General features: G+C 44.2%; 1 protein-coding gene across 7 annotated transcripts; it reads right to left on the reverse strand.

Annotated features, from left to right (window-relative positions):
* Positions 1-19,415: 19,415 nt before the first annotated feature.
* Positions 19,416-50,830, reverse strand: ZNF131 (zinc finger protein 131). 7 transcript variants are annotated; one of them, XM_036279481.1, is made up of 8 exons: positions 50,583-50,830; positions 49,547-49,685; positions 48,354-48,455; positions 41,072-41,216; positions 29,322-29,679; positions 28,997-29,219; positions 22,154-22,284; positions 20,029-21,284 (listed from the first exon to the last, which is right to left on the reverse strand). In XM_036279481.1, exons 2-8 carry the CDS (start codon positions 49,668-49,670, stop codon positions 20,598-20,600), a joined length of 1,770 nt encoding a protein of 589 aa, XP_036135374.1. In that variant the 5' UTR covers positions 49,671-49,685; positions 50,583-50,830; the 3' UTR covers positions 20,029-20,597. The 7 variants fall into 7 exon arrangements, with proteins under 7 accessions (XP_036135370.1, XP_036135371.1, XP_036135369.1 ...); XM_036279479.1 differs by lacking the exon at positions 50,583-50,830 and adding an exon at positions 50,159-50,259; XM_036279480.1 differs by lacking the exon at positions 50,583-50,830 and adding an exon at positions 49,901-50,159.
* Positions 50,831-69,981: the final 19,151 nt, after the last annotated feature.

Raw genomic sequence — 69,981 nt, forward strand, 5'->3', positions numbered from 1 at the left:
ATGCTTTCCCCCCGTTCCTCTGTCTGTCTATTTTTCAGACTAGCCAGGGACTCTAAGAGGGCGAAGGAAAACGTTTCCTCTCCTAAAACCTTGTATTTGAGACATCTCGAAATAGTTGAGGTCCCACAAACATCCCACGCTGCTCTGTGCTTCTGTGACATGCACCTGACATTCCCGCTCCATGGACTGTTTTCCTCCACCCATTCCCCGTGGTCCCTCCAAGCTCCACTCCTCTGTGAAGTCTTCCTGCACTTCCTTAGTCCGTGGTGTCCTCGGGCTATTCCGTGTCCCCTCCCCCTTATCTGTCTCTCTGTGTATCTTGTTTGTACCGTCTACCTGTGGGGACAACGAGGGGACTCGGGGCAGGGAGGATGCTGTGTTCATCTCTATCTCGATCTCTAAACAGTGCCTGGCATAGCACAGGAATCCTATCCATGCTTATGGAGTAAATGAATGATTAAATGACTTCAAACAGGTTTGTTGGTAAGCACAAAAAATGTTAAATGCTTATTTTATGAGATTAATTCCATTCTTGTTCTTATTTCAGTCATCTAATAGTTGAGATTCTACTTATTTTTCTAATTTAGCTTAAATTTACTTTCCTTCCTGCTCTTCTCTTCCCTTCTCTTCCTGATACTCCAGCCAAAGTTCAGCTCTTCCTCTGGTATTTTCCTCCAGGAAATGTGTGTTTTCCTTCAACATCTGCAAGTCCGGTCTGGTGTTGGGGTGACTTCTGTTTATATGTGTCCTGCCTGCTGGAATGTGGGTGTCTGTGGGGCAGGTTCTTGATCATATTAATTTCAGGATTCTGGGCACCCAGTACCCAGGAGGAGTCTATAAATGCTGGCTGAGTTGACTGGAATTGTACAGATGATGTAAAAGGCAGTGTGGATTCGAGAAGGTACAGAAATAGATATTTTTGTTGTAAACATCCTTCTCTGGCTGGAAAAAAACAAAAACAACAACAACAACAAAAAAAACAAAACCAACCCACTCCAAATGACTGTTCTACACTAAAGAAAAAAGGTGACCATTTGACAAAACAACAGCAGAAAGTCTTTCGCGTGTTCCACCCTGAAGCAGAGCAGGTGGATGGCCGGTGCCCAGCCCGAGCACGTCTGGCTAGAACATCTCTGCAGCAGTGGGCTGGGTGAGGCGCCCCACTGCCGCGTGCAGCATTCTGGGTTCCCGGGGAAGCGCACCTCGCACGTGGGCAGACATTCCTCAGCAGGTTGTTTGACTCCCACGCATCAGAATGTTTACAGACCAGCATTTGCTCCAGCCCACGGACAATAAAAACAACCCCATTATGGCTTCCCCTGGAAGGCTCCTGAAGTTAAAACAAGCAGAGTGAGAGCAAAAAAGACTCCATGTCCCTCTCGTTTTATTTTTAGGGTGTGATGTGTGAGCAGCTGGCAGCAGAATGTGCTTTATTTTACAGCGTGAGGAAGAATCCGCTCTGTTCTCAAGGGCATCCCTCCCAAACAGATCTACAAAAGCACACGCCCAGGCTCTTGCCCTTGCCCTTCTTCTCCTGCCTTCCTTGTGTTTACTCTTCCCAGGGGAGCCAGTCAACACTCATGAGCAGTGAATTACGTCCCACCTCGTGGACACTGGGGAGTCGGTGTTTACCCGGGGTCCAAGGCTTCCCCAGTTCCTTTCCCCTCAAAGACTCACAGTTAAATACCCAGCCCTGAAGGAAAGGTTCTCAGATCTGAATCAATTACGCAATGTGTTCCTAAAGTTCACCTTCCCTGTCGTAAAATGTCCTTTCATGCCCGCGTAGCTTTAGTATCCAGCTTGGCCTAACTGGAACACACTTGCTCCTTGTCTTCCTCAGCCTTCAAGACCCGACTGCACTATCACCTCGATGTTTTCTTCCCTCTGTCCTCCCGGACAAGGCTGAGCCTCGGAAGGAAGCAATGGAGGAATTGGGAAAGGTCACAGGAGCAAAGATGTGTCATTAGAGACCAAAGCTAAGATCGTCCCACACCCATTGCTATGTACAGATGCGAAAACTGGGCAGTGAATGAGGCGGGTGGGAAAGAAACGGATTCATTGTGATACGAACGGATTCATTGTGATACGGTGTTGGAGGAGAGCTCTCTGGACAGCCTGGGCCACCAGAAAGACGAACAAGCTGGGCATCCAGGTGCTGCATGGTCTCATCTCCGTTTTGCTCTGCAGTCTTACTTCCTAACACTCCCCTAAACCAGACCCACCGGAGGCTGCTTCATGGTTTCCCTGATGTCCCAAGTACATTCAGGGACTTTTAGAAGTCCAAGCAGGTGGCACCGCAGGGTTATTTAATCTCTCCTGCTGTATTTAAGCAATAGATCCAGGGAGGTAAGGAGATTGAGACTTGCCAGTCAATGGAAGGAACGAGATTAGAGCCAAATAACTTAGGACTTCCCACTATACCAGCCCACCGAGCAGCCCAACAGAATGAATGAGTCTCTAAAACCAATTGTTGGGATTTAAAAACCAAGCGAAGAAAAAATAAATAAACAGCTAAGGAAATATTTTTATTTGATAGCAATGCAAAAGAAACTTTAGAAAATGGAAATACTTTTTCTTGATCAAACTAAAATAGCTCCAAGTCACACTCTCCTACATGTTCCTCCACAAGAGAATAATTTAGAAAATCATTGTTGTCCTCACATGCAAAACGTCTGTGGCAAGTTGTTTGTGATGGCAAAAAAAAAAAAAAAAAAAAAAGTATATTATTTGGCTTAATAAATACCAGTGGTCTTTTATTTTGTGCTATGAGCGCTCACAATGCTCTTAGGCCAAATTGCAGCTTAGCATTGTACCCCATGTGAAAAGACTTCATCACTCAAACAAAGGCAGCATTAAAACTGGTTTGTTGTGAGTCTTTCAAAGAAAAGTCCCTGGCATAGAAACTGTATTTTTTTCATCTTTCAAACTGTGCCCCATCATTTATCTTTCATGCCTGGTCTCTCCTCACACTTCATCTCCATCCAGACTGCTCACTCACCCATTGGTCAGTTCACACTCGTGTCTCTCTCCTGGGCCCCCCATGTCTGCAGCCTGTGCCACACAGACTCTCATCACACGTAATCTTGGCTTGTTATTCATCTTACGGTTGGATTCTCTCTTCCTTATTAACGACTCTTTACTGAGAGCCTGCAGTAAATAGCAACTGCTCAACAAGTAGGGTGAACACAGAGAATTTGTCATTCAAACCAGGACAGTTTCCAGAGGAGAAGGGGGTACTATTCATAACACGGGGACAACAGGTGTGAACCAGGGCTGTCCCTGACAAATGGTCACCCTATCAATGAGTGACAGTGTGGTAGGCATTGTACACTGGCTCCCTCAACGTGTTCACTAACTCTCTTCTTCCTTCCTTCCTGTTGCAGAGGCTGGAAATCCCAATCCTCTTCTTCCCTCATGGCTACAGCTGGCCAGGAGACAGCTCTGGACAAGGGGAACTTAGGGAGAGCTTTCATATTTACTTCCTGATAAAATGGGGTATTTAAAACTAGCATGGCCCCTTTCTTTCTTTTAAAAATATTTTTTTCTTTATTGATTTTAAAGAGAGAGGAAGGGAGAGGGAGAGAGATGGAAACATCGATGCGAGAGAACATCGACTGGCCACCTCCTGCATGCTCTCTACTGGGCATGTGCCCTGACTAACCGGGAATTGAACCAGCGACCTCTTGGTGCATGGGTCAACACTCAACCACTGAGCCATGCCAGCCGGGCAGCATGGCCCCTTTCCCTTTCTTCCTGTGTGTGTGGGACTTGTCTGGAGGTGCAGTAGCCTCCAGGAAGTGATAAGTATGAGAACAAAAGGAAGGATGACAGAGAGAAACAGAAATAAACTAGGCCTTTGAGAGCAGTTAACACAAAGTTATCAATTGCCTATTGCAGAGATTTGCAACCATTTTCTTCTTGTGGCACATAAACTAATTACTAAAATTCTGAGGCACACCCAAAAATATATCTTTTGCCCTGATCTGACCAAAAAAAAGTTATAATTTGATTCATTCACAACAGACAGCTATTGCTGTGTTGGCTGTTGTCATTGAATTTGACAATCTAAGGGAAAAGAGTCAGTGCCCCTGACCAAACAGTCAGGTACTACGTGTTGAACAATTCTTGCGACGCACCACTGTGCTTGGGCACACCGGCCGAAAACTGCTGACCTTTACTATGCACGGACTGTGTTTCTCCAAAATTCACATGTTGAAGCCTTAATCCCAAATGTAATGGTATTTGGAGATGGGGTAATAAAGTTCAGATTAGGTCACGAAGGTGGGGCCCTGGTCATGGGATTAGTGCCCTTACAAGAAGAGATCAGAAAGCTAGTCCTCCACCCCCCCACCCCGTCTGTCTCTCCCATGTGAGGACAAGGCAAAAAGGGGGCTACCTACAAGTCAGAAGAGAACTCTCACCAGAACCAGTCAGGCTGGCTCCCTGGTCTCAGGCTTCCGGCCTCCGGAACTGTGAGAAAATTAATCTCTGTTGTTTACGCCTCCCGGTCCCTGGTACTTGGTTACGGCAGACTGAACCGACCAGTGCCCTCACCTAGACTTCCTCCTCTGCAGGAAAAGACACCTCTTTTAGCTAAATAGAAAGGTTTGTTTATTGCTTGCAGCCAAAAGCACCCTTAACTTAGAATAGCTATCATTATTTTGTTCCAATTACTTTACACAGATTTTCTTTAATCCTTACAACAGCCCTGAAAGGTGCCTGCAGTTACCCTCATTTTTTCAGAAGAAGGTAAACTTCGGAAGGACTCGGGAACTCGTCCAGAGTCATGCAGCAGTACGACCTCAGAGCCCCTGCTTCCCACGCCCAGAGGCCGCTGCTTGGCCGGCCGTGAGCAGAAGTGCGTGTCACAGGCTGTCCCTCTGAACCGTGTGGCTAGAAAGGAGCATGCGAGAGCCATCACTGTCCTCCACGTCCCTGCCCTGACTCCCACCCTAAGCAATGCGAGGGTGCCACCTCTCGCTCCACCACGGACTGTCCACCCACGTCAAGGTGAAATGCCCAGTCCAGCCAACATTATTTCTAAGTGCCCGTCTGCCTGCTTTATGCCACTGGTAAAGAGCCACGCAGACGTGACGAAACCCTCAGCTGGCGGGCAGTGCAGAGACATAAACACACCGTACACCCAGCTGTGCGCAGGCGGTGGGCGCCCAGAGAGCCCCTGGGAATCGTGGAAGTTCGGGGGAGACGTCCCGAGGGGGTGAGTCCTGAAGGACTTGGCCTGTGTACCTGAGCAAGTACTGAGACAGGAAAACGTGCCAGGGAAACAGAAAGCGAGATGGGTTTAGACAGGTGTGCCACTGAATGTGAGGCAGCGGAAAGATGGGACAGTCTGTCCCTCGGTGCCTTCTGCAGGAGCTGGCGCTGTCGATTGTGTCTGAGGAGTCGCTGTCTAAAACTGAAGCCCCAAAAAGTTTAAAAGGCTTAAAAATCTACCTGATAAATACGATCCGAGTGTATTTTATTCTCCAAGAATGGAAGTAATGGTCTGTATTTGAATCTTTGTCTCGGTTGTGATGGGCAACTTTCAGCAAATGATCTGGCACTGAACACAAAGGGTTAATCCGCCAATTTGCAACACTCGCTGGGTATTCTAGCAATGAGACAAACAGGTTCAAGCCGACTTTACTTACTTGGCACTACTGTGTAGTAGCTTTTTTCTTTTTTTTAATCCTCACCCGAGGATATCTGAACATTTATCTTCAGATAGAGTGGAAGGGTGGGGGAGAGAAACATCGATGTGAGAGAGACACTTCAACTGGCTGTCTCCTGCACAACCCTGACCAGAGCCAGGGACGAACCACAACCAAGGTAGGTGCCCTGAACCAAAATCGAACCCACGACTCTTTGATGTGAGGACTGGTGCCCACTGAGAAGAACTGGCCAGGGCTGTATAGTGTGGCTTTTAAAACGTTGTGTCCTGCCCTGGCCGGTTTGGCTCAGCGGTTAGAGCGTCGGCCTGCGGTCCTGAGAGACCCGGGTTCGGTTCCCGCTAAGGGCATGTACCTCGGTTGCAGTTTGTCCCTGACCCTGGTAGGTTGTGCGGGTGGCAGCCACTCGATGTGTGCCTTTCACATCGATGTTTCTCTCTCACTCTCTCCCTCCCACTCTATCTGAACAAAAAATGGAAAAATGTCCTCGGGTGAGGATAAAAAAAAAAAAGAAAAACAACGTTGTGTCCTGTTTTCTATAAATGTTAACAATAGTTTCAGAGCTTTGGTGAATCTGTCTTACTTTCCTTGGGAGACAGTAGTCACCACGCCACACGGCACGGTCCTCACATGGGGGTGATGTGCTGAACAAAAAGAGTGACTCTTCGGGAAGCCTGGGTTTTGGCAAGACGGACGTCCTCCTCTTCACCTCCATCACCTTTCACACCTCTCCCTCCAGACCCGGCCACCAGCCCCCACGGGTCCCGACAGCATCTCCGCTTCTCAGGGACATCTGATTCTCCAGCACACACAACACGACAGAGCACAGACCCACTAACACAAACTTGTCTCAGCGTGACGTGCTCTCCAGAGGCGTGGATCTCCACCGGGCTGCTCAAGGCTTCATTGCAAACCCTGGGAACATGGCTAAGGGGCTGTTTCCGAAGCAGCCAGGTCGTGCCTTGTGGAAGAACCGACGGAGCCAGCTCTCCCGGGGGAGATTAGCCTGGGGAGATCGGGGCAGGCCAGCGAAGGTGGCCACCAGGTCATTCAAAGCTAAAAGTCCCGAGTTAATGCAATCAACAATAATCAACACGTGACAAGGAAAAGGAACCGATAAAAGGAATTATTTTCCAAGAGTGTCTGTATCATTAATTTACCAGGAGTGCAGAACACAAGTGGCCAGGGCCCACTAGGTAGATGAACATAATCCATAGAAAGTGTATCCACGCTTAGTGAAATTTCATATAACAATGAGAGACTCTTACGAAGCTGCAGAGAGAAAAAATAGATTTCATGCCAAGAATCAAGAACCAAAAGGGCATTGAACTTTCAGCAACGCTTGAAGCTATAAACAATGAACCGATGACTTCAGACATTTGTAGGAATTAATTTCCAGGTTAGAATCCTTACCCAGCCAAACCATCCACTAAGTGTGAGAGTAAAATAAAGACATTTTCAGACATGCAAGGTCTCAAAACTTTTCTTCCTGTCACCTTTTTTTTTTTTTTATCCTCACCCGAGGACATTTTTCCATTCTTTGTTCAGGTAGAGTGGGAGGGAGAGAGAGGAACAGAGAGAGAGGAACAGAGAGAGAGAGAGAGAAACATCGATGTGAAAGGAACACACCTAGTGGCTGCCACCCGCATGACCTACCAGGGCCGGGGACAAACTGCAACCGAGGTACATGCCCTTAGCGGGAACCGAACCCGGGTCTCTCCAGACCGCAGGCTGACGCTCTAACCGCTGAGCCAAACCGGCCAGGGCCCATCACCCTTTCTTAAGAAGCTACCAGAGTGGAGGCTCCATAAAATGAAGGCATAAATCAAGACAGAGGAAGACCAGAGAACAGGGCGAACAGGGGTCCCGCAGAAGGGAAGCGAAGGGACATCGCAGAAGGCCAGCGCCTGTCAGGGCTGGAACCTAACGGCGCAGCCTGCGGAACTGGAGCTCCATTTTGAGGGCTGGGGTGGGGAGGGAAGGAACTAGCAATTGCCTACAAACACCAAGGAGAGGTGTCGTCCAGACCCAGTGCAACATTTGGGAAGAAATAGCAATAGGTTCCTGAAAACTGAACAAATGAAAAAAAAGAATTACTTTCTCCAAAAACGTTGTACAGAAAAAGGAATTCAGCTATAGTTCACAATCTGGCGCTGTAGTGGACAGTAATCACAGTCCTAGTGCAAACCCAGCGTGGATACCTTCGCAATTGTGCTTCACAGGCGAGAGGCGTGCAGGACAGCATTTCCCAGCGAGGTGAGTGCAAGCCCTTGTCCCCCTCCTCTTAGCCCGACTCTGCAGCCCGACTCTGCTTGCTTGCCCCCAATACAGTTCGGGCTACCTGAACAACAGCCGCCAGTCTGCAAGAACAGTTCCTGCCTCTTCCAAGAGCCATGTTTGACCAACCGTTTCTGAAACCACCTGAATTTTGGCTGCTCTGGCTAAGGCTTAAGAAACAGCCCCCAGCCAGAAGCTCCTAGGAGCTTTCCTATGCCTGGCATCTTCAACTAAAGGGCTATGCTAAGGGTGCTCTAACTGATTTCCTCCCACAGACCCTGTTGCAAAACAGAAGGGAGGGGAGTTGGAGGTAGAGCAGCAAGAGAGCGAAGTCGGCCCCTGTAATAAGGGAACGTACACAGCCTCTGTCTAAAATTGAACCAAGGACCAGCCATCTAAGCAAATTATTTGGAAATAAGGAGGCAAGAAATCCAACTGCTAAGAACAGAATGATTGTATGTGAGGAGAGAACTGTGGTTTTTGTTAGCATCTTTTAATATGCTCTATTTCATAAAATTAGATGAATGCATCACTTTGATAACTACTTAAGCGATTTTTTTAAAAAAAACTTTTGCCCTGGTCCGTTTTGCTCAGTGGTTAGAGCTTCAGCCTGCGGACCAGTGAGTTGTGGGTTCGATTCCATTCAAAGGTACGTACCTCAGTTGTGGTTCGTCCCCGCCCTGGTTGGGGTTGTGCAGGAGGCAACCAGTTGATATATCCCTCACACATCGATGTTTCTCTCTCTCTCTCCCGCCCTCCTACTCTATCTGAAAATAAATGGAAAAATATCCTCAGATGAGAATTAAAACATAATAATAATAAAATAAATAAAAAGTAAAAACTTACCATTTAAAAAAAAATGCTGCCCACTGGTGAGGTTCAGGGATTGCGCATCAACCCATCATGCATCAAGAGGTTGCCGGTTCGATTCCCAGTCACGGCACATGCCCAGGTTGTGCGCCAAATCCCCAGTGGGGGGCACGCAGGAGGCAGCCAATCAATGTTCTCTGTCATCAATTAATGTTCTCTCTCATCAATCAATGTTCTCTCTCATCGATGTTTCTATCTCTCTCTCCCTCTCCCTCTCCTTTACTCTCTAAATTAAAAAAGAAAAAAAGTTTTTTAATGCAATTACATAATCAAGTGTCTCTATAAATTAGTCCAACTAAATGGTCCCAACAGAGAGATGTAGAAAGCTTTCTTGGTGGCCTACGGATTGGAAAGGGGAAGGTGTGGTGAGCAGCTAGTCTGGCAAAGATAAGGAAGCTGCCTCAACCCACCCCACTGCCACGGGAGTGAGCCACAGTGCACTTTGGTCTGCTCTCAGCCCCAGGCACACCCTGCGTCAGAGGACCTTGCTAATGGGGTAGTGGGGCCTTCTGGAAAAGCATCAAGTTCTTTGTGCTTCATGGAAGATGAACAACAGAGTATTTCTAGCTTCCTGTTCTCCAATTTAGGTTCCTTCCTTCCTTCCTTCCTTCCTTCCTTTTTCTTCTCCCTCTGTCTTCTTTCTTTTTTCTGTGCAACTTTCTTTACACTGGACTTTTCCTGTTTTACTCCTTTTCACTCGATATGTGAGTTTTCTCCTCACTTAAGACTCCTTTTCCCCTTTGGCTTTCTTTTTCTCTATAATGATAAATCCTCTCTGCCATCCCCACCCTGTCTCTCTCCCCATCCCCACGCTCTCTTCGGTCTTGGCTGATATGCGTGTATTTTTTGGCTCTTAATTTTCCAAGAGGTTAGCTGAAATGACGGAGTCTTGTGCACGGAACTCGCTCATCTGTAAAATTGGTTAATATTCCTTGAGATGCTTAAAATAATGGCTGCGCTATCTTTGAAGTTCTTGAGAGAAAATAATTTAAGAGCTGTGATCTGCTTAAATCAGACTGTAGACTATTGTCTTCATATGTAATTTGAATATTTCCTTCTCTCAAAATTTGTAACTTCAACTCTAGAGAACTTTTTCTAGAATGACAATAGGAAATGACAACAATAGAATGAGAGTAATTTTATGAAGTTTGTCCTTTCAATAACTGAAAGAAAATCAGCCAATGAATTAAGGCTCCTTACTCCCTGGAGAAATACTGTAATGAGATTAATAAAGTTGGATTTCACAATATTTGAATTTTTAAGTTTCTCAAAATGAAACTATATTTTTGGTTGAAAATATGAACCTACTAAGACAAAATCTTTTAAAACTATGAGTCTAGGGGTATTCAAATTTTCCAATCATATGTTATCAATATATACAAATGATTTATAGGATTCATTGCTCAGGAATTATGGCTGTGTAAAGAATTATGGTTCTTTAAAGGCAGCAACATTTGCTCATTAAAGTATTTGAATGGTACCAATGCTCCTCCCACTCCCAAATTAATCCATTTTAACTGAAAATCTAAGGTTAAACCAAAAGCGTCGAGGGCTCTATGGTCTATCTGGGAAATTTCAATTTCACACAAACCTGCCTTTATTTTAAATGTAGGTTATTAGAAAAAAAGCGCATACCACAAACTAAATATCCAATCCACATTTCTTCCTAACACAGAAGGAGGCCTCTCTGAAGGTTTTTCCAGGCTTACCACTTAACAGTGGTCAAGCCAAAAATAAACCCATGAGGGCTTTACTGGGCAAACTCAACAGCACACAAAACACTAGTCCACAGAGAGCTGGACTTAGCTTTTCCCCATTAGCCTCTTTCTGGGACCCCCACCCACATTCCCCCATCTCCTAATTAGAAAGCTAATTAGGATTCCAAGTTTCAGCGCTAAAGGGGAGGGAAATGAGAGGGCAGGCCAGAACCCTCTCACAGGGAGCCCTCTCCTTGCTCCCGGTGCAGGGAGCTTGGGAAGAGAGCTGGGCCCAAAGGGCTGGCTGGCTGGAGGGCAGTGTTTACTTTCAGTTGTCTGAGAGGGAAGATCTGTTTCACCAATTGCAAACTCTGAAAAAATAAAGTTAAAACAACAACGACAACATGCCTTGGACTTTTAGTACTGAAAGGAAAAGAAACCCAAGTACTTAGAAGCTCAGTTATGATTACCATGGTAACTTAAGGGGACACCAGGAGATCTCCTCAAGAACAGTTTAGCCAGGCAGCGTCTCCGCTGTGCAGGGCGACTTCTCCCGTTACCATGGCAACCAAAATTAGAAGTGCTTTTGCAACACTAACAGAAACCATCTTTTGAGGCGCTTCGGTGAATCACATTGAACGCTGATAATGCAAGCTTGAGTGATACATATTAAAATAAACAACAACAACAAAACCCACCATGTTGCCACAAACACATGCTCCTTTTAGATTCCCCTTTGAAATCTTGACTTGGAATAGATTCTTCGGTCTGGTTTTGTTTGTTTCCCTTTTGGGTTCCCGCGGCCTCCAGAGCAAACGCGATTTGTTTCATTTGCCAACTTGTCTGAACTGCACGGGTGGGAGCTGAGAATGTGGTTCGTTCGCTCTGGTTTGGAAACGGAGCGAGGAACAGGGTTGGGGCAGGGTGAGTCTAACAGAGTCCTCTTGTCTCCTAACCCTAGGAGGACGCGGTGGCGCGGAGCTGGGGGTGGAGGTGGAGGGAGAGCGGGGAGAGGTTGTGAGGGGAGGGGGACAGGGGGTGACGGGGGGGGGTGACAGGGAGGGGGCAGGGGGACGGGGAGGGGGAGGGGAACAGGGAGGGGGACGGGGAGACTGGGAGGGGGATAGGGAACGAAAACGGGGAGGGGGACAGGGAGGGGAACGGGGGGGCAGGGGGGCAGAGGGACGGAGGGACGGGGGGACAGGGAGGGGGACAGGGAGAGGAACGGGGGGCAGGGGGGCAGGGGGGACGGGGTGGACAGGGAGGGGGGCAGGGAAGGGACCGGGAAGGAAAAGTGCAGATGGCTGAAGCTTCGCTGCCCCTGTGAGGGCTCAGAGACTGTCCTCTGCGGTCTTGACCTCTCCCCATCTGCCCAGATGCGTCAGGCACATCAAGCGGGTCGGAAACGGCGTGTAAAGACTGGTGGGATCCTTTGCCCTTTCCAGCTCCTGATATTCCTGAGGACACGCGAGACTGTCTTTCCGAAGAAGCACCTTTCTTTAGGGGGCTCGTGGTGTGGGGAGTGGTGGCAGGTTTCAGCCAGGGCCACAGCCCTTCGCTGTCAGCCCGGCCCACTGCCGCCCGGCTCACGCAGGTCCCGGCCCTGGTGACAAGCCGCAGGTCTGGGCCCGCGCACAGGTGTGCTGGGAGCCACGCGCCAGGCGGGCGCCCTCCGCGGCCCCGCGCGGCGCGCACCAGACACGGGCGCCGACAGCCCCGGACGCGGGGACACTCCGCACACACCCGCGGGCGCCACAGGCGCGGGCACTCGCGCCAGCACACCGTCGCCTCCCGCACCGATGCCCTGTCGTCCGAGGGGCCTGGGAGGGGCGTCCCCCGGGAGCGCCTCACCTTCTCCCGACCCCAGCTCCGCCTCCTTCCCCCAGGACCGTGCCCCCTGGCCCCGGGGTCGCGGGGAGCGGGCGACCCTCCCGCCCAGGTCTGCAGCCCGGCGGAGGGAAGCGGGGCGCGCGGGGTACCGGCCGTCCCTACCTGCCTGCGAGCTCGGCTTCGGCTTGGCTGCGTGGCTGGCGCTGGAGCGGCCGCGCTCGGGCGGTGCGGGGGTGTCGCGGCGCCGGGAGCACCGGGGCTTCCCCAGCTGTCAGGGGCGCCGACCTGAGTGACAGCGGCCGCGGCAAACCCCGCTCTCCCGCCCCGGCCAGGGCTCCGCCGGGGGACCCGGGCGCCCCGCAGCGTTTCCCGGAGGACCAATCGGGAGCGGGGGGCTGGCCCGGGGGAGGGGGCTCGGGGCCTCTCGGGCCAAGAGACTCGGGCCCAGACCGGGAGGCTGGTTTCCATGGCAGCCAGAGGGGAGGGGCTGCAGGGAGGGGGGCGAGCGGCGCGGGGACACCCGTCGCAGACACCCAAGGAGGGGACCCTGTCGCAGAGAGAGGACCCCTCCTGGAGCACAGATGGGAAGCGGTGACACAGCCGAAAGGGGGTGAACACAGCTCCCATTAAGTCGCCTGTACTGGGCGGTTCCAGCCTCTGGATCAAAGGTCTGTGTCCTCGGGAGACTGCCACCCGGTGACCCTCGCAACGAAACGGGGGTTTCCAGCCAACACTGTGACAATCCCTTCGGGTGGGTCTGCGAGCCCAGGCTCTGCAGAAGAGGTGCTCGTGCTGCGCTCTGTCCGGGTTCCTCGTACGTCTGGTGTCACTCGGGGTGTCCCTGACCTCCCCAGGCTAATGAATGAAAGTGTCCGTTACTTTTCCGGTTTACATACAAGGCCGTCAAATCGTTGACTTGGATGTAGAGCTGGGAATGTAGTTCCCAGAACACTAAAGCATAGAGGTTATCTACTGACGTTCAAATCCTTTTGTTCACGGAGGTCAGAGAAGTCGGTTAACTCAGCAAGGGTCACACAGCTGGTTAACAGCAGAGCCGAAACTCCGCACCCTGAGGCACAGTTCAGGGAACACTCTCTCCACGGCATTCTCCCGGGTCCTGTATTCAACATCACCAGGGCAATATTTGCAAAAGCAAAAGTGCTGAGGAGAAAAAGAACTGAACTTTAAAATTATTTTATGGTAGAAATTAAGAGACCCAAAGATTCTCCCTCACTCCCTTAGCCAGGCACTGCTATCAGTACTTTCACAAAGATGATTAAATCCTCAAAATAACCTAACAAGTTAGGTACTCTCTTATTTCTACCCCATGTTGACAGATGAGGAAACTGAGGCCCAGAAAGGTTGTTTGATCTGCTCAAGGTCACATAGCAGTCCACTGCTGGGCTGAGATTCAAACCCAGTCCGTCTGACTCCAGAGTTCCTTTTCTTCTTTCCTACCCTCTGCTGCCTCTTCACATGATGATGAAAGAGGCCAGGAACAGGAAGGGCAAGAAACAAAACCTTGGACAGCTCCATGGCCTGGCTATTGAGAGTGGCAAGAAACCAAGAGAAGTTGGAGTGATTTCTTCCAAGTGTACGAGAGTGGTCCACTTGCGTGGGATAAGGGTTCTTTGAGAATGGTTTGTCTTTAAAGGGAGGCCCTCTTTCAAAAGACAAGAGGATTTTTATAAAAAGATTAATCATCAAAATAGTACATGCCATCAGTCTGTTTTCTCCTTTAAACCATTAAAATACAGAATAAAACTTTGCATTAAAAATTTTTGTTTTAGCCCTGGCCAGTTTGGCTCAGCGGTTAGCACGTCAGCCCGTGGAACAGAGAGTCCCGGGTTCGGTTCCCACTAAGGGCAAGTACCTCGGTTGCAGTTTGTCCCCGGTCCCAGATGGGGTGATGTGGGTGGCAACCAGTGGATATGTCTTTCTCACATCGATGTTTCTCTCTCCACCTGCTCTATCTGAAGATAAAACGTCCTCAGGTGAGGATAAAAAACAATTTGTTTTAAATATGTTTTTATTGACTTTTGGAAAGGAGAGGGAGAGATAGAAACATAGACAAGAGAGAAACATCAATTGGCCACCTCCTGCATGCCCCCCACTGGGGATCAAGCCCCAACCTCGGTATGTGCCCTGACTGGGAATCGAACCAACAACTGCTTGGTGCATGGGTCGATGCTCAACCACTGAGCCACACCAGCCAGACAAAACTTTGCGTTTTTAAAACAATATAATAAAAAATAGTCATTGAATTCTATAACGTGACAATGCACAAGATAGGATATAATAAGAAAATGGCCTAGAAATGGCGAGCCTGTAACACCCAAGCTGAATAGGCCCTCCCATCATGCTCCCACAGACCACCTCGGATTAAAGCTAGTGCTAGGTTCTAGGGGCTCAAACGGTTCCTGGAGATTATCACAGAAAAGGAAAAAAACTCGGAATTCGAGACAACTTCTAAAGTCCACTGGCTGAATTTCATTCCAGGAGCACCCCCTGCACCCCCATTTCTCTCGGAACCTTGCTGCTTGGACCTCCTACTTTTCACATCAGAAACTTTCCTTCATGTCGTCTCTTCCCTTGGGAGTCCTGGGACCCCCAGCCATAGGTAGAGGACTGACTGCCCATTCAATTCCCTACGCTTGCAGAAAGGGTTCTTAGAAAGGGCCTTTAACAACAGGTTGATTACATTGTAATAGATACAGAGGTTTAAAATGTTTGTTTTGAGTAGTATGGGGAAATATTTTCAACATATTATGTGAAAGCAAAAGTTATACAACAGAATTTTTCATTAGCTGGGAGAATCACAGGTGATTCCAGTGATCTTAATACTTTCAGTGTTTTTTGCATTTTCTCTAACCGGTGTCTGTGTCAGAAAAAGATTATTTTCCCAAAAGTATTGGTGAAACTGTCAGATCTATTTTTCCAAAAGTATTGGTGATAGGGTAGTAAAGATAGGGTAGGTAGTTTCATGGTAATTGGGGAGCTCATTACAATTTAGTTACCTAAACCCTGCTCCCCTCTGTTGGCGGGAAGCTGGTCGAACACATGCTTAGGAATGACCACAGTGATTCTGATGCAGGAGGCACTTGCTTTGAGAAACATGGACAGTGTTAGTTTAGGCTTTTGAGTCAGAACATTACACCTGGACTCCTAGCTCTGCTACTTACTAGCTGTGTGACACCCTTTGGTTTCAAGAATCTTTTTCAGTTTCCTCATCTGTAATCTGGACATTGTTGTGAGACTTGATGAGATCAAGTTTTTGGCAAATACAAAAGTAGGTTTTCTTAACCTGGAGTCCATGGGCTTGGGGCGGCCAGCAGGAGGACCCCTATTGAGAATGTGTCCAAGTGTATTCTTTTCATCACAATCTCTAAGTAGCGAGGCTCAGAGAAGGCCAGAACCTCCTCTAGTAAGTGCTTCATAAGCGGCAGCGATTATTACGATTACTGCAGATTCTGAGGGGTCCTTGCCCATCCGGTGCTGGCATTTTGTGGTCTAAGTTACCCAGGGCACTACATCCATACTGAACGCGAACCTGGGCTATTCGTGGGCTGTCCACCTCCACCCTCCTCCTCCCTCCCTCTGGCAGGGATATTTGACAAGTCTTAGGAGAGGAGGTACAGCAAAGACTACACGGTGCTGCCGAGTTAAATCTGCAACTCAAGGGGCACATCCTATCCCAGGAAAACTGGTCTTCTTTCTCCTGTTCAGGATCTGCCTACCTCATAGCTCATGTATTCTGGCTTTTTATCTTCCGTTTACCTTCTTTTACATTCTGAGTACTTTCTTCAGATCTGCCCTCCATTTCACTGATTCTCTCTTGTGCTGTAATTGGTCAGCAAATATAATGCAAATGTAAGGCACAAGTCAGAGGTGGGAGTATGAAAATGCCATTGGAACTCATTTCACAGCAGGGGGTCAACTGGCAGTTTAAAATTGAATCACAACAAATAGTACTTATTAAAATTTCTTTAACTTTATAGGAAATGTTTAAAATTCACTTTAGATTTTTCTGCCTCATCATTTAGTTATGAATGTTCAATATTGAACTGTCTTCCTAAAGGTAAAATAAAATATAATAGAGGGAAAAAAAACAAGTTGTGATCTTGAGATATTTTTATCATAAAATTTTCATTATAAAATAAGTTCGTGAGATTCTCATTATTGCAGGTACAAACTTTTCTTGAATATGTAGTCATGTGTAGCAGCTAGTGTAATATTTTCTTATAATTGGCACGTGACCATTTATAATTAGCCAATGGACAGCTGAAGGCTCTGGGCCCATTGATCCTTTTGAAGCAAAATTATATCTATGAAAAGTTATAAAGGCCCATTTTTTTCCTTCCATTTTTTGTTCAGATAGAGTGGGAGGGAGGGAGAGGAAGAGAGGGAGAGAGAGAAACATCGACAGGAAAGGGACACATCGAGTGGCTGCCACTCGCATGACCAACCAGGGCCGGGGACAAACCGCAACCGAGGTACACGCCCTCAGCGGGAACCGAACCCGGGTCTCTCTGTTCCACAGGCCGACGCTCTAACCACTGAGCCAAATCGGCCAGGGCTAAAGACCCAATTTGAATCATTACCTTAGTTTGTTTTTACTCCTTAGTCTTTAATAAACTCCATTTCGATTGGACTAGGGATCTGAACCCATCTTGTTCCCTCTGCAGTGTCCCTTACATCTATTATTCCACAGGACATAGTGACTGCTCTCATCTAGGTAGTCTGCCAGGACCCCAAAGCAGTTGATCAGGTATTCTCTTGAGCAAATTTATGCATTGACATTTACTTCTTGGCAGATAATAGCTAATATTTTGTGTCTAAAACATGAGTCACCCAGATGAAGCAAAAGTATCCCTAGGCAATGATTCGGATTTTCCGTTTAGAGTAGCACCTGGCCACACTATAAAATAGAAGAGACTAGCCCTGGCCGGTTTGGCTCAGTGGTTGGAGTGTCAGCCTGCAGCCTGCAGATCAGAGAGAACCAGATTCAGTTCTCACTAAGGGCACGTACCTTGGTTGCAGTTTGTCCCCATCCTGTTGGGGTAGTGTGGGTGGCGGCCAGTGTGTCTCTCTCACATCGATGTTTCTCTCTCTCTCTCTCTCTCTCTCTCTTCCTCTCTCCCTTCTGCTCTATCTGGAGATAAATGCAAAAAATGGAGTCATGCCACTGTGGCTAAATCTGTGCTTCCAAGTGCCCTGCCTGTTTTTCCTGAGGGTGGTTCTAGGACTGACAGCAATACCTGAGAACTGGTGAGCAATGCAATCTCCCCAGTCCTGGACCAGAACAAGGTATGTGGGCACCCCGGGGTGTGGGGCCCTGCAACATGGGTTTGAACAATCCTGATGCCCCCTGAAGCTGGAGAACCACGGCCTGGATGGTGTCGTCCCAGGGCAAAGGGCAAGGTGGTGGAGACACCCGAACGCAATCTGCTGCCTGTATCTTGCCAGCACGTCTCCTGTTTCCTCCACCCTGACCCCATCAAGGGCTAACGTGGATTCCAGAAAGCAAGCGGGTGTCTCAGCCTACGCCCTGTGCAATGCAGCGCTGTCAACGACAGATCTCACACGGCAGTAACTGCATTTCGGATGAGGAGTGTAATCCGCGGAGTCAAAACTCCCTGGTTTCAAATATTGGCTCCTCTCTTCACTGGCTGTTTCTCACCTCCTCCTCCTCTTAGGTTCTATTTATAGCTACCTCTCAAGGTCACTGAGGTGATTATAAAGTGCTTGACATGTAACAAATGATTCATAAATGCTACAATGTTACAATGAAAATTTTTGTTTCTTAGACCCTATTTTGGCATTAAGTATCAAGGTGCACATTGCTTCATTTGAATAAGCATGTCTTGAATAAGCACGTCGTATTAGGTTGCAGGAAAGGTGAGAAGAAACCACATTGAACTCACAGGCTGCCTTCCTACTTACCATGCCGACAGAATGAGAAAGTAATGTTTACAGAACACACAGGGTAGTTTAAGATATCCTATAAACTCCGAATACACTTATGATGGATATTGACCACCTCACATTTACCATTTAAGTGATTTTAACACTTCGTTGGGCCTTTACCTCCGATTTCCCTCTCGTGGCCAGAGCTCTTGAAAGATTGTTTAAAAATAAACCTTGTTTCATACCTTGGCATAAGGGCCCAGCATGAGCTATTTTCAGCATTCAAAATTCACTAGGAATTTGTGTACTTGAGACCTTTATCTGTCAGAAATCTTTTTTAAAAAATCCTCACCGGAGGATCTTTTTCCATTGCTTTGTAGATAGAGTGGAAGGGAGGGGGAGAAAAACGATGTGAGACACATAGATTGGTTGCCTCCTGCACTATCCCAACAGGGCCAGATCGAACCTGCAACCGAGGTACATGCCCTTGACAGGGAATTGAACCCATGACTCTTTGGACTGTGGACTGACACTCTAACTGCTGAACCAAACTGGCCAAGAAGGGTTTTTCTAAAAAAAAACTACAACTAACTCAGAAATATGGACATCCTAAGACGAATTGAAAATTCAACATGATTTTATTCTTTCATCAGTATTTCCTGACTTCAAAGAAAAAAATATGTGTGTCTGTGTATATATATTTGATATGCTTTGTAGTTGGTACCCAACTGCCAAACAGATCAGATTTGGAAATGTTCACATACTTTTTAAATAAAATAAAAACACAAATGTCCTATTCCTGTTATCTCTAAATCGGTGACTTCTCCATTCTCTTCAGTGTCCTTCATAAATATGATCCATTTAACATCAGAATTACCAAAGGGGGGTGAGTTATCTTTTAAATTTAACACACTAAGAGGAGAAAGTCATTTTTAAAGTAAGTTTTTGTGCCCACCGTTTACTAACTGCAAACACCAACGTCTCCTCCTTCCTTTCTTTTGAGCTGGATTTTGAGGGGTGGAGGTAGGTGCATACTGAGAATTCTGCATCTAATTCATGTGTAAGTCACGTTAATATTGGTGCATTGAGTCATGCTAATACAGATGAGAAAATATCTGACCACAAACCAACTTCCACACTGGTAATTAAAAAAAAGAGTCATGAACACATAATTTTAAAATTTACTTTAAAAAATGTAAATATCTCCCAATATTTAACAGGTAAAGAAAATAGCATATTGGTTTCTTTTATGTGGTTGTTATATTTTATTTTCCAAGTAATACTGATTAAAAATATTTACACACCTACTTTTAAGCCCACAGTTTAGCACTCTTATTTGTATGGCTTTAAAAGTTATAGCACAAGATCTTTACATTAAGGATCGGGGAAAAAAGATTCATTCAAAACAAAGCCTGATATAGTATATACATGTTTTCCTCTGTACTTTATTTTAAATACATTAATTTTTAAATGATGCTCATCTTTTTTTTTTTAAATCTGGTGGTAAAATCCTAGTGCAATTTTTCATCAAAATAAAGTTTACCACAGATATAAATGAATTTTCCCAATTGAAAATGGCCCTTCAGCTGCCATTAAATAAAATTCCTCAACCTAAGTGAAAAAGAATTGGTAGTTGTCATTATAAGCAAAAATATAAAGTATTATATAGCATCATCTACATCGCTCCTTACAACACAGACTTGGAAAGAACCAGAGATGCTTTATAGAAGTTTAGTTGGTTTTGAAAAGGCACGTGGGTGTGGATTTTTTTTCTTTTTACATTCTGGACATTTTGCCACCACCACTCTGGTTTCATTGCAGAGATGACATCTGTGACTATCGGGTAGACAAGAACATTGTTCAAACTAAAGAAAGCCAGAAGCCAAAATTTAACCGCACAGTAACAATGCACTTTTCTTCATGCAGCCTGTGTTTCCTATATATTCAATTTTCTAGCATGCATTAGAATACATAAACTTGTATTCTAATGATTTTATGTTTGACTACAATATGAAAAACCTTGAGGAAGAACACAACCTGGGAAAGAGAAGGGAGAACCCTTACCACAATGAAAATAGATACATCCGTACCCAACTATATAAGAATATAATCCATTTAAGTTTCCAGAAATATACTTCTCAAAACCTCCCATTCGCGTATGGAAAACATCCCTCCTCTGTGGCATTAAGAGGGAGGGGAAATCAGTTTGTTTCAACAGAAACAGTTCAGCACAACAAGAAAGAGTTTAACTTTGGTCCACTTGTCTGTTAGCTCAAGGACAGTCACACTGTCCAACATCAGTTCAAAAACCAAACACATAAATTTAAAAATATATTCATTTGTTATTTCATTCTAAAACCGGCATCGGAGTTCTGTTCTCAGTTCCTACACTTTCCGTGTGAGAATCCACTGTGGGCTTGGTCTCCGAATCCTCAGCATCGTCGTGACTGTCCCTGGTGCCCTCCGCAGTGTCTTCCTGGCGGGGCTCCCTCTCCTCCGGGTTCATGATGTCAGGGGTAACTTGATCCAAGTCCGCTTCGAGCAGCTCAGTGTGGACTTCCAGGGGTACCTGATTCACCCGTTCAACATGCAGCTCCTCCACATGTACTTCAGTACCTTCTTCGGTCTGAATCCGACCCACTTCTAGATAACTCACTTGGACCTGCTCCGGAAGCTCGCTCATATGCGCATCATGCACTTGGCTGTCCTGCAGCAGATCTGGGTGGACCTGCTCCACAGTCACTTGTGCTGAGTCCACCTGAACCTGAAGCAGTGGTAACACGTGTACCTTCCCAACTTGTTCTATAATAGTCATGGATGTCACAGGTTCAGTTTGCACACGTGTTTCTACTGAAAGAACTTCTTCGGCTACTAGACGCTCAGAAATATTATGAGCATCACTGAGATGCCTTCTTAATTCATTTCCTTGCATAAACCACAAGTCACATAAAGTACAATGGTTAGGTTTATCTCCAGTGTGTATCACCAAGTGATCTTTGAACTGGTCCCAGCTGTTAAACACACTGTTACAGACCTGAAATAACCAAACATATGATGTTAACCACACTTATATTCACACTAAAGAAAATACAGATTCACTTATTCTCTGTAAGAAAGAGTTAAATATTTTTCTGAAAATGTTATGAGGATGATATTTGTAATATAATCTGCTCCAAGAGTTTTCCTAATTCTTTTATTTGGTCTTTTACCTGATGTAGCTAACAAATTAAATATATTCTGGAAAACATTTTAATATCGCCTTCATTGTTTAAATGTCACATACATTCCAAGACTATAAAGTATCAATATTATAATTTCTCCCATAACAACAAAATCTAGAAACACAGATTATCTGGCATAAATACACACCAATCGTGGAAGACTCAATCACAGCCAGTCCACCTCTCCCTGCTCCATTACTGCAGTTTCAGACTACCTGCTATTTAGGACACACTTTAGTGACACTGATGTCATGTAGGGTTAGGGTAACAAACAAAACAAAAACAAAAGCACATCCCAGCCGGTGTGGCTCAGTGGACTGAGCATCCTCCCATGGACTGAGAGGTCCCAGTTCGATTCCAGATCAGGGCACGTGCCCGTGTTTCAGGCTCAATCCCCAGTAGAGGGCGCGCAGGAGGCAGCCAATCAATGTCTCTCTCTCTCACATTGATGTTTCTGTCTCCCTTCCTCTCTCTCTAAAAAATCAATAAGAACATATTTTAACACACACACACCCACACATACACTATTGTAATCCCCTTATAAAATCAAGATGATGTTCTTGACTCTCATTTCTTCTTTCCAAACTGTCAGTTCTGTGCCTCTGCTCCAGACTCGGCTACCCATCACATTTCATGACTTCACACGGACTCCTCTGCGAAGGGCAGGGGCACCCACACATACCTGACATTCGTAAAGCTTCTTTCTTCCCTTTTTTGCCCCCACTCCAGTTTGGCACGCAGTCAGGTGACATTTGAGGGTGCTATTTCTAGCAAATCGTTCATGACAATTTGGACATTCAAAAGGTTTTTCACCTGTTAGAATAAAAAAAAGTAAACTGATAAACTAAGAAAAACATAAAAAGCAAATAAAAGTTGATTCTTTTGCCCTGGTCCGCATGGCTCAGCGGTTGGAGCGTCGGCCTGCAGACCAGAGAGACCTGGGTTCGGTTCCCGCTAGGGGGCACGTACCAAAAAAAAAAAAAAAAGTTGATTCCTTTGATGAAATTTGAACCTAAGTTCTTTTCCACACTTCTCTATTTTGGGGAGACACATCAATGACCATTCCACGGGCGATTTTGAGCATTTACTGTGTGCCAACCCATGAACTGTGGGATGAAGACAAATAACTCATCCTTGTTTGTAAAAATTCCCTATCACAGGTCAGGTGCTTCATGAAAGTGAAAGACATGAAAACAAACACGCAGTGCACTGCAGAAGGCCCGTTACACACAAGAGGGCAGTGGAAATGCACTGCAGAGCAGAGAGGGTTACGTCTGCCTGGAATGGAATGAGAGAAGGAAAGAAAGAAGAAAGATTATTCCTGGTAGAGGCACAGCGGGTGAGGAGTAAAGAGGGAGGTATCAGCAAAGACTCCCAGATCTCTGGCTTAGAATACCAACCAGGATGAAGAGTACAGAAGTCCATGCAGGTTTGGAGTAGGGTGTGCTGGGAAAAACTGTAACTTCAGTTTTGTGTCCATTGAGTTTGAAGTGGAAAGTCCAGTAAACAGTCGTACAGACAAATCTGGAGCCACACAGAGGTGGACAGAGACATGGATCAGCAGTTACCTTAGGTGGTAATAAAAACCTTTGATGTGGATGAAACTCTTAGCACGTTATGTGATAACAAAGTCCAGGACAGAACCCGGTGAAATATCAAGCTAAAACAGCAGGCTGATGAGGCAGCAAAGGAAACAGAAACCGAATAAGCAGAAGCAGCAGAAAAGGACACTGGGGGAACTTAAAGAAAAAGTTCAGGAAGGTGAGGATGTGATCAGTGCCAATTGAAGAGACTATCAGGTGGGGTAACAAGGGGCCTGCAACACTCCGGCAAGAACAGTGTGAGTGGTATGGTGGGATTAGGAGCCAGACCACAGTGGGAAGAAGGACCGTGAGTGAGGCAAGTCAATGAGAAGTCGGTACAAAATTCTCTCAAGAGGACTTGGAAGTAAAGAGAAGTAGCTAAAGGGGAACAAGTGAATGAGCGGCTCTTTCGGCTGAAGAGAGTAGTTATTTATCTGCTTGCTGAAGGAAGGAATCAGTGGGAGGGGAGAAGAGAGGCGGGAATGACTGGCAGGACAGTCCTGGAGGAGACGTGAAGCTGTGGGACCCAGTACTCAGCTCTTAAAAATTATTTGCTTTAGCCCTGGCTGGTATGGCTCAGCAGTTAGAGCGTCTGGCCCACGTAATTACCATGCGCTCATACACTGAAGTGCCATGCGGCCAGTGAAAACCAAGGAGATTCACGAGTGCTTCGTGTATTTAAGTGTTCACGATCAATGCAACAGCACTGCACTGCACTGCATGCTCCTGTTTGTTTTCTTAAAAGGTCTGTGTGTCTAACTCTATGGCTACTTGAAAATGCAAATATATCTGGAAGAATAAGTAAGAAAATGATGGCAGTTGTTACTTCTGGAGAGATCTGCGGAAGTAGGAAAGAGGTTCACTTTATATTGCAGGTCACCTGAGCTTTCGTATTTAAAAAATTAGTCTAATAAGCCCAGTAAAATCTAAAAATAGCAACAGATTATGTTTTAGCTGTGTGGACAATACAGTCTTCAAAGTGCTCTTATCATTCTCTCTTGTCACCACCCTGTAAAGTAGGTGTCATTATCCTTATTTACAGACAAGGAGAGGCCCAAGGTAAAGTGACCAGTCAGGTCCCTCGTGCTCGATGTCAGAACTGGAGCAGGAATCTCACTCTGCTTCCCGGATGCACGTTCCTTCTGACTGCACGCCACCTCGCTGGGAACCAGGGGACAATCGATAACAAGGGCAGAGGTCTCCTTCAGGTTTTCTTTCACACTGGCGCCCCACAGGTGTGTTTAGCTGACGTCTCCCCAGAGTGCTTTCCCTGCTGTATTTTCTTTCCAAGGGAATACCCTCCAATCATGAAGCCAGCCAAGGCAGAAAGCTGGAGTCACCCTCACACACCTCCCCCATCACCAAATCCTGTCGACTCTGCCTACCTGATGTTACATTTCCAGCCCCTTCCCACTACCACTCCTCTTTTCTCAGCCCCTCAATGTTTCGATTACTCCAAAACTTCCTAATTAGACCCAGGTTTCACTCACTCCAGCCCATCCTACCAGTCATCTCTCGAAAACATAAATCTGAACAGATCTCTTGCTGGTTTACACTTCTTTAAAACAACCCGGTCTTCCAAGATAAAATCTGAACACATTTACAGCACGTACAGCCACATGGTCTTAGCCTCACCTCCCATCACCTCCTCCTCCCTCCCCTCCTCACTGGTAGATCGGTGTGATGCCTGAGTGCATGCCATGTGGTCAGCCGTCCTGCACCATCGACAGCTGCATCTCTTCTACTTGGACCCAGTCCTCGAGTCACGACAACCTGTTAGCAGTGCTCTAACGAGCTGCTTCCTCACTTTCCTGTGCTGTGAATGCTTCATTTCGTTTGCCTGGACCGTTTATCTCCTGGCCAACTCTATTCCTGTGTCATCATAGGTCAGGCTCCAGGAAGCCACCCTTGTCTCTTCTATCATCAACAAAGAGCCCAGGCAGGCGTTCCCACAAGACTCTAGGCTATCCTCCATCAGCACACAGCCCTCACACAGATCGTGACTTGAAGGCAGGGACTATAAAATGTCTTTATCTCCAGGACCTAGCAGGTTGGCATTTTACAAAATAATTCAGAGGATAAGTAGCCAAAGTTTTACAAATCAAGCCATAACATACAACGCATGCTTTAAGAATATTGAAGAAACTAAATCACTAAACAAACAAAAGTATGCAAAATATGAAACGATCCATCCTTTATTAACATAAACACAATTTAAAACTGCTTATTTATGCTCCTCTTGAATTCACTAGCTCATTGATCACATCTGCAACTATCTTGCACTAATTATTAGTGCAGTAATTGAAGTTAAAAAGGCAACAAAGTTCAGTTTGCCTTCTGCACTTGCTAAACTCTTCCTCCACTGGGCATCTCATTGTACAATTTGTAACAACTACTTATATTTGTTAAGTTACTTGAGTTATCACACATCATTTTGAAAGAAAAGACAAAGACATTCAACAAGGCCCCTTAGCTCCATATTCTATTGTTCTATCCAAAATATAAAGTGCAGCACTTGGAAAGTACATTTTAAAACTTCCAAAATGGTCTGTGCAGTCTCATTTTCAAACAGCTAAGTCACTAGGTAATGTTTTTGGTAAATGAGACAATTGTTTTTACCTTCACACTTCCAGAAAATAAATATAAGTGATTATCTGTTGGGGTACTGGAAATCCCTATCAAAGTGTGCTAGTTACCAAATAATGTTTATGTCCTAATTTAATGTGCTTCTGGTATGTCAATCCTTTTGCTTAAACAACTCCAGGTACCACAAAAATGTTCAATACACCATTAAAATAGACGAATATTTGTTTTTAAAGGACCTATAACTATAGGCAGTTTCCAAACATAAAAAAGGTATATACTATAATATTTGACAGTAAGGAAGTATTTCCCTAAAATAGTTAATAAATACTTATTAGTTACCCAAATTAGTACAAGAAAAAGCTAAAGGAGTTCATCACCACCAAACCAGTATTACAAGAAATATTAAAGGGATCTCTTTAAGAAGAAGAACATAAATGTGACTAATAAAATGGCAATAACTACATATTACATATCAATGATCACTTTAAATGTAAAAGGATTAAATGAATGGATAAGAAAACAAGACCCATGTGCATGCTTGTCTCCGAGACCCACTGCAGACTGAAAACACACACAGACTGAAGGAAAGGAATAGGAAAGATATTTCACGCACCTGGAAACAAAAAAAGCTGGGGTGGCAATACTTGTACCAGACAAAAAAGACTTTAAAACAAAGGTTAGAGAAAAAGACAAAGAAGAACACTACACGATAAAGGGAATGAAACAACAAGAGGATATAACCCTTGCAAACATTTATGCACCCAACACTGGAGCACCTGAACACATAAAGCAAATCTTGATGCACATAAAGGGAGAAATCGACAGTAAGAGAGCCACAGTAGGGAGCTTTTACACCCCACTGACATCAATGGATAGATCTTTCATACTAAAATCAATGAGGAAACAGCAGCATTAAATGACACATTAGATCAGATGGGTTTAATTGGTATTTTTAGAGCATTTCACCCCAAAGCAGAATATACAATTTTTTCAAGTACACACGGAACCAGCATTATTTACAACAGCCAAGCTATGGAAGCAACCTAAATGCTCATGAATGGACAATTGAATAAAAAAGCTGTGGTACATATACACAATGGAGTATTACTTGTCCATAAAGAAGATGACATCTTAACCACTTGCAACAACATGGATAGGCCTAGAAAGTATTATGCTAAATGGAGTAAGTCGGACAGAGAAAAGACAAATACCATATGATTTCACTCATATGTGGAATCTAAAGAACAAAAAATAAACTAAGAAAACAGAAACAGTCACATAGAGAACAAACTGATGGCTGCCAGATGAGGGGTTGCAGGACTGGGTGAAAAAGGTGAAGAGATTGAGAAGTACAAACTGGTAGTAACAAAATAGTCACAGAGCTATAAAATACAGCATTGACAATATAGTTAATAATATTGTAATAACCATATATGGTGTCAGGCAGGTACTATTACTTATTGGGGGGAATCACTTTGTAAATTATATAAATGTGTAACCTTTATGCTATGCACCTGAAACTAATATAAAATATTGACTGTCACCCTGGCTGGGTTCAATTCCCAGTCAAGAGCACATACCTGGGTTGCAGGTTCAATCCTCAGCCCTGGTTGGGGTCGTGCAGGAGACACCAACTGATGTGTCTCACATCAATGTTTCTCCCCCCGCCCGACCCCGGCTCCCCTCACTCCCTCCATTATATCTAAAACTCAATGGAAAAATATCCTCAGGTGAGAAATAACAACAACAAAAAAAACCCAAAAACAAAAACAAAAAAAACACTGAATGTCAACTATTATTAAAACAGAGAGAAAAAAGCCTCTTAAAGCCATACTGAGACTTAAGTTTGCGATTCCCTTGCTATCTGCATACTTATTCAGTTCCTAAGTATTAAGGCCAGGAATCTGAATGCTGCGGGATACCACATTATTTGAATCTACCTGGTTTCACAGTTTCAAGCAGTATGGAGGGAGCAACTCTGAACAGTGAAAGATCATGAAAAAAGTTTCAAAGTTCTTCAAACTCCAGCATTGAAAAGAAGGATTCCGAACAGTGTGGGATAGCAATCCTGAATTCTCTGTATTCACAATCTAAACAGCTGTAACCACCACACAGAAAAAGGACTTTACACACTGCAGCTGCTACAGTGGGTTTAGGGACTCCTCAAGATGCAAGTCACTGGTGGTAGTTCCTGGTCTGGCACAGGACATCTAGCAAAGGATGCTCAGGGAGTGGGAACGAGCACAGGGAATCAGACAGGGAAAAAATAGGCACAGGGAATAGAGGCAGCGCTGTAACTGCCAGAGGCCCTACGGCAGGCTCCCCAGGACATCTCCTTCATGCCTGGGATGGCTTGCAGGATAAAGACCTTACCCTTCGCATATCCCTGGCTGACCACCAGTCCTGACACCTTTGTCCATGGAGAGGTGGGAGGGAGATGGACATACACTGACTACCTATCTATAAGGCCAAAACAGATAATCAAATATACATGAAGGCAGAAACACATCCAGGACTGTTTATAAATGTATAAATCTATGCAATGTATTAACATTAAGATAGGAAATGTAAAAATACTAAGTTTCACTATAATTGAAATTTCATAATTTATGACCCTTAGGAAATAATTACAAACTGTACTTTACATATTTTTTTAAATATAAAAATAGGCAAGGTGCAAGAGTGATGATTACTTTCAAAGATGAGTGGCTCAGTGATTGAGTAACCAACCCATGCACTAAGAGGTCACTGGTTTGATTCCTGGTCAGGGCACATGCCCAGGTTGTGGGCCCAATCCCAAGTGGGGGCCATGCAGGAGGCAGCCAATCGATGTTCTCTCTCATCGATGTTTCTCTCTCTCTACAAAAATCAATAAAGAAAAAAAAAACAAAAAACAAAACAAAAACAAAAGATACTGATATTGCTTTTAAAGCATCAATTTTTCAATAAACTATTATTATAAAAACAATGTGTAGCCCTGGTCGGTTTGGCTCAGCAGTTAGAGTGTCAGCCTGCGGTCCACAGAGGACCGGGTGCGGTTCCCGCCAAGGGCATGTACCCTGGTTGCAGTTTGTCCCCGGTCCTGATTGGGCCATGCGGGAGGCAGCCACTTGATGTGTCCCTTTCACGTCGATGTTTCTCTCTCTCTCTCTCTCCCTCCCCCCCACTCTGTCTGAACATAAAAATGGAAAAATGTCCTCAGGTGAGGATAAAAAGAAAACAACGTGTACTCAGCCTGCACATTAGAATATACAGGAGATGGTTTCTGTGGTAGTAATGAAAAAAAGGATTCAGACGTTTAGACTTGAAGTGATTTGGAAAAAATATACTTTTAACATAAGGTATGTGCTAATTACCTGTATGTTTTCGAAGATGCTCTTTAAAATGTCCAAAGTGGTCAAACTGTTTCTCACAGTACTGACATATGTGAATTTTTTTCCCAGTTCTTTGCTTCTTACTGACCCCACCTTCTTCGAGGTGGTAACAACTGAGGTGCTGTTTCCACGCGCTCTCCCGAAGATACCTTTTATTGCATATTTCACACTTGAAACTCTCAGTGGAGTGTGATTTCATGTGTTCCTTAAAATGGTAAAACAATTTAAACGAACGGTTACATTTCTCACAATGGAACAAGTCCTTCACATGTGACAGCTGAAGTTCCACAATTTCAATACCTTCTACCTGTTTGCTTATGGGGTCAGGTGCACAGCCTTCTTCTTTGATCTGCCCTTTCCTGTCACCCTGACGGTACTTGCTGGTGATATCTGCCAACAACGCCAGGGCAGAGTCATCAGAGGAACCTGTGCTCTGAATGTACTTGGTGGGCTGCTTGGCAGAAGCCACATCCTCCAATGTCTCCATGCCTTCATCTTCCACCTCGATTGTGCCTTCGGCAATCTCCACTTCAATCTCCACAGGCTCGGATTCCACAGATGGCAACGACTCAGTGATGACATTTGAAGTTTCTGCTATCTTTCTTTTTTTTGCCTCGCTTTTTCCTGTGGTATTTTCTTCCAGTGGAGCGGAGTTCTCTTTGTTCCTGAAATACATAATGTATGAATTTAAAAACCCGTTAAGATCAAAATCCTAGTAGGCTTTTTGGAAAAAAACTGAGAAGCTATAATAAAATGTATACGAAGAGGCAGGAAACAAGATTGGAGGGCTTATACCACCCTTTTTTCCCCCTCAATTATTTTTTCTTTATTGATTTTAGAGAGAGGAAGAGAGAGGGAAAGAGAGAGAGAAATATGGATGAGAGAGAACACTGACTGGCTGCCTCCTGCATGCCCCCACTGGAGATCAGGCCCACAACCTGGGCATGTGCCCTGACCAGGAATGGAACTGGTGACCTCTTGGTGCATGGGTTAATGCTCAACCACTAAGCCACACTTGCCGGGCTATACCATCTGCTTTTAAGACTTACTGTAAACTAAGAGGTAATACTGGTGAAAGGTCACACATGAAGGTCACCAGAAACAGACTCGTATTTATTTACTTAGCCAACTGGCTTTGGAAAAAAGGTTCCAAGGTCATTTAATGAAGAAAATATCTTTTAACAGTGGTGCTTGAACGACTGGTGTGTCTATATGGGAAAATACACCTTACCTCATATCCTCACATCATAAACAAAAAAAGTTCAAAATGGGCCCTGGCTTATTTGGCTCAGCCGTTAGAGCGTCGGCCCATGGACCACAGAGTCCCAGGTTCGGTTCCCGCTATGGGCACATACCTCGGCTGCAGTTTGTCCCTGGCCCTGGTTAGGGTTGTGTGGGTGGCGACCAGTCGATGTGTGTCTCTCACATCAATGTTTCTCTCGTTTCTCCCCCCCCCCCCACCCCCTGCCCCTGCTCTATCTGAAGATAAATGCAAAAATGTCCTCGGGTGAGGATTAAAAAAAAAAAGGTTCAAAATGGATCAGACTTAAATGTAAAAATCAAAACTGCTACAAGAAAGCAGGAGAAAAATCTCTGTAACACTGAATTAGTGAAAGATTTCTTAAATAGCACACAAAAAGGAAAAACCTTAATAGCAAAAATAGATAAAAATGGATTCATGAAAATTAAAAACTTGTGCCCTTTGAAATACACAGTTAACAAAAGGCAAATCACAGACCAGAAGAAAATATATCAAACTTTGTCAAAGGTCCTGTGTTGAAAATACAGAGTTCTCACACTTTAATAAACTCAGTAGAGGACGATAGCTGCTGGGAGATGATCTCCATCAGTCCCTTGCGATTCTACACGTCTCAGGAACCACAGGCTTTGGTCCTGGGCTATCTTTGCAAGTACGTCAACAGCAGAGCCAACGGTGTGGGAAGGCAGAGAGAGTGGCTCCCTCCGATGCACAGGAGAGCTTTGCTTACTGTCCGATATAGGAATGTCCCACTCTGGGACAAAGGTCTGGCAGGTTTGCTCACAGGCCACTATGAAAGATTTGGGTTTCCTAAGCTAGAGATTCTTCAGCTGTGATGTAAACCAAACATACATACAGCATTTGCCTGAGCCACTGTGGGTCACTCCTGTGGGACTTGCGGGAGAAGAGAAAACTACACAGATATAAAACTCATACTGCCCGCTGTGTAGAGTAATAAAGTCCTTTCTTTCTGACCCAGAAGTCGTATCTTCTATCAGCATCCATAAAACTGTGGCAGAATAACTTGTTGGCTTGCAAATAGGGTAAGATCTCAGATCCCTCACATTTCTTGCCATGTTTTGGCAACAAGGACAGGATGCTGAAAAAGATAAGGCTTTCTGAAACAGGATGGATGAGGCCTCCCAGAGTAACTGATGGGATTGAAGAAGTCCATCGGAGCTGGCCTCTATGTTGAACAACTGTGTGACCGACTAAGCAATATCTGGCCTACCACCTAAATGCCTATTGCCAAGTTCAAATGTTTCCCCCAAGAACATGTGTTGAAGTCCTGCCCCCTGATACCTGTGAATGTGACCTTATTTGGAAGCCTTTGCAGATGTTATCAAGTTAAGGTGAGGTTATCAGAGTGGACTCTCCTCTAATACAACTATGTCCTTATGAGGAAAAGAACATTTGTCAGCTTTTTTTGTACGTGCCCCTGGCGGGAACCGAACCTGGGACTCTCTGGTCCGCAGGCTGAGGCTACAACCGCTAAGCCAAACCAGCCAGGGCCGGAAAGGAACATTTGGACACACACACAAAGAGGAGACAGACAGCTATATGATGATGGGGAAGATGGAGGCAGAGACTGGAGTCACACTGCCAAAAGCCACGGAAGCCCCAGGGCTCAGAAGCTAGAAGAGACAAGGAAGGATCCTCAATCCCCAGAGGCTTTTGAGTGAACATGGCCCTGCTGACACTTTGACTTAGGACTTCTAGCCTCCAGGACTGCGAGACAGTACGTTTCTCCTGCATGAAGCCGCGCAGTTGGCAGTACGTTGTTATGGCAGCCCCAGGACACTAAAACACCCATTACTGAGGAAAAACTAGCAAAGTGGTTGCAGGATGAGGACTGAGCAGTAAGTTCAAGGATGACTGCTGGAACAGTGCCCTGGTTGCAAACTCTCCAGAGGTGTCAGGGAGGGGAGAGGACTTCCCTGCCAATCTGCAGTCCACCCCATAACAACTAACAACAAGATTCTAAGTGGATAAGGGAGTAAAGATGGAAGATCCTGCCCCTTACAGACAAGTCACTGTAACATGCACCTAAAGCCGGTGTGACAGGAGAAATGTGCAGCTGCTAACAGAAACAGTGGAGTCATTAGCACGCCGGCTGGTACACATGGAGATAAGGGGGCAACATATTGTGTTAAGGAAGTGACACTTGAGCCATTTCAGGGCTCAGCCCCTCCTGCAGTCTGTCATGTCCACCTTAGATCCATTTGGAGATGACCATAAAACATCTCAAGAGTTTTTTGGAGTGGGTCCTGGCTGCCCTAAGGGTGCTTTGGTGCCCTTGGGGAGACAAACTCCTAAGATGAGGCATTAACTAGTAAGAGTTGTCCTGTCCAATTGGGTTTACAATGCTGATGAAGATGAGTCATTGGGGAATGAGAAAAGAATCCAAAACAATATATATTCTTGTGATCAGGTCTGCTGAAAACCCCTCTAAACTTTATGTTAGACCAGACAAAAGCATGACAATGGGGCAGCAAATGTCCAGAATAAAGGTACACTCTTTTCAAAAAGCCACCACTGTGCACAGTCAAGTCCAAGTTAACAAAAGGCATAAACCTCATGGCCCCAACTGGAAAGCCATGTGGACAGGGCTGCTGAATCATGGAGCCCAAAACTGAAGTCGAGGGTGTCAGTGAGGATGGCCGGGCTGTCTGACACAGGGCTCCAGGTGGGCTGAAGACACGGGAGGTCTGCCTGACGGAGCTGTATGCAGCTCTTGTGCAGCTTGAAATCAAGTGCACGTCACTTGCAGTCACCTTCTCCCTCCACATTTCATCCTCTCTACCCTTCCCTCCCTGCTACCTTGACTTCACCTGCTTGGAGAAAGATGATGAGAGGTGGAGCCAAGGTCTCCCTGTTCCCACGGGTACACAGAGACGACACCACATGTACCTCTCCCAGCATGCTGATGGAAACTCAGCAAAGGAAAGGACTCAACTGTTCACGGCTTCATTTGATTCAGGCATTTCAGTCACCATCCCATCTGGTTCCATGGAGAGGAGACGCCTGCACTCAACTGATGGGGTCTGGACAGGTTCACAGCAGCGAAGAGGCTGACCTGACCCTGCAGGAGGGGCTGATCCTACATACTGTTGTTGCTGACATCTGAATGTACAGCAGGATTTGCACTTCCCCATCCCACAAGTACCTGATGAGATGGATCACCAACTAGGAAGAGCCACATGTAGAAAAGAGCTACTGGAACAAACTCCCCTGACACCTGCCATCAGTAGCTGTGTCAGGATGAGGCACAGTGTTCTGTCTTATGCTGTCTGAAGTTTATAATCTATTGCTGACATCCTGCTGGCTGGCAAGCCAGTAGTCTCACTCTCACAGGCTCTGACTGCAGCATTATCACATTTCCAACCAATTCAGGGGCCTGCTCACCAAGTCAAGTCTCTTGGGGCTATGCAGGTGGATCCGCAACACTTAATCCCTCCAGCAGCAAAAGAAAAACTACTGTTTCTTCACTTCCTCCTCCCCAAAATTTAGGCCCAGCACTGTACAATATTTAGGGTACTAGAGATAGTATATGCCTCCTTTGAACATTCTTTTTTCCCTTTATTGATTTTAGAGAGGGAGGGAGAGGGAGAGAGATAGAAACATCGAGAGAGGTACAATATTTAGGGTACTAGAGATAGTATATGCCTCCTTTGAACATTCTTTTTTTCCTTTATTGATTTTAGAGAGGAAGGAAGAGGGAGAGAGATAGAAACATCGATGAGAGAGAACATCGATTGGCAGCCTCCTATACACCCTCCACTGGAGATTTGGCTCACAAACTGGGCATGTGCCCTGACTGGGAATCGAACCAGTGACTTCTTAGTGTGTGGGTTGACAACCACTGAGCCACACCAGCTGGGCAAGCATTCTTTCTTTATGTGAGCTAATCTGAAAATCAGCATCACTTAAGGGGGGCTCCAACCAACAGGCTGCACTGGAAGCTGTGGTACCCATTTTACTCTCGGGGCCCCACAACCCCAATGACATCTCTGAGACTACAGATTCTGCAGCTTATAGCGTTTGGCAAAGGGAGGCGCCTGTACTCAAAGGTATTCCTTGCATTTTAGACTTGTCAATTACCTGACACCGCTACAAGGTCCACTCCCTTTGACAAGAAAGGATTACTTTGCTGTTGGGCTCCTACTGAAACTGATACCTGAAGGAGGCTTTGAGGTTCTCTAGCCTGATATTGCCATTCAGGAGTATGTCAACGACGACTTCATGACTAGCAAGGCAAGATGTGCCCAGCAAGTCTCACTTGTCAAAGAGAGGTAGCATAATCAAGAAAGCAGCTGCCCTCTTGGCTTGGCATGGAAAAGTGGTAGCATCCTTATTCCGTTGCCCAAAGAAAACCACTAGATGAGTGGGGTCTCTGATCACAGATGGTTTAGCTAAGCTGAGGGCTGACGGTGTTCAGCCTTAGCACCATTTATGCAAAAGCAAAAGAGGATGTGGTTTGCTCTACTCAGAGGGCAGAGCTCCAGGCTGCCTTCACAGCTCTGGACAACATTCTCCACAGTGAGCCTTCTTTTTACTGACTTGAGCATTGCCAATGGCCTAGCTGTGTGGAAGACTAGGAAATCTTGGCAGATTAAAGACACCGATCTTTGGGGCCACAACTATGGAAACAAGTAACACCCACTGGTGAAATGTCTGGATCACTGATTTAGAGGCCCAGGTAAGGGTCATGTAAGTCTAAAATGCAAGGAATACCTTTGAGTACAGGCACCTCCCTTAGAATCAAGCTGCTTCTTAAGCCTGAAATGCCCAGATTTCCATCACTGACACCTACAGCCAACATTATTCTGAACATCACAAACTGAGAAAGTAGTAAAGGATCTTATGTTGTTGATGGAGAAGTTGCCATTGCACACTGGAGTTGTAACACCTGCCTGCTTGTCTCATGGTGGAGGAGGACACAACACACAGGGCACTGTCTCCAAATGTTCCTGGTGGACTGAGTACACACAACCTCTGACCCCATCTCGGAGACTATCAGTGGCACCTCACCACTGCTGACACGTGGTCTGGTTACACTGTTGCTGTTCTAGTCCAATTAGCTGGTTCTGAAGTTGGTAATACTAATCTGTGTCTTACAATAAGCTTTCTGGACCACCTGTAGTCTGATAATGATGCGCCAGAAGCTGCTCAGTAATTGGTGGACCTTTCAACTCCCCACCATCCACAGATGCTGATACCAAGAGCACGGTAATGGCCTCATATACTGACTCAGAAAGATTTCTGAGTCTATTTCCCCCACCTCCTCCTTGTCCACATATCCAAGTGAACAGTGTGGTCACTAAACTCAGCTGTCCCCAGAAAAAGATCATCTCTTCTCAGCTGCCTCCTGGATAATAAGCAAGGCAAAAAAGATGGTAAGTTGTATAAACCTACACAAAAATTTAGGATTCTGCACTGACCATACTTAAACATGATCCCTTTCTTTACCTCTAATGGTAACCCTGGCATAGCCTGAGTTGGTCCCTCGTCCAGGTGACAATCAGGTCAAAAGTAGGCTCAGTAGTTCAAACTTAATTCTAGTTCAGCCATCCAGATTCTCTTATTAAACATCATCCTAGATCCTAAGAATAATGACCACTTGACTGATTATACTGCTTGCTAAGGACACTTACACTGGTCCTTGTGAGCCAAAGCAGGAGACACAATGGGTCACTAAGTGTTATAAAAATGCCTTTGTCCTGGACCATCCAGGATGAAAGGTCTGGGTAAGGAGGCAATGACTGGGAGAGAGATGAAGTTATAGCTACTAGAATGGGACACACTGATGTGTGGAGGTGGAGAGAAAGCAACAACCCTGGCACATGGGGAGAGAACATCTCAGAGCCCAGAAGTAGAGGGGAGGAAGGGACGTCAATGACCTATGTCCGTCAGAACTTCCCAGAGCCTTCCACAGGTAGGGAAATGCTGGTGCAGCTCTCCTCAACTGTTGCAAGCAACCTGAAATTGTCTGCTAGAGAAGTTACCCGCTGCCAGATAGCTCTGACCACTATTTAACCACCATTTTCCTTAACTTTACCAAGGAGGATTTTGGATACAGCAGGGGGATGGCCAAGCTCCTGCTTGTCTCATGTGAAACACCAGATGTTTGTCCCACTACCATTCTCAAAGCTGAGGCTCAATTTGTGAGGTGAATGACTGCCACTCAGCTGACATTCAGATGCTCACGACAAACAGGACAGACTGAACTGACTACATTCAGACAGTTACTCCAAAAACAAGGACTAGACTCAATTATTCTGAGCTAGGAAGAGGGGTGGGGGGCACAGCGAGGCAATGTCAACCTGTGCCCCTGACTGATGAAGGTCCCGCTTTGGGGCACAAACAATAGTAAACAATACTTTCTATTACAAGCATCTCTGTGCCCCTGGGATGGTACTTCTTGTGCGGAAGCCAAGTTCTAAGTTCCTTCCTTCCCAAAACTATGACAACTTGCAACCCAGGGGTGGGTGGAAGAGACCATCAGTGTTTAGGGAAACACCATGGGTAAATTAGTTTAGTTCTCAGATAACTGCAGAGATCTCTCCAAAATGAGGCTACCCTTGGTTACTTGGGGGAGCTTTATGAAGTAGTAAATGACTTGTTATTTATGCATGTACCATGGGTAGTTTCCCCTATAATGAGAGTTATACAAATAAAAAGGCGACACAGAATTTGTGCCTGACTTAAGTCGACGTGATCAATGACACTGCCGGGGTGCAGAAAGGCATTGGTGACAGCCTCAAACCACTAGCTGTGTTATTCCTGATGACAGCCTTGCCTTAGATTTCCTCCCTATGGGCCAACATAGAGACAGTGCTATTGCTAAAACATCTTGCCATTCTTAGATTAATGTTTAGGGATAAACTGAAAGTCAACCCAGAAACTAAAGAAGAAAGCCACCTGGCCTTCTAGGGACTGTTCAGTTGGCTGAATCCAGGATCTCAGGTGAATGGGTGCATGGTTAAGCCCAGCACTGCAGGGTAGCCACATCTGCTGTTTGTAGTTCTGTGGATAGCTGCCTTAATTAAGCCCAGAATGAGAAGAGTTGAATGCATTAGGTCCCAGCCCCTATGTGTCAGATTAATCAATGCCACAAAGTGGTATACTTATGGGAAAACTCACTAAAAACTAAAATAATGTAGAAACAGGACATTGTTGGCAGACAACTCTGATGGGTCCCGTATGTTTCTCATGTCTTGTAAACAAAGACATCGACAGCCTTCTGTTCTGGACTATCTTTTCAAGGTGGTTTGTACAGCAACAGCCTTAGAAGACAGTCTGTCTTCCTCCAGAGTGGAGGGCAGGTTCATTTACTGTCCAGTGCACTAAAGATAACGGACCCTCTGGGGCTAAGGTTGGGCAGGTGATTATAAAAGATTTGGGTTTCCTAAAGCTCAGAGTTCTCAACTATGATGCAAACCACTGTGAATTTAGCACACACCGAGGTCATTGTGTTACCTCTGTGGAACTTGGGGTGGGGGCAGACAAGAAAACTGATACAAACATGAAGCTCAGGTTGAGAGAGAAATAAAGTCCATTCTCTGTGACTCGAGAGTCTCATGTCTTCTGCCAGCACCCATAAAACTTTGCTTGCAAAAAGGATAAAATGTCAGACCCTTCACAGTTCTTGACAATAACCCAATTTGAAAAATGGGCAAAAGAGCCCTGGCTGGTATGGCTTGGTTGGTTGGGTGTTGTCTCATACACTGGTTAGACTCCCAGTCAGGGCACATGCCTGGGTTGCAGGCTTGATCTCCGGGGGGAAGTATGCAGGAGGCAGCTGATCTATATGTTTCATTCTCACATTGATATCGATGTTTCTCTCTCCCTCTCCTTCCCTCTCTCTCTAAAAACCAGTACAAATATTTTAAAAATAAAAAAATAAAAATGGGCAAAAGATGTGAATAGTTACCTTACCGAAAGATAAACAAATGTTGCCCTGGCCAGTTTTGCTCAGTGGTTGGAGCATAGGCCTGCAGACCAGAGAGGCCCGGGTTCGGTTCCCGCTAAGGGCATGTACCTCAGTTGCAATTTGTCCCTGGCCCCGGTTGGGGTCATGTGGGTGGCAACCAGTCGATGTGTCTCTCCCACATAACTGTTTCTCTCTCTCTCTTCCTCCCCCTCTCCCTCCCGCTCTATCTGAAGATAAATGCAAAGATGCCCTCAGGTGAGAATTAAAAAAAAAAGATAAATGTCAAAAAAACACTCAACATCATTTGTCATTAGAGAAATGCCAATGAAAACTACTATATTCCTACGAGGTTGGCTACAATGACAAAGCTTCACCATACCGAGTATTAGCAGGGCTATGGAGCAACTGGGACTCACGCAGACTGCAATGTAAAATGGCACACAGCTTTGGAAGCCAGTTTGGCATTATAAAAGAAATTAAACATGTCTACCATATAAGCCAGCTATTTCATTCCTAGGTCTTTATTGCAAGAAATGAAAGCACATGCCCAAAGAATGTACACAAATGTTTGTAGCCAGTTTATTTATAAAAGCTAAAAACTGGAAACAACCTAAATGTCCATCAACAGGTGGTACAGCCATACAACTGGAACAGTACTGAGCAATAAAATGGAACAAAACAGTACTACCCACAACATGGAAACTCTCTAAAACAGCAGTTCTCAACCTGTGGGCTGCAACTCCTTTGGGGGTTGAATGACCCTTTCACAGGGGTCGCCTAAGACCATCAGAATACACGTATTTCTGATGGTCTTAGGAACTGAGACACCGCTCCTCTGTCCGTCTCCAGGCGGTCCGCCCACATGCAGATACGCCACAGACAACATGAAGAGCTGTATTAAAGGGTCACAGCATTAAGGAAAGTTGAGAACTGCTGTAAAACATAATGCTAAGTGAAAAAGTCAAACATGAAAGACTACACAATGTAAGAGTTCATTTATACGAAATTTTAAACAAGGTAAAACTATAATGATAAAATCAGATCAGTGGTTGGTTGGGGCTGGGGATCAAGGTCCACTATAAAGTCATGAGAAAACTTACGGTGATAGAAATGTTCTTATCTTAATTGTGGTGGTGGTTACACCACTGTACAAAATCAACAAAAGTCAAACTCTACACTAAAAAATGTGTGAATTATATGTAAATTATACCTCAATAGGCTGGGGAGAGAAAAATCTGTAAGGCAACTGCTGCTTCCTACCAAATAACAGGAACCATCTCATTTAAACAAATAATGGTGCAATTCCAGCAAAATAAATAAGGTCCTAGTATTTTTTCAGTGTCATTCAAAAAGTTTACTTTATATTCCCAAAATACTCGCATACTGCAACTATGAAAAGAGCACCTTATTCACCTTCTGTATCTAAAAAAGTTACACAATAATCTTCTTAATAGTTGCCTTAAACAGATTTAACTACAACTAAATTAATTTTTATTTTTAAATTTTATTATTATAAACAGCCAACATGTAATACTGTTGTCTTCCTACTTTCAAAAAACTTTTCAGAGTATACTACATGCCTGCCTAACTGGTTCAAGAAATAATTCAACATGCTACTGTATTTGTACTGAAAAGCACTGATGATTGTAAAAAACTATAGGGATCTCAGTCTATAATAATAAATCCTCTAAGGTTCTAAATAGGACTAAGAAAACAGCTGCACCCAGTTGTTCTCACCTTCATCTCCTGTGACTATACACAAGAACTCAAATGCCCCCCCAAATCCAACCTAGAATATGTTCTACTGTTCTGTTGCCAAGGACTTTTGACTAAAACCACACCAGTGAGCTGGACTGAAATATTTTGCCCACGTGAAACTGATTTTACCAAACTGCCCTTTAATGTTACACCAGTGACCTACATGAGGAACATCTTAAGGAACAGAGCAAGGAGATAATAGCAGTTTACATCTTAGAGTAGTATGTGCCAGACACCATGCTAAGCACTTTACATGCACTGATTCATTTAACTCTCACAAGTAATCCCATGTAGAAAGTATCATTATTATCCCCATCTGACAGAGGAGGACACTGAGCTGCTGACAGCTCACTACATTAAAGCCACACGCAGTGGTAGAGCTGGGATGATATCCAGGCAGCCTAACTCCAGAGCACTTGTTTTGAGTCACTGTATTACAATGCCACCATTCACTGTGAAAGATGGTGCAGTCTTTATTCATTATATCAGCTAATGTTTTCTTAATACTTCCTAGGAGAAATTGTGTGTTTTGATGCCAGGGATGGCTTCTGCACAATTAATTTGTTCTCATATTATAACCATGAATAATGTACTACTTTTTCCTTTTTCTTTGTACTAGGTGCTCCAGAACTCAAAGCTAGATTTGGTCCAACTAGCAAGTATACAGACTTAGATGGCATACATTTCGGCCACCATCTAACTTCACTGATTATTGCCCCTACCTGGCCTATTTTATTTTTACCAATTTCCTCACTTTTAAAGAATCCTATGTTAATTTTTGTTAGCCAAACCCTTTTTAGAATAAGGCTTGGTACAAATAACTAACAACTTGAATTAAACAGAACAGTTTACAGAGAACTCCTTAAAAGCTGCTTAGTCCTTATAGATACAAAAGATGCTCCTTTAGTTAACCTTAGCAGTTTTTACATAAGTACAGAAAATCAAGTATGAGGGAAAGAAAAGTTTGTATCCAGAAGAATTTTATAAATCCTTAAATATTCTTAATTTGAAAATTTCAGTTCTTTATGGTATCACACATGCAACAATTTCTTAAGTAACACAGTAAACATTACTGAATATAACTGTGCCTCATTAAAGAAATAATTACCTGACTTCAAGAGCTTTGATAGCTTCCAGCATTTGTAGAAACTCGGCTGCTTTCCACACATCATTGGCTTCTTCTTCTCCTTGGATCATTAGTTTTGCGGTATATGTGAACTCAATTAAATGACTAAAGGCCATTTTACTAACACCTGTAAAAAAAGACATGCATTAGCATCTATTCATGTTGATTAGAATCTTACAACATTTAGTAAAGGAAAAAAAAGCTAAGTGTTTGGAACTTGACTGGTGCTTGTCACATTTGAAGAGTATTTCCTGGCAGAATTCTCAGTAACAGTAAATATTGTTGTAGCCAAGTTCCAGCACTAACTAACAAACTACCTTAAGACCGTTCCCAAAGAGTTCCTATGGCCCTTACAGAAGAGGAAAGCCTGTCACTCAAACATGAGCTGGCTGACTACTCCACGCCAGACATGCTCTGGTCCCTGCCAGGGAGCAAGCATTGCATCTTCTCGAGTCCAAAACAATCAATGGCTTTCCATGGCTTAGCAAACCAAGTTCAGTACCACTCTGCCTTATTTCATTTATTTTTCTATTTAACACCATTTTCCCTTCTACATTTTAAACTATATCAAACACATGTCATACTGATTCTTAAGCCCATTCAGTTCCTGAGAGCTTCCTTGCCTTCACTAACACCTGCCCTCTTGCCTGAATGCCTAATTGCTGTATCTCTGCACAAATCCCACAACCTTGAAAGGCCCAATTCTAATGCTGTATCTTTAATGAAACCTTCTTGAATACTTCCCCCAGGTTGAACTCTGTACCCGGTCTGACAATTACAACTGATGGACAGCTCTTGACAGTAAGCTACTTAAGGTACCTCACATAATACCTAACCCAATGTTTCCTAGAATGCAGGCACACAAAGAGAAATACAAGCTAAAATCATTTTTAAAAATAAACTTCCACGATTCCAACTTTTCTTCACAAGTCTTCTGTTTAAATCCTGGCCCAAAAGGATACTCTATTTTTTTATGCCCTTCAAAGCTATATATATTATTTTAGTTTGCTAATGCAAAGCTAAAAAACAAAACAAAACAAAAAAAACAACCACTGACAGGAACGAAGAGAAAACTCGTTTTAACATAAAAATTTTAATGCTAAAAAACGCCCAAGTCCAAACTGCACACAATATGCACAACTGCAAATACACAAATATTTTGATGTTCTCCCCATGCACTTTATCCACCTCAATGTGGCCTTTAGGACAATAGTAAGAATACTGGTGGAATATCCACCATCCCCTATCTGTGTAAGGAAAGTACATCATTCGGGGAGTCAGAACTTCAAAGTTTTAGTTTAGTCCCAGCTCTCCAAGACCTGTGTGACTTGGGACAAATCAGAATCCCTGAGCCTCAGTATATGCATCTTCAAAATGTCTGAAGGCAACCGAATAATGAGAAACACCACAAAATATAATGTAATAGGACCATGTTACATGCTACCAAATAAGGAAATGAAAATAACTGGATTCACTAATGGCTAATTTTATTTGGGTCTGCTAAACCTTTTTGTTTTTTTTAAACCTGGGTGTCTTTTGACCATATTCTTCTTCTTCTTTATTATTTAGAGAGAGAGGAAGGGAGAGGGAGAGAGAGCTATAAACATCGATGAGAGAGACCATCAAATGACCGCCTCCTGCATGCCCCACACTGGGGATTTGGCCCACAACCTGGGCAGGTGCCCTGACTGGGAATTGAACCAGTGACCTCTTGGTGCATGGGCTGATGCTCAACCACTGAGCCACACCACACTGGCTGGGCTCGACCATATTATTCTTTTTTATATGAAAATAGCCTGAGGGATGGATAACTGGAGTGCACTTTTCTTTTTTTTTGAGAAAGTTTTGACCAAATTTTTCAAAATGCAGTAAAGTCCTTTCTAAAAACAATGTGTAAATTTTTCCTAAAATGGAATGAAATTTTGACTGTTAATAGAAGACACACATATATAATGTTTAACATGTATAATTCGGGCACAACTCTAAATACCTTACAAGTACTAACTCACTTATTTCCTATAACAACCCCTTGAGATACTTGCTATTATAATCCCCATTTTACAAATGAAGAAATTGAGACACAGAGAAGTTAAGTAACTCACCCGAGTCACATAGTCATTAAGTGATAATAAAACTAGGATCAAACCAATGGTCCAACTTCAAAGTCCATGATAAAGATGTTCAAATAGGCCCTGGCCAATCTGGCTCAGTGGTTGTCGGCCCACAGACCAATGTGTCGCAGGTTCAATTCCAGTCAAAGTCACACACCTCAGTTACAATTTGTCCCTGGCCCTGGTTGGGGTCGTGAGGGAGGCAGCCACTCAATGTGTTCCTTTCACATTGATGTTTCTCTCTCTCTCTCTTCCTTCCACTCTCTATCTGAACAAAAATGGAAAAATGTCATCTGGTGAGGATAAAAAAAAAAGATGTTCAAATAGGAGATGGCAGGAAACATTCCTGCCTGGAAGAGTTTGAATATCCATGGGCTCATTCACTACAGGCCCACAATCTCTAATTTATAATCCCAAAGTCCCCTAATTTCTTAAAACCAGAAGTTTTCCCTAAAATTTGATCTGAACTGACATGAGGTATTTACAGTTTTTATCCCAATTAAATAGTAATATGCTACACTGCTGAAATATTTGACTGGAGAGTATTACCCCAACCCACTGGGAGTATTTTGTAATAAACATACTGCAGTATCCTTAGAAATTCTAAAAATGTGTAATTTCAAGAAACAATCAGCCTCAAGGATTTGACTATGTGAACTCTTCCCAATCTTGGTTAACCAGAATCACCTGCAGATTTAATAAAAGCATGGGCCCCTCATCTCTGAAATAAAAACTGAGATAGGAAACTGTTTTATAAACACCCTGGGTGCTTCTGATGCGGCCAACCTAGCACTGGTCATAGGAACAGACCACTAACCTGACTGATCAGCTAACAAGAACTAAACTGATTAACTCCTACCCAGGGAAGTGATGTGGTGGTAGATGATGTATTCTCTATCAGGACTAATTTGGTAACTTTCAAGTCTCAGCCCATTGTCCCATTTATCCGTTCATAATAGAAGTGTGCTATAGAATACAATTTTTCTAACCAAGTATCTGAGGAAAATGTTAACATTAACACCTTAATCTAAGTCTTCTTTTTTTGAGGAAGAAACAAAAAAGAGGCATTCTGTAATTTCTCTAGTCTTAGGGAATTCCCCCAATTGGTAAACACGGTCACTCAAAAAGGATGCATGAACATGTACTTGGATGTTCTGTCCTTGATAGTAAGGACTAAAATTTGACACAATGGTAGAGCTGCTATTAGAGAGAAAACTAGGTGCTTATGGATGTGGTTTCGGGAGGAATAGAGAAAGAATGGGTTCAGAAAATTAGAGGCTCAGGTTAGAGGCTATGTTCTGAACAAGGAAATTAATGTTCATTGAAGACTTTATGTGGTGTAAATCCAAGTCACAACCCACAAAGCAACTGGCTTTCAGGATAAGAATTTTTATTTGAAGTCAAAGGTGAACCTCTGCTTCTAATTAAAGATAACTTACTTCACTGAGGACCTAGAAAACAGGGAGCGCAGTAACTAAGCCTGCATCTAGTGACAGTTTATACTCATAGCGCGTATTAGAACTGAAATTTACTTTACAGGCATGTCATTTGCTTTTACAAAACCCTCTAAGACAGTGGTTCTCAATACTGGCTACACACCAAAATGGTTCTGAGTTTTGGGTGGTGCTGCCCTAACTTTGCTGTACATAGGAGTCATCTAGTATCTTGGACTGATTCAGTAGGTCTAGGGTGTAGCTCAGGAGTCTACACTTCTAACAAGCTCCCAGGTGATGCTCATGCATCACTGGTCCTCCAACCACACCTTGAATGACAAGGACCTAGACAACTTTTAAATACAGATGCTTGGATCCCAACCCTCAAAGACTGATTTAATTCATCTGGAGATACAGCCTGGATATTAGTACTCACAAAAGCTCCCCTGATGTTTCTAATGTGCGGCAGAAGATGAGAACCACCACTACAGGTCATTTCTCAGATGTTACAAATGGGGGGACTCCAGTTCTAGCTAAGATGGAGAAAGCACACTCTACTCTATCTTCTCCATTGATTATAACTAAAAATCCTGGACAAAATAAATAAAGCAAATGTACAAGGACTCTGAAAAATAAACGGTAGCAAGCAGACTGAAGAGAGGAATCAAAACTGAAAAAAGAGCAGCAGTGAGTTTCCTGGTTTCTATTTTTCCTCTCACATGTCCCAGCTTAGCCTTGAGGATGGTCCAAACCCCTTAAGTGTGCAGCAGGTTCGGACAGAAGAAGCTTCAAGAAATACTCTTTCTGCTGCAGAGCCAGGAAAGAAGATGGAGAGTATATGTGTTTGTGTGGAAAAAATACTTCGTTTGTATTCTTCTATCAGCGCTCCCTCAAGGCAAGCCCCAGTTCTGATGCTGTGCACCCATGATTGGTGGCCACCAAGCAAGAACCTGAAGTCTAAGAGAAAGTTCTCTTTGACAGAGAGCTAGGAGAGAGATGATGATGTAAAGAGCATGGAGAGAATTCTTGCTAATTATTTTCTCTCCTTTTTCTCTCACCACTTTGTCCACGAAATGGGTCTCATGATGGGAAGTGTAGATCGCACAGGGAGGATAAAACAAACCCTGGTTTTCTAGATGGAGGACCAGGAAAATAACCTCCTGGGAGCTAATGTGTGGAGGAAATCAGAGACCTGCGCTAGGTCTTCTCAATCTGTGTATGCAGGCTCAAGCTCACCACCAAGCTGCACACGTGTGGAACTGACCTGCCAAGGCTTTGAGAACTGCACTATGGCGTGAACTACCACCCAGGTTGGCACACCTGGGACCTGAATAGCACAACAAAGGTTTTGAAAACAAAACTGGAACTGGATCCACAGCCCACATAAGGCAGTCTGACCCAAACCAGGTTGACTGCCCCCTAAAATAAACCAAAATCAAAACCACAAAAGCATTCTCCAGAGGATTTTAACAGCACCCAGAGTGTGATGATATAATATTCAAAATATCCACAACATGGTCCAAAATTACTTAACATATTTTCAGATTAAAAAAAAGAAAAAGTCAGGATGCCCAAGGTTACAAAACTAACAAAGAGGAAAGCCGGGACTACCACGCGGGTTTTCTAACTACACACCCAGGGCTTTCTCTACTGTCAGGTGAGCTAGGCAGAGAACAAAGCCATCCCAAAGCTATCGGCTTAAGAAGACACCGAGCCCTGGCCAGTTTGGCTCAGTGGTTAGAGCGTCGGCCTGCGGTCTGGAGAGACCCGGGTTCGGTTCCCGCTAAGGGCACGTACGTCGGTTGCAGTTTGTCCCTGGCCCTGGTTGGTCGTGCGGGTGGCAGCCACTCGATGTGTCCCTTCACATCGATGTTTCTCTCTCTCTCCCTCCCACTCTATCTGTACAAAAAAATGGAAAAATATCCTCGGGTGAGGATAAAAATAAATAAATAAAAAAATAAAAGAAGACACCGAGCCCAATGGATTCTTTAAACCTGGATCTGGCAAATAACAAAACCAGAAAATGTTCTTACATTTTACTTTATCAGTCTACAGTTTAAACACTGAAGGCTGTGTGTGTACTGTAATGGGCAGAGCAGGTCAGAGGTACTGAGAGGTACGAGACATCCCAAGATGATTGGTCTTCAGGAGAGAAGACCCTACTTCTTCAGGTAGCTCAGTGCTCCTTGCTGCACCAGCAATCCACAACCTAGCCTGGCCATTTACTTTTTTCCTTTCTTTCCCATCTCTCAAATCTCGAAGGCAGACTCAACCACCCATTCTCCTTCCTCAGAGATACCATTCCACAATAAAAGTTCTGTAACACTTTTTGTGTTCTTTTCTTCACCTGTTGCTCATCCATGATTAAATTTGCAAATGTTTAAAGGGTTGTCTTATTCATCAATTCTTCATTTCATGGGTCTAGCATAATAGGTACTCAACTGACAAGTAGCCCCTATTTATTAAGCTTTAACAATCCACTAAACACTACGCCAGGCATACGCTATTTCAACTAATCAAGCCTATTAATCTACTTTTCAGATGAGGAGGCTAAAATGCAATTGAGGTAAAGTAACCTGTCTTGGGGGGGTCACACAGTACCTCAGGTGAATAAATGCGTAAAATCTTACCTTGCAATAAAACCCAATACCATCCTGGGCAGCTAGAGTCCCATGTTAGTAAGCTTTATGGATTTCCATTATGCCTGTGCTCTGTCCATCACAGAAAACCAGAAAATAATCTACCCATGGGCACAGCAGCTAGAATGCTAAATAAACTGGAATGTACCAAAATAAAAGAATATTCTTAACTCTTTATATTTTTTGTACTCTCCTAGGCACAAAATTTTTTCCAAGGGAATAGTGTTTCTAGGCAACACATTCATAACAAAGAGTACAGACACTGTGAAAAATAAAAAATCAAAACTCAAGAGCTTTCTTTTGAAAGAAGTTAAAATTTGATATTAATGTAGGCATGCTGATTTAGTTCCTAGTTCTGAATTGGGACTCCCCTGCTAGCTGGGCAACCTTGGGCAAGTAACCTTTTAGAGCCTGTTCCCTGATGTATAAATTGGAAATAATACCACTTACTTCAAAGGATTGCTGCTGTGAACCCCAGGAAATGCACATAAACTACAAAGCACAATACCTAGCAGTTGGCAGACCATTATTACAGAAAAGTCAAGCAAGTACAAAAAAATCACTTACTATTGTAAGGCAGTGTCTAGTGGATAGCCTTTTCCATCCCTGACCTTCTATAACCATTAGAACTTCTGAATGCTACTACAGTTCACCTTTTCTAACCCCTTCCACATTTTGGCAGCCTACTTCACACTGAGCATGTCATCTGTACCTCTCCTGGTAGAGACCGCTACAGTATCCTTTAGCATCCCCAATCTGAAACATAAGCCTACTGAACAAACATGGTAATTTATTAGTCATACATGTTTTCAAAAGACAGTGAGTGACCACTGGTTTTAGCAGAGGAAAAGACTCCTTTAAGAGACCAACACCTACCATCTAACGTAGGAGTTTTTCCTGGCAGATCATTGTACCATGCACTTTACTGAAAGTAAGAATTCTCAGGTGTCAAAAGAACAATTTAGCCAGTCCCCTAACAGAACCCACTGATTCCGTCCCATGGTATCTTGCTAAATTAACTGTCTAAAGCTTCGTCAATTATAACATTTGCTAAGCAGTTTTATTTAAAACAAGCATTTACCTTCTATCTCCACCAAAGGTTCCTGAGTAAACTCCTGAAAGAATTTGTAGAAGAACTTACTGCAAGCAGCCAAAACAGCCTTGTGGGCCTTAAAATGGTGACCTAGACAAAAAGAAAATAAAATCATACACATTCACAAAAATCAATCACGAAACTAGAAAACAAGTTAGAAAAATAAATCAAGCAAATCTTTCTTCATAACTATGAAACTATACACATTACTGAACTAAAATTAAGAATATTTCTGGCACCCTGGCTGGTTTGGCTCAGTGGTTGGAGCATCAGCCTGCAGACCAGAGTCCTAGGTTCGGTTCCCATTAGGGGCACACACCAAAAAAAAAACATATATATATATACACACACACACACACACACACACACACACTTTTTGGGGGGGGCAGCTTTCTTGACAAATTTTAATCTCAATAAGACACAAAACCCGATCTTTACCTCAAAGACCTTATTAATTCAGTTTGATAAAGGCCAGTTTATAATACTTAAGGAGGTAGGAACCTTCTACCACTTAACTGAAGAGTGAAAGGCATACCCTGTTCAATTGAAACTGCTAAACATAAACACCACCCAAAAGGTTATAGGTCATTTAGGAAGAGAGGAGAAAAAGCCACAGAACAAGCAGGAAGCAGGAGGTGTCTGCTATGGGAAACATTTTAATATGCCTAATGTCTGGAAGAAGCCCATTTTCACTCCGCTGCAAGGACACCCATGCTGGGTTTGCCTCCATTACAATGACAACACCCAAGACAGATAAAGACCCCATTTCACTCTGCGGGTCCCCAAACAGAGTACCAGTGCTGCAAAGGATTCTCCGTCTCCCTCCAAGACCATTTGAAAAGCATGAGTCCCGGGAGATACTCCTCAAAGCAGCTCATCCAGAGAAGACTATTCACCACGCATTTGGAGACATCCTCCCTGTGCCCACGCCATAATCCTGAACTCGAGTGTGCAGTGGGAAAACTCCGAGGGGTTAAAGTGCCACGGTTTGTCGAAAGCGAGCCTGCCCGCCAACTAGCTTCTGCAGGGCAGTCCATGTGAGCGGACACTGTCAAGTGCCCGGCCGGCGCCCACCCTCGGATCTGATAGGGAGCCCGCAGGGGGTGAGTAAAAAGGCGGGTGGGGAAAAGGGAGGGAGAACCAGAGCCCACATTCGCCTCGGAGCCCCCCGCCCTACCCACCGTCGACAATCAAGGTAATGTCAGTAAACCGGTCCTGCTCTCGCTGTTCATTCAATCGGTCCAGGATCATCTTGTGATGTTCAGGGAACTCCTGGAGGCATTCCATCGTCTCTTCGGCCTCCATGGCCGTCGGGTTGCTCTACAAAAGAGGAGCATGGTAATGGACACCCATGAGCTCGGGCTGGGGAACAGAACCCCCAAAGCAGAAAACAACAAAAACCAACACCCCAGCAACGTGAAAGAGGGGGGGAGGGTAAGGCGAGAGGGGAGAAAGGCGAGAGAAGAAAGAAAGGCGAGCCGGTGGCGGCCGCGCGCCGGGGGCCGGAGCCGCGGCCGCTGGACTCCGAGCCTGACCTAATTGGAGTCGGGAGACGCGAGCTGGAGCGGGGCGGGCACCGCGCCGGAGGCTCCGGGCGCCCGGGCGCGCAGGTCCGTCAGGGGAGGGGGCCGACAGCGCCGCGGCCCTCTAACGGCCCGCCAAGCCCTTCTGCCCGGCCCTGGCTCCCGCCGCCCCGGGACCCGGTCCGGCCCGCGGCCCACAACGACTCCCCGGCCGCCTCTCCCTCCCCTGCCCTCCCTCCTCTCCCCCGCCCCGAACGGGCCGGCACTCACTCAAGGAAGGAGGAGCGGCCCGGGCCTGCGCGTCACTTACGTCGACGTACTGCGTCACCGCGTCGGGCTTCGGCTGACGCGGCCGCCTCCGAGCGCAGACCTCAGAGGGTCGGCACGCCCCCCGCCCCCTTCTAGTGGCGGGGAGGAGCCAACCGTTAGGCCTGGCGCTCGGCGCGACGAGGCCGCGCGCGCGTGCGCGCGCAGCAGGAGGAAATCGGGCTGCGGGGGGTTGGGCCGGTGCAGGGCCTGGCTAAGCCACGGCGGGGATCTTGTCACCACCCATCCCCGTCCGACTCCCAAGTGTGAGCGCCCCCAGCCGGACCTCCGGAAGAACTCGCAACGTGGGCCCGCGGTGCGTCTCCTCCGCGGCTCCTGCGGCCCCGCCCCGCCCCTTCCTCCCCCGCCCGAGATCGGCCCGCCTTACCTAGCTCTTACCTAGCTGGGATCCTCCCTGCCTCTCCGTCCCTCAAAGCCTCTCCTTCCCTGCTCTGCTCTCCCCTCCCGGGGCACACGTCGCCCCACGCCTTTCCCTACCCCTAAACAGCGCTTCGCCCTCCATGTCCTCGCAAGAGCCCGGCGCTCCTCCCGCTCGGGTCCGGCCGGCGCACGTGCGCTCGCTCCGACACCCGGCGGCCGCGGCGCGGGCTGCGGCGGCCACGGGCGCGAGCACGTCCTGCCGCCTGGGACGGTCATCCTCCCGGCGCCCGCCCTCTGGTGCTCTGCGGCAGCACGTGCTCGCTGGGCTCAGGACCTGGTGCCTCTGCTCGGGTTACTTACACATGGTGCAGCTGTCCACACCCTCCCCGCCCCACCGCGCTTAAAGAGGCCAGTGACCGTAATCGGCCTCACGTGACTGGCTCCTTCATTCAGGGGGTGGGGAGGGTTTGTTGTTTTTAAGGAAAATGAGATAGTTCACCTTTATTCTTTCCTCTAAAAAGAGAAGAGGGTGGGAATTAGGGAAGAATTCAAACAGCTCTTTGCAAAGGTGAATGTAACCATTATTTCAACATTTATTGAGCGTCAATGCTGTGATAGGCACTGCTCTAGGGACTGGGAAATCCAGAGGTGAACACAGCATATGGGGTTTCTGTCTTTGAAATCTGGGTCTCATAGACACCTTGAACAGTTCATTGCTACGAGATAGGAAGAACAATGTAATCTGAGGGTCAAGGAAAGCTAATGACCTTCAAGAAGCAACCTGAAGTTTGAGTGTTCTTAGCCAGGGCACAGAGATTGTAGCATTCCAGAGACTGAAAGAATGCTGCTGGGATAGACCCTCAGGGGCCTTGCAAACACTGTTAAAGATGTAATCTTTTCTTATCCTGGCAAAGGGAAGCCTTGGAGACTGAACAGAATAGTGGCATCATAAGACTGAGCTGTTACAGTGTAGTGTGAGAATTCTAGCCCTAATATGGAGAATAGATTAAATGAGACAAGATGCAAGAATAGAGACCAGTTGGGAGGCTGTTGGTGATCTAGATGAAACCATGGTGGCAAATGGGATTAGAAAACTGGATGGAATTTAGTGATAGAATAATGGCTGGAAAGTATGTCATTGGTACTAAATATGTAATATTGAATATATTCGTGACAAGAGAAAAACAGTCAAGGATGGCTTCCCAAATTTCTGACTGGAGCCGTTGACAGTTGGTACCATTACCAAACTAGGGAATACAAGTGGAGTAACTGGTTGGGAGAGAGGATGGGGAGGAGAGGGATAATTTTAAGGAGACAACTGAATGGAGATGATGTCAACAAGGCACTTTGTATAGGGACCCGAATAGAGTCTAGGTGAGAGAGCTAACCTTAGAGATTTTCCATATAAAGTGGGTATAGAAGCGATGGAAAAGGATGAGATTATTTAAGAAAAATCTGCAGGGATAATAGACTAGCACCTTGTAGGTTTCAACATCCTCCTCATCATTATTATTCACACAGTGTTTTTTTAAATCGAAGAAATTGTACATAGTAATAGGCTTTTTGGAAATCCCAACAAATAAGGCTACTTTCCTGCATAAAATCGGATTAAGCCAAATGGAGACTACCCTCTCTGTTTGAGATATGAGCTATCCAGTTTACCACAGCCCTCCTCACTTTCTAACGTCTTAGGTCCACCCAGATTACATTATTCTTTTTTACCTGCCTTGTTCCTAAAGCATCAGAGTTTGAACTCTTGGTCTATAGAGTCAGAAGAGGTTGTAGGACTTTATCCCTGAGAAGTATCAATGTGTATGGGTTGAGTAGGAAAGGAAGAATCTGAAAGGACAGTCTCTGGAGAAGGGAAAACCAGAGGAATATATCATCAAGGAGGTGAATGTTTCAAAAGAGGGTATGATTGGCCATGTCAAAGGCCTCCATGTGGTCAAGCTAAATGAAGTTTAGTAACGATCCTTTAGATTTAGCATCAAGCCCTGACTGGTTTGGCTCAGCAGTTGGAGTGTCAGCCTGTGGACCAGAGAGTCCTGGGTTCGGTTTCCGCTAGGGGCACGTACCAAAAAAAAATTAAAAAAAATAAGCATTGTGGGTGCTTTTGGTGGAAGACCTTAGTAAGAACAGTTTTAAGTTCTATGGGGGTGGGTTGGGGTGGGGTGAGAATTCTATATCCAAGTAGATTAAGCAATAATTAGGAAAACAGATTGAGATAACAACCATAGAATTCTCATTTAACAATAGGGAGGAGAGAAAGGAGTTCCTGTAGAGGAGGGGATGGGTCAGCCAGTTTTAGTTTTGTGTTTTTGGATGGGAGAGACTTAAGCAATTTAAATGCTGACAGGGAAGGATCCAGCAGAAGAAGATGATAAAAATATAAGAGAAAAGGGGCTAATTGTGCAAGATATGAAGAGACTAGAGACAGTGACGTTTAGGGATAGGTGAGTGGATTAGCCTTAGATAGGAGGAAGAACATCGACAATTACTGAAAGGATTAATGGATTGGATGCTATTAAGAGCAGATTTGCTTTTGAGAAGTTGAGAAAATTGCTAACTAAGGACTTCCGGTCAAGATGGCGGGTAGGTAAATGTGGTATCGCGTCCTCCCACAACCACATCACAGTACAACTAAACTACAGAATAGCCATAATTCAGAACCGCCTGAAATCAAGCTGAATGGAAGTCCTACAACTACGGAATTAAAGCAGCAGCCACATCCAGACTGGTAGGAGGGGCGGAGGGGACGGGCTGGGCCCACACCCACGTGTGGCGGATAAAATCAGGACACCTCGGCTGGGAACATCCTCCCTGAGGACTGAGGGGTCCCCGTCCCACATAAGTTGCCCTGCTCAGGGTTCCAGTGCCAGGAAGAGAATCCCCATCACTTCTGGCTGGAAAACCAGCAGGAACTGAGGCTCAGGGAGGCTGAGGCGGCTGGAGCCCGAGGCAGCTCCTCTTAAAGGGCCCGCGCACGGACTTATCGGACTCTCTCCCTCTGAGCTTGGAGTGGAGGCAGCTTGAGGGGCACCAGAGACATACAGGGAAGAATTGAGCTGTTTGGCACTGGAGTGAGGGCTGAAGAGGGGCTTTCTCAGGGACAAACGTGCTGTCAGAGGCCTTTGTTCCTTTGGTGAGCCCTTCCCTGGGGCGGCAGACAGAAGCCATATCTGGGACTCCAGCAACCTGGCTCACACTGCTAGCCCCGCCCTATATGACTCCCTGAGGCCCTGCCCACCCAACTTTTAGGCCCACCCAAGCTGTTGCCACTTGCTTAACCATAGGATTGACCTGTCTTGGATCCTGCTTCAGGGTTTCCTAAATTCTTTCAAACAAGCAGCATCTGGTCTCAGCGAGCCCCATACCTCCCATTAAGTAATACACAGAAACAAACACAGGGAGGCAGCCAAAATGAGGAGACAAAGAAACTGGTCCCAAATGAAAGAACAGAAAAAAATCTCCAAGAAAAAAACTAAGCGAAATGGAGATAAGCAACCTAACAGATGCTGAATTCAAAATACTGCTTATACAGATGCTAAATGAACTTAGTGAGAACCTCAGCAAACTTAGTGAGGGCCTCAAGAGCATAAAAAAGGACCAGTCAGAAATGAAGGAGGCACTAACTGAAATAAAGAATAATTTACACAGATTCAATAGTAGAGTAGGTAAAGCCAAGAAGCAAACCATTGATTTGGAATCTAAGGAAGCAAGAAACACCCAATCAGAACAGCAAAAAGAAAAAAGAATAAAAAAAAATGAGGATAGTGTAAGGAGCCTCTGGGACACTTCAAGCGTGCCAACATTCGCATCTTGGGGGTGCCAGAAGGAGAAGAGAGAGAACAAGAAATCGAAAACCTATTTGAAACCATAATGGCAGTAAACTTCCCTAACTTGGTGAAGGAAACAGACAAGTCTAGGAAGCACAAAGAGTCCCAAACACGATGAACCCCAAGAGGCCCACACCAAGACACATCATCATCAAAATGCAAAAGGTTCAAGACAGAGAATTTTAAAAGCAGCAAGAGAAAAGCAGTTAGTTACCTACAAGGGAGTTCCCATAAGACTGTCAGCTGATTTCTCAAAAGAAACTTTGCAGGCCAGAAGGGAGTGGCAAGAAATATTCAGAGTGATGAAAAGGACCTACAACCAAGATTACTCTAGCCTGCAAAGCTGTCATTTAGAATCGATGGCCATATAAAGAGTTTCCCAAACAAGAAGAAGTTGAAGGAGTTCATCACCACCAGACCGTTATTATATGAAATGTTCAAGGGTCTTTTTGAAGAAAAAGATAAAATATATGAACAAACAAAATGGCAATGAATACATAGCTATCGACAATGGAATCTACAAACAAAATGAACAGGCAGAACAGAAACATTCTCATAGATACAGAGAACATTTTGTTAGTTGCCAGATAGAAGGGGGATGGAGGAATGGGTGAAAAAGGTGAAGGAATTAAAAAGAACAAATTGGTTGCTAGGCTGACAAACCTCAAAGGGAAGGGGGGTTTGGGGGGTGGGAAGAAATAAACCAAAGAACTTATATGCATATACGCATAACCAGTGGACACAGACAACAGTGTGGGAAAATGCAGGAGGGGGGCGGGAGTGGGGAGGAGGGGGTCAATGGGGGGAAAATGAGGAACATCTGTAATACATTCAACAATAAAGATAAAAAAGAAAAAGAAATTGCTAACTAAGAGAAACAAAACTATTTTCTCCATGAAATAGATGGTCAGATTAGGACAAGAAGGGTGTATGTGTGTGTTGGGAAGGAGACGTTTAAAATTGGAAGATGTATTAGTTATTTAAGGCTGTGTAACAAATTGCTCCAAAATGTAATGGCTTAAAACAGTATTGCTATTGCACAGTTTCTGTGGGTCAGAAATGTGGATGTCACTTAGCTGGGTTTTCAAGATCTGTCACAAGGTTCCAGTCAAGATGTCAGCTGGGACTGCTGTCCTCTGACGTCTCAGCTAGGGGAAGATCTGCTTCCAAGGTCACTTAAGTGATAACTGACAGAATTCACTTACTCCTGAGCTGTTAGACCAAGAAGTGTGCTTTTCTGTGCAAGCTCTCCCTCCAGTTGGGGTTCACCATAGGGACTGGTTGCTAGATTCCATCAGAGAGAGCAAGAGAGAGTGAGCAAGACAGAGGCCAAAGTCTTTTTGTAACATACTCTCAGAAGTGACATTCTATCACATTTGCTGTATCCCAGTTGTTAGAAGCAATTCACCAGGTGTAGCCCACAGTCAGTGGCACAAATACTAGGAGGCACAATCACTAGGAGCAATCTTGGGAGCTGTCTACTGCAGGACAGGATGGAAAAGATTTGAAATGGATTTTGGACATAATAATATCACACTAGCATCAACAGGATCAGTAAAAATTGGTGACCAAGAATGTATACATTAGCAGTCTGCCAGACATTGTGATTTTCTCCAGAGGCGTTCAGTAATCAGATACCTACAAGGACAAGTGACCTAAGAATGAAGTTAGTGTTCAAACACAGTTCTCTGTGGTGCGGATTTTTAAAAATTAAATTTATTGGGATGACACTGGTTAATAAAATTATATAGATTTCAAGAGTACAATTCTATGATACATCATCTGTATATTGTACGTATTGTGAGCTCAACCGCCAAAGCCAAACCTTCTGTTACCATATATTTGACCTGCTTTACTGCCCCCGACACCCCCCTTCCCTCTGGTAACCACCATAGTATATTTGTATCTATGAGTTTTTATTTGTTAATTTGTTGCTTTCAGTTTTATACTCTATATATGAGTGCATATGTTTCTTAACTTCTGTGGTGCAGATATTGTGTCAGCTAATAATAACCAGGTTTATAGATGTTCTCTGGAGTTAATATAGATTTTTGAAACCTAAGGAGCCCTGACTGGTTTTGCTTAGTGGTTAGAGCATCGGCCCACAGACCAAAGAGTCACAGGTTCAATTCTAGTCAAAGGCACGTATCTTGGTGGTGGTTCAGTCCCTGGCCCTGGTCAGGGTCATGAGGGGGGCAGCCAATCGATGTGTCTCTCACGTCAATGTTTTTCTATCTCTCCCTCTCTTCATTTCTCTCCCTCCTACTCTATCTGAACAAAAATGGAAAAATATTTTCGGGTGAGGATTTAAAAAAAAGAAACTTAAGGAGAATTGACAAATAGTTCTGGCTACCTTAATGGTACATTTTATGTTTCAAGGCAACATTGGGAAGAAGATAGCGTGGTGGTTATAAGTTTGGTTTGAAAGATAGTCTGGATTGAAGTTTTTTTCAACTTAATAGCTGGGTGACTTTGAACAAATTGATCTTCCGTTTCCTCATCTTTAAAGCAGTGTTGTCGTGGGCAGCAAACGAGGTAACCTGTGGGCAGCAATTCGATGAGTACCTAGTCTGTAGTAAGCTTTCAGCAAATGGTGTGCATTGTTATGCCCCACTATCAGGTTATATTGCTACCTGCTAGAATTTTTAATTTTTTGGTACGTGCCCCTAGTGGGAACTGAACCCGGGACTCTCTGGTCCGCAGGCCGACGCTCCAACCGCTGAGCCAAATTGGCCAGGGCCCTACTAGAATTTATAAAACATTCTTTGTGGATTTACATTGAGGTCTTCTTTCTGACTGCCCAAAGGAACTAAAAATTGAGATGTCCCCAGTGAATCCAAATACAACAAGCTGAAAAAGGAATAATGACAAGTCCAGATATTTGTAGGGGCAAACAATATTTTTTAAAATATTATTTAAAATACGCCACAAATAAAAGACTGACAACATTGTTGAGGCTACTGTTTCCTCCTTTTCCTCCTGCGGGCTCTCGGGTCGGTAGTGTGCACTTAAGGGCAGTTACTTACCTGCTTCCCGGCTTGTGGATGGCAGTCATTGAATGCCGGCTTGGGAGCTCCACATTAGGGGGCCACTTACGTGATTTTGTGGCGCTGGGGAAGAAGGTAGGACAATGGCCAGGGAACAAAGGTCCCTGAAGATAGCAGGCTAAACGGGGTGACACACTGGGCCCAGAAATTTCCTTTCCAGCATTGTTGTCCCAAGTGGCTGCTGAATCTTGCGTGTTCAAGTTCAGCTCTGGTCCTGTCTTAGCACAACAACAATATGAAATATAATAACATCCGGGTGTGGAAAAGGTGACTGTTCTGGAAGTTGGAAAAACTCCAGAATGTTGTTATTGTCAAAGGGCCCTTTAAGATCCAAGCACAGCTGCTGCTTGTATTTTTTATTTTTATTGCAAACATGGAACTCACTGTGGATCTTTGTCTTTTCCTTGACCTTTTAACATTAGAGCACCCCCGCCTATTATTTTAAATGTCATTCCAATATTGTGGGGATTAAGTTTATTATATTAATATTATGTTTTCTATTTGTCTTACTGTTCTGAGTTACTTCTCTGTCACTTCTTGCCATGTTTTGGATTAATTTTTTTTAATCCTTACCCAAGGATATTTTTCTATTTATCTTTAGATAGAGTGGGAGGGAGGGAGGGAGAGAGAGAGACGGAGAGAGAGAAATATCGACATGAGAGGGACACATCTACTGGTTGCCTCCTGCACGACCCTGACCAGGGCTGGGGAAGAACCGCAACCGAGGTACGTGCCCTTGACCAGAATCGAACCCGAGACTCTTTGGTCCGGCGGGGCAAACGCTCTCACCGCTGAGCCAAACCGGCCAGGGCTATTTTGGATTAATTTAAAAAATTACTCCAGGTTCTACGATGACTTACTTATTTTTATTTTTTTGGTACATGCCCCTAGCCGGAACCAAACCCGGGACTCTCTGGTTCGCAGACCAATGCTCCAACCACTGAGCCAAACCAGCCAAGGCTAAGATGACTTCCAAACAGGGCCACAACTAGGGTGAGGTGAAGGAGGTACTTGCCTGAGGTGACAAATTTAAGAGGAGACCAAAACTTAGAATAAAAATAAATAATATTTTTAGACAACATTTTTTTTTAAAGCAAAATTAATACAAGATTTCCACTTCCAGGAACATGGAGTCAATGTACACTTTTGTATTTCTCCCACTAAGCACAGCTGAAAACCTTGGACATTCTATAATAATGTTTTTTAAAGTAAACTCTTTTAAGAATGATTCATTTGACTCCTGGAGGTCAAGATACCAGAATGTTCTATTCTGATGGTGGGACTCCTAAAGTTCTGTTCTACACAGAATTTTGAGACTTTGCAGTGTCGTTACTGAACTTTCAATGCATAATTTTTCCTCAGTTTTCCTAGAATAATTGAAAAGTCTTGTGTGGAAAAATCTAAGTTAAATTCAACAAATGTAGGTGGGTGGGGAGGAAATGAACACAGAAAATCTATCCCTCAACTTCTGACCCCATCAACCCATTTTATTAGGGCTGAACCCAAGGGATGACTCAATTAGGGAACTCTAGAGCCATCTTAGGTGCTTGCTAGAGTAGATGAAAACTCTAGAATGTCCTAGAAACATCCCAGTCATCCCAGGCTCCCCCAGACAGGGAAGTCCAAGGCCAAGTCTTTGGGAGTGTGTGAGTTCCCTGGAACTCAGCTTCTAGCCTCTTATTCTTCACACTCTAGCTAGGTGATCTCACCATTGGTCTTACTTCATACACGATCCAGACCTATAGCTCCAACTCAGACACTGATGTCCAGGCTGGTGGCTCTGTGGGATGCCCCAGGGATGCCTGAAAGCCACATCTTCTGCACATCAGATTTACTCCTCTTTCGGAAATTATAGTCTTGGTTATTGATACATACATCTACCTATTAGTAGAACAAGTTATAAATCTGAAAATTATTTCTTTTCTTTTTCTCTCCTACTTTTTTCTCTCTGTCACACACATATATCTAATCAATATGTTACCAAATCCTGGTGATTTTAAATCCCTAGTAACTCTCAGACTATTGACTAATAAAATTTCTAGAAAGCCATTTGGCAATTTTTATGAAAAGGGTTTGACAGTTTCACATCCTTTCACAAGTCATCCTTTTACAGCATTATGTAAATCAAGGGTACAATAAATTCCCCTGATTTTAAACTGTATAGATGTGTGAGTATAGAAATAGAAAAAAGCGAACGAAAACATGCAACGAAATGTTAACACTGGCTGTCTTTCAATGGTGGAATGACAGGCTGTTTGTTTTACAGCAAGCATGTGCTATCATTAAACATGAGCTCCATGAAGACAAATACATATTTTTATTCAGTTATGTATTTGAAGTGCCCAGAACAGTGTCTTACAAATAGCAGGTGCTTAATACATATTTGTTGAATGAATGAATCTTTATCATGTAAAAAATAATATGAAAAGAAATAAATGTAATGAGATTCTATTTCTTCCTCTACCTGGGTTGTGTCCTGTTTTAATGTCATCTTCACTGCCCCCTTGAGACCACCTGGGGCTCATGGTCAGCAGCGGCCATGCCTGCAGAAGCCCCTGGCTCTTGACTGTCCTCTGCCCTGCCTTAGAAAGACCTGCCCTCTGGTCCTTCCTTCCGCCTTCCCCAGCAACACCGCTGGGCAGACTGGCACCAAGTCAGCTTTCGGAGAAGTGGCATGAGCACCACGGTGGAATAAAATGTTTTTGTCTGGCCCTCAGCAGCATTCATTAGGTATCCCTGCACAGACAAAGTGCCTCTGTGGGAGCCGTGGCATCCAGGACCTACCTGCGTGTCAGGTGATAGTCCTACAGACCTGCTGCGGATCCCACGTGGCCCAGGAACCAGCTCAAGCCCTCTTGCTGTGGTCTTGCAGCCTGAAAAACAGCCTCAGACAATCAGCAGTGGACAAGGGGAGCCTCTGCGGAAGTCCAGGTCTCCAGAGGAGAGATTCCAGGACACCATTAGATTTAAAAATAAATAAAGACTTTGGAGGCATTGAAGAGAATAAGAAAACAGCTAGACTTTACCTGCATGACCCCTGACCCCAAGGCAGCACAACTTAGGGTCGAGAGAGATCTTCCCAGCCTGTGATTTCTCTTGGGGGCGGGATGGGGGAGCGTGACCGCGTGAGCACGAGCGCCCCCTCTCCAGCTGGGCGGGCGCTACAGTGAAGCACTTCTCAGGCCCGGGCAGCAGGCAGGCAGCTTAGGCGGAAAGCTGGCCGGAACCTGCGAGCCGGAGATGAAACACAAACTTGAGCTTGAGCGCCACCTTTGGGAAAATGAGAGACGCTGTCAGCACTAGGCCTGGTTCATTACAGGATCCAAAGAAGGCGACAAGCTTAAAAATTCTGCCACAAGAGGGCGCGAGATCTAAAATAATCTCTAGCATTTCTCTCCCAAAGTCAGTGAAGACCAGAGGAGGTGACTGCTATTTCCAATGCAAAGACAGATTAAAAAAAAAACAAAAAAACAAAGACAGAAATCTAAACCTTCAAGAAACATGAAAAATCCAGGAAACATGACACTATCGATGGGCCACAATAATCTTTCAATAACCAACACCAAAGCCATGAAGGTCTGTGAATTACTTGACAAATAATCCAAAATAGCTATTTTAGGGAAACTCAATGAGCTACCGGAAGACACAGAAATCAGGACAACAGTGGGTCAAAGAATGTGTAAAAGAAAACAAGAAATCTTCCAACAAACAAAAATGGAAATACAACATACCAAAACTTATGGGATGGAGCAGAGGCAGCTTCCCATCTTGCTCTTATCAGCCTATTGGCCGGCTAGCCAAAGTACTCCCACTGCCTGGACGTATAGGTCATATTTATATTTAAAATCCTCACATCATTTACCCTTCCATTAAGAATACAAGATCAGCCCTGGCCAGTTTGGCTCAGCGGTTAGAGCATCGGCCTGCGGTACAGAGAGACCCGGGTTCGGTTCCCGCTAAGGGCACGTACCTCGGTTGCAGTTTGTCCCCGGCCCTGGTTGGTCGTGCGGGTGGCAACCACTCGATGTGTCCCTTCACATCGATGTTTCTTTCTCTCTCTCTTCCTCTCTCTCCCTCCCGCTCTGTCTGAACACAAAATGCAAAAATGTCCTCGGGTGAGGATAAAAAAAAAAAGAATACAAGATCAAGTATACTTCTATCAATTCTGCTCATCAAGCAGATTTCTCTTTTAATACTACCCTGTTCTAACCTATAATTTGGTAACAGTTGAATATTGAACCAACTCATCTGTGAACAGGTCCAAATGCATGCCTCCTCCATCAGCTGTTCACAGTTAACCCATAGGTGTGAGCTGACTTCCTGCAACACAGGAAAATGACATTGGGCTCTCGGTCCCCTGTTTAGTTTACTTATGATTTCTGGGTGTTCCTCGGCTCAATTCTGAATATACCACATCATGGATGCTGCAGTGCCTGCTCAATTGTATGGCTCAGTGAATCTGATCAAGTGCATTTTTGCCTTTTTTTTTTTTTGGTATGTGCCCCTAGCTGCTAGGGCCTAGCAGAAACGAAACCCGGGACTCTTTGGTCCGCAGGCCGATGCTCCAACCGCTGAGCCAAACCAGCCAGGGCCAACTGCATTTTGATAGGCATTTCCACTTGCATGCTCAGCTGGTGCCCATGCCATGAATTGGATATATTTGGTCACGTGGCTTAAGTGGCATGTTAGCTAATTCAGCAGTTTTGCCTTGCTTTGGACAAGGTTCCTCTTTGCCTCCGCCCCACTCAATGTATGAGTCACTAAGTGGTTCGGAGGACTGTTGTCAAGATGGTCTACACTGTATTCAAAACTGAGAGGCCCCAAGTGCTGTGCGCATTTGCGGTAAGGGGTTCAAGGCACAATAATTTCTCCGTTAGTTAGCGTGCCCTAGGCCTCTAGCACCCTAAAAACTGTATCAAAGTGGCATGCCCTTAATTTCTGTAAGATTTACAGTATTTGCTAGAATCCAGACCTTAGGTAAATCATATTTTTCTAGGAATATATCTTTTTATCTAAAATTTCAAATTTGTTGATATAAAGTTATTTATATCATCATGATTATCTCTTTACTATCTATAGAGTATGCAGTGATGTTTTCTTTTTTATGCCTAAACTTACAATACTATCAATTTGTTCCTCATCATTTCTATTTCTTTATTATTATTATTATTATTATTATTATTATTATTTTATCCTCACCCAAGGACATTTTTGCATTTATCTTCAGAGCAGGAGGGAGAGAGGAGGGAAGAGAGAGAGAGAAACATCAATGTGAGAGAGACACATTGACTGGTTGCCACCCACACGACCCCAACCAGGGCAGGGGCCAAACTGCAACCGAGGTACGTGCCCTTAGCGGGAACCAAACTTGGGACTCTCTGGTCTGAAGGCTGACACTCTAACCACTGAGCCAAACCAGCCAGGGCCGTGTCTATTTCTTATTAGCCTTATTAGGGGTCATCTATTTTGGCCTTGTTGATCATTTCTAATGTCTGTTTAGTTGTTCAATTTCTATATCATTAATGTTTATTCTTGTAATCATTTACTTTCTTTAAAAAAGTTTCCTTATTGATTTTATTCTTTTTTTATTCATTGATTTGAGAGAGAGAAAGGAAGGAAGAGGGAGAGAGATAGACACATCGATGAGAGAGAACATTGATTGCCATCTCCTGCACGCTCCCCACTGGAGATTTGGCCCACAACCTGGGCATGTACCCTGACCTGGAATCGAACTGGCGACCTCTTGGTGCCTGGCTTAACACTCAATCACTGAGCCACACCAACCGGGCATGGATTGTTTGTTTTATCTAACTGCTGAATATATTGTATAGTAAGAATAGACCACATTTTACATAAATAGTTACCTAATGATGAATATCATGGTTGCTTCTAACTCCCCTGTATGACAAGCAATGGTATGATGAATGTCATCACATAGATACTCTGTGGACCTGACTGGCGTATTTTCTGTGATATAGTCTAGGAGAGTGGTTTACAGGGACAAAGGGGAGAAGTATACAACGTTTCCCACATGCTGTCACGTTGCCGTTCAGAATTAACACAAAGGTTCTGTTCTCAGATCCTCACCAACTCTTTGAATTATTCATCTTTCTTACTTTTGCCCTTTTGACAGTTTTATAGTTTTAGCATTGTTTATCTATAATGATTTTGAGCCTTCCATTTCAGTTTAAGAAAGATGCCTAGCAACACTTTCAGATAGCAGGGGAAATCTGTAATACAAACTTGCTAAACAGTGTAGAAAAAGAGGCTCAAAATAATTATAGATAAACAAATGCTAAAACTATAAAACTGTCAAAAGGGCAAAAGTGAGAAAGATGAATAATTCAAAGAGGTGGTGAGGATCTGAGAACAGAATCTTCGTGTTAATTCTGAACAGCAACGTGATAGCATTTGAGATGACATGGAGGGACCTGGAGAGTATTATGCTAAGAAAACAAGCCAAGCAGAGAAAGACAAATATCACATGATCTTATTGATTTGTGGAATGTAATGAACTAAACAAATGATGAACAAAATTGACCCAGAGACATAGAGGTAGGGTACAGACTGACAAACCTCAGAAGAGCGGGTGTTGGGGAGAGAGATAAACCACAGAACTTACATGCATGTATGCATGACCAATGGACATAGACAGCAAAGCTGGGGATGGGGTGGGGGGGGGATAGGGAGGAGAGTGTCAATGGGGAAAAAAGTAGAAACATCTGTAAGAAAAACAAATTAATAAAAATAATTTAAAAATTAATAAATAAACTGAAATGGCAGCAAGCAAGAAGCAATCACTGTAAGTTTATAGGGAAACAATTTTTAGCGTTCCTAGACCCAAAGTGACCTACCGAATTCTACCAAATAACATGTACAACTTAAGATAAAACTAACATTCAGTAAAAGCAGAATGATTTTGTTAAAAAAAAGCTTGCACAGCGGAAAGCTGTCCGGAAAGCAAGGGTTTCATGCGCCAAATGCTAGCAGAAAAGGGCCAGGTCCTGGGGCATGAACCAGGTCTATGTAGGAAGGACAAGTCCACGGTCCTGGAGGAGACAGGCTCCTTTATGGAAACGGATTGGGGAAGAAAGATGTGGGTTGTTTTGGAAGAATTTACCTTGGTGCCCTGGCTGGTGTGGCTCCGTGGTTGGGCGGTGTCCTGTGCACCGAAAGGTTGCCAGTCTGATTCCATGGCCAGGGCACATGCCTTGGTTGTGGGCTCGATCCACAGTGAAGGGTATGTAGGAGGGAACCACGCAATGTTTTCAGCTCTCTCTTAAAATCAATAAAAACACATTTTTAAAAATTAAAGAAAGAATTTACCTTGGCTGTAGATGAAGGGGATGGCAGAAGGTGAAGCGGGACTAGTTCTGGGGTAGCTTCTTAGTCTGTAAGGAAAGTTGTCTGGTCCAAGGACGGAGGGTGGGCAACGGTCCGGAAAGTGTGGGTCAGCCGGGAGTGGAGATTCCTGACTGGTGGCACCTAGCTTTCTCTTTAGAGAATCCCAGAAATAGGCACCTAGAAGGTAACTGTGTCCACATGCTCTCAGGAAGGTTAGCAGTGTCTTCTTGGTTTCCCCTGCAGCAGTTGACTGGTTAACCTCTTCCATCTCTACCTTCCATCCTTAGCCTGCTGTAATTTAACGTAGGGCATCTCAAAATGCTTTTCTTGTCAATATGATAAACACATAGATTGTACAACATAGAAATAATGTGTGTACAGGGTAGTTTCATTTACTGGAAAGACCGATTTGATTTCTCCTTAAGTATAAGATAATGGACTATAAATGCTCTGTATGCCCATCGATCTACGACCCAATAGACTTTTCGCTTTATCTATTACCAGATGCCGACTAAAAGAGAGCATTTGCTACTAGCAGAACAACGGTAACTTCAGCAGCTGTCTAGATTCTTTCTCTCTCTAAGTAGTATGAACACTAGACACAAGTAAGTCCCACACATGCACAATGTCTTTATTTTATTCACCAGGATCGAAATGCTTTATTACATCAAATTTTACTCTAACATCCCACAAGCTTTCGTGGCATCTCTGATATCTGAGGATACATCTTGCTAATGGCCACACAAAATACATCTAGATGAAGCACAGACGCTCACTGACACAGCCCAGAGCCTTGGTGTCTTGATGCTGAGATGCTGAGTGTAGTCCCTGGGTGCGAGCTACCCCCCTGAATCAAAACACACATGCTGAATGCTGTTTTCCCCTTTTTGGTAAAAGCAAAATTCCTTTCCGTTAATAAAAACTGCTGCTGGCTTAAGTCTTTCATAAAAGCAAAGTGGCCTAAAGCAAACTTTCCCAGAGCAGGGTGTACCTGCATTATGCTCTCTCTGCATTACCTGTGATACCCCTTGAACGTTTTCCTTCGGATTTCCTGCTCTACCGTTTTGCTTTGCAGAGGCCATGTGTGCTGTGTATAGAGCTATGAATTACTTGTGAATTGTAGGCTTTGAAGCCTTCTTCTCCCAGTTGTCACCCTTCTGTTTTTCCCATGTATTAGACCCCCAAGGAATAGGAATACTTCTTTCCATAGACTGTCTTTCTAACCATGTTTTTGAAGGCATAGTCTGTCGTTACTTCCCGGGTATAAAGCAATTACACACTACTTTTGACAACTGTCGTTCCATTGTTTAATTTTAGTTCTACATTGTTCTCTTTTTTGTCATTGAGATCATATTAGTTGTTTTGAGGATAAATACACAGATATTTACATTTGTACACAATTCTTAACATACAGACGGAAAACCTAAAAAGTCAGGTAGTTGTGATTCTTTTCCAAACAGTTATTCCAGTGGCCTTCCCGCTTAAAATTTGGAGGCTAATTTTTTAATAGAGTAGCAAGAACCAAGTTCTTAAGCAGAAGTTTATACCGAAGCATGGTTCTTACCTGAGAGCCTCTGAAATATTTTCTTTCTTGTCTGTCTCCTGAGTGTTTCCTTGCTCAAAACTATCTGTAACATCTCAATTGGAAGGTTAGTGTAACTTTACAATTTAGGGTTTTTTTCTCCCTAAAAATGTATATCTTAGGACCAGGCGCAATTATCAACAAAATAGTTTTGAGCATATCAATGAAAAAATGGTGGTTTCTACATATTTACCAATAAACAGAACTCGGTTTCCTGGGGAGGGCGGGGGAAGCTGATTGCAGGTCTGGGGTAAGAGAAGTGAAAGATGTCCCTGGGACATTGGACAGCTACTTGCCAAAAAATGAAGCTAGAACACCAACTTACACCATACACGAGAATAAGTTCAAAATGGATAAAAGACTTAAATGTAACTCATGAATCCATAACAATTCTAGAAGAACATGTAAGTAACAAAATCTCAGACATCATATGCAGCAGACTTTTATCTGATAGAACACCTAAGGCAAGAGAAACAAAGGGAAACATGAACACACGGGACTACATCAACTCAAAAGCTTCTGCACAGCAAAAGAAACAACCATCAAAATGGAAAGGCAACCCACTGTATGGGAGAACATAATTGCCAATGATGCGTCAGATAAGGGATTAATTTCCAAAATATATAGAGTGCTCATAAAACTCAATGAAAGGAAGACAAAGAACCTAATTAAAAAATGGGCAGAGGACCTGAATAGACACCTCTCCAAACAGGACGTACAAATGGCCAAGAGACAGATGAAGAAATGCTCAACATCACTAATCATTAGAGAAGCAAATAAAAACAAAAATGAGGTATCACCTCACACCTATCAGTGAGGTGATCAACAAATCATCAAACAACAAGTGTTGGCGAGGGTGTGGAGAAAGGGGGACTCTAGTACACTGCTGGTGGGGATGCAGACTGATGCAGCCACTGTGGAAAACACTATGGTGTTACCTCAAAAAGTTAAAAATTGAGCTGCCATTTGACCCAGTGATCCCACTTCTAGGAATATACCCTAAGAAACCTGAAACACCAATCAGAAAGAATATATGTACCCCTATGTTCATAGCAGCACTATTTACAATTGATGAGATCTGGAAACAACCCAAGTGTCCATCAGTAGATGAGTGGATAAAAAAGCTGTGGTACATGTACACAGTGGAATACTATGCAGCTGTAAGAACGATTTCTTATCCTTTGAGATGGCATGAAAGGACCTGGAAAGTATTATGCTAAGTGAAACAAGCCATGTAGAGAAAGACAAATATCACATGATCTCACTTATTTGTGGAATATAACGAACTAAACAAACTGATGAACAAAAGTGACCCAGAGACATAGAGGTGGGGTACAGACTGACAAGCCTCAGAGAATGGGGGATTGGGGCTGTAGAGATAAACCACAGAACTTACATGCATGTATGTATGACCAATGAACATAGACAACAAAGTGGAGATGGGGTGGTGGGAGAGGGGAGGAGGGTGTCAATGGGAGAAAAGGAGAAACATCTGTAACAAAAAAAAATTAATAAATAAAAAATATATAAATTAATAAATAAAAAACCCAAGGATGTCCGTGGGACAGTTTGTTGCACTAGAAAACAAGAGCAGTGTGCAAGACTAGCAGTGTGTCAAAGAGGGGAAATGTGAGATTGCAGGGCTTTCACTGACCTAAGATAACAAAATCTGACTATCAAATAGAATATAAGTACAATTCTATACTTTTTATGATTTGTGCTGGTTGTTAATCCTCACATGAGGATATTTTTCCATTGATTTTTAGAATGGAAGGGAGAGGGGGGGGAGGAAGAAAGGGAGGGAGGAAAAGAGAGAGAGAGAGAGAGAGCGAGAGAGAAATGTGACAGACACATTAATTGTCTTCCTCTCACATGACCCAACCAGGGCCAGGGGGCAATCTTGCAACCCAGGAATGTGCCCTTGATTGGAATTAATCCTGCGACCCTTTGGTCCCCAGGCTGATGCTCTAACCACTGAGAAACCCCAGGGCTATGTTTATATGTTTATCTGTTTATTTTGCCAATGAAAGGGAAAGAAAGGAGAAGACAAGAGAAGCCATGAGGCTGCCGGGCGGATGTGGCAGCGTTTCTGCCAGACCAAGGGGTGGGCACGAAACAGGGTCACTCAGGAAACACTCATTCCGCGGCCTGGCCCAGTCCTAGTCTCCTGGCCTCAGAAGGGTGTGTCCCAGACTCAAACTCCGCCAGGCCCCGGGAAACCGAGAGCTGGAGATTGTCAGAAATCCTGGAGTCCTCAAGCTGGGTGTGGTGCTCGGCTCCTCAAGAGGGATCTGAGCGGTTGGTGTCACACTACTCAAATATACTGCAAAACAGCTGTTCGGTTCATTAATCGATTCAACAAAGCCCTCATTAATTACCATTGGATGTCACTAGGACATCTTTTATTCTGCAGATTGATAAAAAATATAATTATTCATCCAGCCATTGCTGTATAAATTGCATTGTAATCTAATAAACCAATTAGTGAAATGTGAAAAGGTATAAGCACCCCCATGTTCACCGCAGCCTCATTTACAATAGCTAAGACATAGAAGCAATCTAAGTGCCCATCAGGAGATGACTGGATAAAAAAGCTGAAGTGCATATATAAATGGAATATCACTCAGCCATAAAAAAAAAAGTAATCCTACCATTTGTGAGAACATGGATGGGTTTAGAGTGAAATAAGTCAGAGAAAAAAAATAACATATGATTTCACTTATATGTGGACTCTAAAGAACAAAAATAAATGAACAAACAAAACAAACAAACTCGTCGATACAGAAAACAAACAGACGGTTGCCAGAGGGGCGGGGTTAAAGGGCCACATGGACGGTGAGAAATATTCAGTACAAATTGGTAGTCACACAACAGTCATGGGGACGTAAGATACAGCATCGGAAATACAGTCAATAACACTGTGAAAACAAACAAAGAGATGTATCAGGGGGTCCACTTTGTCATAAATGTCTAAACACTATGCTGTACACCCAAACCACAATAATATAAAATAATACTGAATGTCAACTGTAATTGACAGAAAACCACATCGCATTGTACACCTTAAATATGTACAATTTTAAAATAAAATAAATATATTTTATGACTAAAAAATTAAAAGAAAGCAATTAGTGAGAGAAAGAACATCGTTATAGTAGACACCCAACTAATAAATGAAGATGAATGAGAGGATGAAGCCTTCATCATTTTGCAATCCCCCACCGATAGTGGATCTAGGTGATGGTCATTAACAGATTTTAAAACCATCACTTAAGACATTCCCGGAAACGTTTGTTACAGAAGGTTCAAGCCCACATCCCCTAAATCCAGCTACAGTTCTTAATCTCACTCTCAGATATAATGTGCCTCTTAATTAATAGGAAGACTCAGCATCATTTATGAAGTATTTTTGCCTATGAAATTCTAACTAAATCTAATAAACATCAAGATCATAGGTTCACAAGAGCTATGTGTAATAAAAGAAAATGAAACAACACATAGGGAACAATCAGCCAAATTCAGGAAGTGAAAAATTCCACAGGACAAATCACCTACATTTGTAAACAATGAAAGGCAAGTAAAAGCCCTGGCCAGTTT

The sequence above is a fragment of the Molossus molossus genome, unplaced genomic scaffold, assembly GCF_014108415.1.
Source record: "Molossus molossus isolate mMolMol1 unplaced genomic scaffold, mMolMol1.p scaffold_m16_p_3, whole genome shotgun sequence".
Lineage (NCBI taxonomy): Eukaryota > Metazoa > Chordata > Mammalia > Chiroptera > Molossidae > Molossus > Molossus molossus.

Bases quoted from the DNA above. Each gene is read 5' to 3' on its own strand.
- ZNF131 (XM_036279477.1), bottom strand. From the start codon at position 49,670: ATGGAGGCCGAAGAGACGATGGAATGCCTCCAGGAGTTCCCTGAACAT. The intron at 22,285-28,996 runs GTAATTAGCACA...TTATTCTAACAG, and splicing joins GCATCTTCGAAAACATACAG to GTGAAAAACCTTTTGAATGT. The intron at 21,285-22,153 runs GTATGTGTGGGT...TGGTTATTTCAG, and splicing joins AGAAGCTTTACGAATGTCAG to GTCTGTAACAGTGTGTTTAA.